Source organism: Lonchura striata, chromosome 3, assembly GCF_050655825.1.
Source record: "Lonchura striata isolate lonStrDom1 chromosome 3, ASM5065582v1, whole genome shotgun sequence".
NCBI classification, from domain to species: Eukaryota; Metazoa; Chordata; class Aves; order Passeriformes; family Estrildidae; genus Lonchura; species Lonchura striata.
In genome coordinates, this window is record NC_140705.1 from 32,468,499 (window position 1) to 32,522,711 (window position 54,213).

Consider the following 54,213-nt stretch of genomic DNA (forward strand, 5'->3'; position numbering starts at 1 on the left):
ATGCAGCAATTTAACTAACAGTGAAAGTATTCTTCACGTCTTCCTACAAATACAATAAAGATAAACCTTGAGCCAGGAGGGTGACAGAGTTCTTGCTATACTGGAGTTGTTTATAGACAGTCTCCTGTATATTTAGTGCTTTAATTCACATAGAGAATTTTGCTGTCTTATTTTATATAAATGGACATTGTGGGCTAAATTATTATTTTTCCCAATTCCACTAGAATTTCAGCTTGCATGTTACTCATTCTAAGTGATCTTTATTTTCTTGCTAGTACTTTTCTCTTTCCCTGTTTTTTTCTTTTTGCAATTATGAACAGACCAAATAACTCTCAAGACCAAATAACTTTTAAAGGTTGAGCAAGATGCACTGAAACTTAATTTTCACTGCTGTTTAGCACAATTTCCATGTAATTTTCCATTAGGATTTCTGTTAATTGGTTGCATCTTATCTGCAGTTGAGAAAAAGCTGCCTTTGCCATTGAACAGACAAAATACCAAGTGTAACCTTGTGCTGACATATGCAGTTAGCCCAAGGTCAGTCAATGATAGGACAATAGTGGAAAGTGACAACCAAGGGGAATTGTCTTGTTTCTGAAGCAATTGCCCCCTTGAAATTTAAAAAAACTGTCTGTCCTTCTGTTGTGGTTTAGGAATGGTCCTCCCCAATTCAGTGCCCCCAGTGAGACTCTCCCAAGCTAGATGCCACTTGCTCACTCTCCTCAATTCCCCTCACCTCTCCCACACTGGGGATGGAGTTGAAAATTGAAGGCACACAAGGTTAAAATCACAGGTTGAGATAAGAAGAGCTTACTGGAAACAGCAGTGAGGTAGGAATAATAACAGCAACAATACTAATGACAAAAGTGTACACAAGAGTGGGTATTTACACACAGAATGCTCACCAAGCCTGAGCTCACTAAACAATGAGGGATGAACACTAAGCCCAGCACTGGAAAGGGACATGCTTCTCAGAGGAGACAGAGTCCCTTCTCCCCAACCCTGGGACCCTGGCCATGAGGTAAGATGGTGTTAAATAACATTTGGGTCTTGGACTTGCCCACAGAGCTCCAGACTCTGCCCCCTCACAGCTACTGCAAAACATTAACCCCGTCCTTGGCTGAAACTTGGACACCCTCACAATTTTTTTGATGCATCTTGAATTATCCATCTGTTACATCCCACAAAAGACAAATACTGCTTTCAGGGATCCCTCGAAACCTTGTGTTCAAGTGTGAAGCAGTCAGTCATTAAATACTGATGATACAAGTTTCCTTATGGCAGAGATGTGACACCTGGCACTTCCAACTGCCACTTCAAAACTAAAATACTCACATACTTCCTGAAGGTGCTCTGCAGATCACCACCTGCCCACGAAGACTCTTGCTACATATGTCTGAATGTGTGACCATTCTAATTTTAAAAAACATGTTCTAGAACTTGATACAGTGCCTTGAAGATTTCTCTGAGAATTTGACACATATAGGTAAGCATGACATTTGCAAAGCACTTTTGAAAAATCAGAAATGTTAAGTGAATCAGCAGGGTAGTGTGTTTCACTGCACTTTAGCCAAGTGGATCTTTTGTTAAGTGCTTCCAGTGGAATTCTGGCACTGTGCTGAATCTCCTAATCCAGTTGGGACAACAAAAGAATTTAATGCCAAAATTACTAGGTCAATATATTGTGCAATTTGTTTAAGGACCCAACTTTACCCACCTTTTAACCATTTATTAAAATAGATCTCCTTAAGTAAGCCTGTCCAGAGAAGTGTCTTCTGATGCTCATGCCTAAATTAAAGTCTAAGTTAAAAGGGTCATTTCAAGAGCTTTGAGTGTCTAGATAGGATTAGGCAACTAATCTCCTGGTGATCCACACAAAATGATCAGAGTATATATACACACACAGAGGAACAAGAAACTCATAAATTGAAAAAAATGCTTACAAATAGCACTTTGATGATTCTGAGAAAGAGTTCAGATGGTTCAACTTCCCAAAACCATAATTTCTAACAGACTTTCAACAGGGTCCATCAGAAAGCAAATCAGAAGTAGTGTGCAGGATTACAAAATATCTATCACTGGGTAACAGTAAGGACTTCCATTCTACAGTTTCTGTTATAGCCCTCTGCCTTCCATCACCAAAAGCAGAGCATTGATTTAAATTTTCTAACAAAACTAAGTTCATGCTGCAGAGAACAGCCTCCTCTTCTGTGGGTGTAGCAAGCCTATCATAAAAGTGTAAGTGACATTTATATCAATGCAGGTCTTAACTCCTATTCTAGCTAGCAGAGAGAGTCTTGGCAATCAAGCTTCAATTTTCAAGTGTAGATATGCTTGGCTTCTTTTTGGTTTTAATTTAAAAAGGCAACTAGAGAGTTCTTCCCAAAGAATAAATAGAACGCTAGATCAGGCAACAATCATTTATTTATTGACTCAAACAAGCAAAAGGTATCCTCAGACATAATGGCTACCACTTGAGCAATACAAATCAATGCTACTGAAGAACAGGGAACATCTTTTCTTTCACCCCTCCCATCCCAGAAGTAACAATAGAAACACCAGGACCCCTAGAGAAAAGAGAAGGAGAAAAATCATAAAAGGTGCTTAGAATGAGCTGCAGAGTTGGAACATGGACACTAAAAATTCATTAGCTAATCTACTACATCACCACAATCACCTCAAAACCAACTTTCATTGTTCCACTTCCACCAGGTACCAAGTATATAGCACTGTTTAACAGCAATTTCAATGTATTAACAACTGTCCTCAGCTGAAGAACAGTATTTACTACTTAAATTTGAGGCTACAGATAGAAAGGAAGGTTTCCATAGACTACGGTGCACATTAATGAAAAGAGAGTGGGGAGAAACAAAGCTACTTTTAAATTACTGTACGTCTCTATCAATCAAGCAATTTGTTCTGTACTGATAGCTCACTGAAGACACAATATCCTGTCAGAGTATGGCAACTCTACTCACCCTGTGACAGTGTATCTGATGAATGTATCTATGAAGAATTTATCTTTAAGTCCCCTAAATTGTAGGCCACTGAAAATCCCAGTTTGCTGCTCCTGTGTGGATGGTTTTTAATCAGACATCAGAAAAAAAAAAAGCAAACAAACACACCACATGCAAAACAACTCATACTAAATCCTGTAGTCTGCCTTGTAGCAGTCAAAGATGTGAGTACGTCATTCCTCAGATTTAGAGAAAACATTAGGAGTCTTTAGTTTTGCAGGCAAGGAGACCTTTTATTTTAATCCATTAAAAGAACCCAAAATAGTCAGCAGGTGGCCACATCTATCCATGTTTCATTAAAATCACATAAAACCTAAGTACAAAAGCACCACTGATTATTGCTCTAGAAAAACTGCATGAAAAATTCAAATACACACAGTAAAAACATCACCATATGCACAAGACAATTTCTTAAAGCAAGTGTATGGAATGCTGATCCAATTTTACACATACCTTGCAATATTAAGTTGATATTTATATTACTTGGCAACAATGGGAATTTCTAAAAGCACTGTTATGAGAAGGGAAATGTTCATATACAGTTTAATATGTCAACTATCATAGTCCTAAAAAAATTAGCATTTACAAAATACTTGATAAAAATATCTTTTAAAAGTTGTCCAAGAGGTACATAAAATCAACCCAAAATTTTCATGGTTATTTCATTCATTCTTGTCACCTACAGATTCAGTTTTCTGAGCCTGTAGAGAAAAAAAAGAAAGAAATTCAATTACTATAGTGAAATGCTATTAGGTACCTAAATACCCAAGCTATCCTTCTTCCTTAGATTTCTTACTTGCAACAGCTCCAAACCTGTGTCCACAGGACATCTATACAAGCGGAACAGTTCCAGTCACACACTTTTCTCAACTCATCGGTCCCAGCTTTTCAAAAGCAATACAAGCCTTACCTGTCAGCTTCCATCCTTCACACTGAAAAGCACCACACTACCACCTGTTCCTATTCACTGCACACATGCTGAATGCTCTACCGCACCCTTAACTTTCACTGTTTCAATCTGCCCTTTTACTGACAGTGTGCTGGGTGGGGCACCTCTGGATGTTGAAACACTAACAGTTGAGCGAGATGCGAATCTGCAATAACATTATGGGCAATAAAAAGAAACATTATGAACATGCTAACAATGTCTGAAAGGCTGAATAATTAAGAAACACTGATTCAATCAGCAGGAGGTATGTGTGCAAAGTACCTCTTCAGCTTTATTGTCACCATTTTCAGATGGTGTAGTACCTTCCTTTGCAGCTTCTTGCTTTTCATCCTTCTTCCCTTTAGCACCTTTGCTGGCCTTTGTTCCAGGTTCCTTCTGACAGAAGATTAAAAACATGGCCATAGACGTTGTATGAGTAGCCAGAACGCTGCATTTTTATCAAAACAACTTTCACATGAACTAAACAGCAAGTCTTGGCAAGCTCCATGTACTGGAGCTGAAACAGAACACCATCTAAAGGCTACCTGGAAATCGTAAACCCACATAAATTACACAGAGACTCAACATTTCTAGAAAATAGTGGTGTCTACTTATTTCGTTTTTCTGCTAATTTTTTCAGGGATACAAAACCCTGCTGGACTACTCTGGCAGAGCTGTCCTATGAGGTATATACAGGATATGTGTGTGAACAAACACAATTACAGTGTATTGAAAGCTTATTCAGCCAAACACAAACACCACACTGTTTGTGTAGTTACAGCACTACACTTTCAACTAATATAAAATATTAAATTAGATTTTAAAAATTAAGGGGTTTTATTGGCTGTCCTTCTGTTACTTTGATAACATCTGTGATGGTCATTCCATGTCAATGAAAGAACCGGCCGACACACTAGGGAGGCAAACTGATAAAAGTCCATCTGCAGCAACACAAAGCAAAAACTTTACCAAAAGGAACTATTCTAACAGCCACAATTTAATTTTGAGATTTGCTCTTAATTTCTATGTTGAAGTCTACTATTTTTTATAAATACTTTCTCTATGTACTTATTTATGTTTGTGATCTAAAGGTTAGCAGAGACAAAGCTTAAATATTTAAAGTGCAATGGGATAAAATTTAAATGCATTTACTATTTTACTTTAGTTTTTAAAGTAGTTCAGATAAACACTGGATATCTTTCATGCAATCATTTGCTCCAAATTCTCCATGCAAATGGCAAATAGTAGCTGTGAACAGGGAAATTAATGTCTGCCTTTCTTCATTTATTACCCTTCCACACTGATCCCCATACAGGAGTAGGACAGTGAGGAGATAGCACCAGTAATCCCAGTTCCAGGGCAGCCTGAATTACTCTTTCCACCCCTCAGCTTCAATGTTACATAGCAGCTTAATTTGGAAGCTTACAGTTAGTATTAACATAGTTATAACTCTTCACCTACGAAAGAACAAACTACAAGTTGATTTAACAAATTCATAACACGCAAGCTTTTAACAATAAAAATTATCTCAAATCTGTACCATCATTCATTGTTTACTAGCAAGTTCAGAGTATACACTTGCTGTTTTCTGTTGAGGAGACCAAGATTAATATATTCCTTAAAATGCGATCCAATTAGGGTTTGGGAAAAAAAGATTACTGTATTACAAAGTTATTTACAGTAATATTATAAAGGATTTGAGTCACCCAAAATAAGCTTCAAATGTCTCTCACACAACTTAGACTTGGTCCATGACACCAAGCTCATCTCACAGGTATGTGAAGCTACAGAAAGCTATCACATTCTCTTCTTTATTAATGCTCTTTTTAAGAGGGGAGCAGGATGGAGTCAGCAAGACTGTACTGGTAATTTTATATGATAAATCACACAGTGTTTAAAGTCAGTTTTACTTTCACGTGTGGACTTTGTATCATGGCACTTGCACCAATTTAGATGATAATAAAACTACTTGAAAAATGGAAGTGTGAGAAGTGCTAGACTCAGTGTCCAGCATGGGAGTTTTTTTTCCTAATAAAGCAATTGCTCTTATTCAACATTCCCCATAGGCACAAATAAATCTACAGTTTCTGAAGTACATGATTTATATGCAAAAATCCTGAAAAGGTATTCAAACACTAATAAGATTTTAATTTGACTGTAACTGGCCCAGAAAACCCAAACCATTCAATTTAAATATATTTAATTTCACCTTTAATTATAATTGTGCATTCTCAGCAGCAGCCAGGCTTCAAGAACAGATAAGAGTTTCTCAGTACAAAATGAAGTACTGCACCTCTAGACAAGGAAACAGAATGATACAGAGTAATCTCAAATGCTTTTGTAGAAATTGCTAGGTCTCAGGAAGAGTTTACTAAACCAAGCCTGTACTTTTCAGGAAAGGTGTAGTAAAGGTAAAAATTCTTCTTAAACTAGCAATTCACTACAAACTAACATGGTCTGCATATCAAATAGGCAAGACATTTTCTTTGGGCCAGTAATGAGGCCAGGAAGGGGTGGAACAGAAAGAAAAGAATGATCTAATTTGCCGTTTTTTTCCAGGGAGGGGGGCAGGGAGCTGCAGAGAGGGCAGGGAAGCCCATGCCTCAAAAAAAAAAAAAAAAAAAAAAAAAAGCTGTGAATTGAACTGTTTGCAACATAAAGAAGGAGTATACTTGCTTATTATTGGCTAAAATGATGGTAACTAAAAAGGAAGAGTATTTACCTTTGTTGTTTTCCTTGGTTTGGGTTCAGGTTTTGGTGGGGCAGGTTTCTATAAAACATTTCCAGTTGCACAACATGTTAGACATAACACCAGAAGCCAGCCTCTTCCACACCCTGCTTCCCCCCCTACCCTACACCTTTCCTTACTTCCTGCTCAATAGTATGCATGTAGAAAAAGTCTGAAAAACCTTACTGCACAAATGCACCTCATCTCTGTACACACCTGTTTGCATTAGTTCACTCATCTAGAAGTGAAAGTAATTTGGGGTCACTCTACAAGTAAAACACGGAGATTAGTAGTGACTATTAAAAAAACCCCATCAGCTATATTCGAACAGAGAAGAGGAACTAAAACCAAGTGCTAGCAATGGCATCAAATGAAGTCCTTGAAACACAGCTCCTTCTCATTTCCAGAGAAGCAGTTGCATTTCCACAACTGACTTCAGCCTGCAAAATGAAATAAAGTCAATACTGCACCTAACAGACAGTTTTGCACTGAAGTGGGGAAATGTATCTTTTGTCAGAAAAACCTGAAACCAAGAAAACAAAGACAACTTCATTGCTAGAGTTCTTAAATACCCCTCAGCAAGAATAAAAATTGAATCAAGCAAAATGTAAAATACTTGTTTGGTCTGAGAAACCATATGTGCTTAGAAAAGAATATACCAGGAGGTACTATACATACTTACAGCTGACAGTCTTGCTGATCGTCTTGTGGGCTACAGGAAAAAAAAAAAAAAAAAAAAATTTACAGCTTACAGGAAAAAGTATCCAAAGCAACATAGTCATTTCATACAACATATCTATCAAAATATGTGGTTATGGCCAAAGACAATTCACACCTTGGACAATCAAAATTTTGAAGGGACAGAGTGATGTGAAAGTTAGAAATAAAAGTTGTTCAGGAATCTATACTGATGCCTTCTTGGGACTACCGAAAAACAGAAGTCAAACAAAAGTAAGGGAATAAAAAGCCTCTATATTTATTGAAGGCCTTCAGGTACATTTCGGGTAGACAAAGCCCTCCCAGGGGCTACACCTAAAATGGATGACAGGTCAGGGGTTTTCATTCTTTTATAGGTCTGGTCCTTTTGCATATTGGGGGTTAATCTTCCAATTACAGCTTCAGGTAATGAAGAAATTTACTTCAAGTTTGCTCCTTCCGAACTCCTGTTTACATTTCTCTGGGTCTGAGACAGTAAGGTGTCCTTGATTTCCAGGCCTTAGAGAGGAATTGTTTTGTCTGACCAAAATGGGAAAGTAGTAACTAACACCATATATGGAGTTTAGGATTATACACTAAAGAATTGCAGGATTACAAATATATGAAATATATAAAAGCTACAATTCTAAGGCATCAAAATCTCCACACAGTTAAATATTCCCCCCGACCCCCTTTTTACAACTACTTCTGAGTCCCTTCCTGTGAAAGGTTCACAAATCCAGTAAGCTTGACTGACTACCTGTGTGTGCAAAGGACTGAACCTTTTTCATACACACTTAGCATGGTGTTTTAGAACCTAGCAGATGTTACTTGTAATAGTGGGCACAAATCCCATCTGATTAACAGCTGAATAAAGCTAACATCCTTCTCTAGAGGATATCAGAGTGCTAAAATTTCAAAACATGAAACTAAGTCCTTCCACTTCCTCAGTCCTCCGCACACTTGCTCTGAGAGTCCAGGTGTGCAAAGACAGCTGCAGGATGAGAAAGAGAAATTATTTCTTCTATTTAAACACAAATCTCAAAAGGAAAGACTTGAACCAGAGATTCTACTTCTCTCCAGCTTTCTTTATCACTTCAACATACTTTCCCTATTAGATTTTATTTCATCCTGCTTTTTGTCATAAACGTATTACTGCAGCCTTTAAAATACTCGTTAGCTCATTCACAATATTTTTTTTTATTAATTAAAACAGATTCACTCAGCTACACAGCATGGTTAATAAACTGAGCTGAAGTCTACTCATAAAACTAGAATTACACCTGTGGCCAAAATAAAGGGAAAACTAAACTGCAACAAATATCCAACAAAACTTGGCTTAAAAAGAGAATGAAGAATACTTCTAATTACATATTAAGCATTTAAGTTGAGCTGAAAAAACATGGCTCGGCACATCCTGCAACAGGAAAAAGCTCTTGTTAATATCTGAAGAATGCTGTAATTTGTGTTCATTGGAGCTATTCAAGAATTCTTAGTGGAAAGCAGTAGTGAATAGTTCAAATCTGCATCCAGCAAAATAGAAGTAAAAAAAATACCTAAAGATATTTTCAGCTATGAAATATTTATGCATTATTAACAGCAAAAAGGTAAACCTCTCTTTTCTTGGCAATTTAGCATATCAACCACTTAAGAAGCAGCCTACCATTATTTTACAACAGGATAAACAAAACATTTCAGTTGGTCAGGTAATCAAAGAACCCCTAACTCAAGGTATCATCTTTTACAAATCTGCTTTCTTAACCAATTATTTCTATCCCTTTAACATTTAGGAACTGAAATGCTTTGCTAGCATCTACTTTTTAAAGGACAGTATGTTGATTTAGATAAGTTATAATTCTCTCCCCTACCTCCTATTCCATAACTTGTTTGCCATAAGAAAGTCAGCATAAATCGTAAGGTCTTCAAAAATGCTTGACAGCTAAATAAATTTAATTCTCATTTTTGTGTTATCTGATTATAAGGAGGGAACTAGAGCTACGTCAGCAAAGGTCACATTTTCATGTGCTTTGGGAACCTTTGTCCCTCCCGAACAGCTGCACTAGCCAAGAAATTAGCAGCTCATCCAAGAGTCTGGCACTGGCCCGCTAGCAAACGTCTATGGAAAGTCCATGAAAAGGAGCGGACAGAACAAGTCTGTGCACTCTCCCACTGCACCAGCTTCTGGCAATCTGAAGTTGCCAACTTTCCACCCTGGATATCATATACACATCAGGTGTTTAAATAGCCCCCAATGATTATTTTCTAGACAAATCTGTTTAATAACACAATATTCATTTACACTTCCAGTTTCCGTAACATCCCATGTCAATGAGTTCCATAATTGGATTATGCACTGTGTGGAAAACAAAAAGCAAAATGTTCCCCCTCTCCTGTCTCTCCTTTTAACTTCTTGCCTCTTACTTCCATTAGAGTCCTCTTGTTTACAGCTTTCATGAAGATTAATTCCCTAACTGCCTTTGTGTTACTAATTATTTTATCACAGGTCCATTATATAAAAGATGAAGAATCCTAGAAAAACTGTAGTTTGTTTTTTTAGTTTAGGTTGCTTACCCTTTTTTAAAGCTGCTGTACATCCTCTATTTGTCCCACTGTACTTGGTATCCTTTTAATTCTATCATGGCATCTATCAGGAGACTTCTTTTAGTACTCCCTTATCTGAGAGCACAAAAATTACTCTTGGGGTACACTGATGCTTATTCTGTCCTCTGGCATTTTTTCTTATGTTTTAGTTACTTTCTGTTTAGAACTACTGACATTTTCTAGAAACTATTCGCTGCAATTTTACAATCTCTTCCCTGATTAGCAGCTTCGTGATCACCACTGGGTCTTCCTCTCCCCATATTTTCATTTGCATTTCTCCATATTGAATTTCTTTTGATATTTTATCACTTGGTTATCTGTCAATGAAATTACAGTCTTCTCAGCCTCTCTCACTACTCTGACAATTTTTGTAAACTTCAGCAACTTTGTAAATTCTTTAGTACCTTTTCACCTAGATATCATTAACAAATATATTCAGCAGCAAAAGCCCCCCAAAAAAATCCAATACTCCACTGAGAATCTCCTCCTTTATGAAAGTTAACTTTCAATCCTTCATTCTCTTCTCATAAGATTATATGTTAGAAATTCTTAGAAAGATCTTCAATGCTAGCTAGTTTCTTTAAGATACTGCTTGGGGAAACTTATGAAAAAGTGCTCTTTACATGCAAGTAAACTATAGAGCACGCCATTTTTTTACTTGCTATTTTCCTAATCAAATATGTTCCAAGATTTACAAAGAGAGCAATTAAATGTTCCCCCATTCTTCTCAAGGTCTTGGTTTAAGTTTGTCTGCCACAAAAGAAGGCAACCTAAGAAAACAAATTCTCATAATTCTATACCTGTTTTTTTAAATTCACATTAAGGGCTGTGAAAAACAAACAAGCGAACTTTATTGTAGATACCAAGATATCACCAGCTGTCTTCTCTAACAGAATGTACTGTGTCCTTTAAACAAATTCAGTCAAAGAAAACACACAAATGTGTCAGCTGCTCCAGTTTAGAGTCTAGTATCTTAATTCAAGACACCCTCCCATCAGTCACTTAAGCTAAGAATAGTTTTGAAGTAGACTGGCTGAGGTGTGTGCATTAACCCTCTTCTGCCAACCCACTAGAGACAGAGTAACAGTTCCAGGCAGTAACACACAACACTATTACCACAAGATCTACCAGAGTTTGTCTATGAAAGCCCAAAAACTTTCCCAAATTTATTTGGTGGACTAGTAAGTTGTATAAATCCTCAGTGCACCAAGACGAAATCAAGCCAGATAGGGTACAAATGTGGTTTACTGTCTTTATTCCCACTGAAAACATCTCACCAGAAGTGCCAGACAAATGCATAACCACCTGATATACATGACTGCCAATCTCCAATTAAATAATTGCATGCCAAAACAAATGAAATATATATATATATATACTTGCCTCTTGTTTAGTTACTTTTGCTGCATCCTTGCCTTCAGCACCCTCTGGAGACTGAAACAAAATATTAAATCAGTGTTTTTATTACAGACTTAAAAGCGTGCAGACAACAGCAAAACAAAGATTATGGTGAAGACTAACTGCTCTTTCATTTGCAACAACTTAAAGCAGCCTGACAAATCCATTTTTGTATGTACAAGCAGCATTGTACTCAAATCAGTCTCTTTATCAAAATCAACAGAGGACTGAGCACCAGGTACATACATATCCTATCACTCACCACTCCTCAGAGTCCCTGTAGCCCATTAACTAAAGCATCCACAGGCTCCAGTGGAAGCTCCACCTCATCAGCTGTTGATAGCACAACAGTAGGAACTGAAAATCTGAGGTTTGCTCTATGATGGCTTTTGAGATCCCCAAGAAATTTTACACATTTTTTCCCTAACGTGAATTTAACCTGTTACATGATGCAGTGAGATGGAACAAAAAAACCACAGCATTACTGAAATGAATGATTTCTTTACCTCCTTTACGCATTTTACTCTCAGCCTCACCCAGCTGGAAGTTTTAAAAGTATCCTTACATCATATCTCACCTCCTCCATCAGAAGAGCATAAATCAGTAAAATACTGAGATATTGACAGGAAAGCTTGGGACAAACATGCATCTTTCTCAAGAACAAAGTATCAACTTGAATGTTGTAAAATTAATCTTGCGTAGGTACTAGAAAAAGGTTGGTTAAATTAAAGAAGGCGGGGCAGGTAAAAATCAAGCATCTCTTTTGTTTACAGCTCAAGATGTGTAACTTCACATTTTGCAAACATTTGTGTTTCTAGGTAGGAGCAAGCAATTCCCAGATAAAGAGTGAGCAGCAGCAGTTAGAGGAGAACTACAAGAATGCATATTTCAAAAAGGCATTTTACAGGCAGCTGAGAAGGCAATTTGGTTGTTGTTTCATTTTACAATCAGTAAGGAAGCAGGCTAGTTTTCTTTTCCCTTTTCTTTCCATTTCAACCTTAATTCAAACTTCCTTGCAGATTCTGACACAAGATGTCTCAGAGCTGCGCTTTGGAGCAGAGAAAATGACCGGCTCGTTTGCAGCAGTTGACCAGTGCCTTCTCCTGGCATTGGGCTCTAACATACTTAGAGAAAGACATCCCCCCACCAGGGAATAAAACGTGGCTTTGTTACTGTGCACTCTCCCGACAGAAAGGAAGCATGCCACAAAAGCAGCTGCTTTTAAAAAAAAGCCGAGGACTGATCATGTAAGTAGCTTGAAAACAGCAGGAAGTTAAGCAGCATCGCACAGCGTAGAGCAACTCAGAATAGCAACAGGCAGGCATCCAAAATGGAGCCTGACTGTTCCCTATGCAACTACAGCCTCACCAGTCACCTGCAGGATCGTTTCAGGTTTGCATTCCTAAAAGTCTTTCAGTTTGATTACCAAGGATTACTACAGCTTGCTATTATAACGCTGGGAGCATCAGAAGTCAGAAAGGAAATAACAACAAGCTATTCCATTATTCCTGTCAGTAACAAAGTCATGTGTCCTACAACTTTCCTCTTCGACTCATAATACAGGATATGCTCTGGGTATAGCTTTTCTGTTGTCCATGAGTTCATAAGATGTTTCTCCTATATGAATTTTCTCAATTCTAACAAACTCATACTGCACCCTTTCTCCGAGAGGGAACCCAAATAGCATCCTTCCTTCCTGGGCAGGACCTACTTATATGGAAGTTCTCTGAGATTTTACCACTTTTTTCTAGCAGTGGTCAAGACACTTTAGATTTACAGGGCTAGGGACAGAAAGATGGCATGATCCATTTCCTTTGGAAGCCAAGTTAAAAAACTCTTCATAAGCTAAAGGAAGTTGACTGACATGCCACAATCAGGCTGTTTGACCCTGCTTCACTTTTAGGAATCATAGAGCTTTGAGAGAGGGCCAGATTATGCCAAGATGGCATTGTCACATGCCAATAGCCTTGCAGGAATTGCACAAGAACTAATTCTCCGTCTGCAGTACTGCAGTTAACACACAGTAATTCACCCCATTCTCTTTAACATTTACAAAAGAGGAGTCTCCCACATTTCTGATAGACAGAGCAGTCTGATTTTAGATGCCAATACTACTGCTAGAGAACAGATTAAATAAACTGCTCATGAGGCTAGCCACAAGGGGAAAAAATCATATTAAGATACTTTTAATGCAACCACAACCTCTGTATACTAACTATTGTGATATATTACACAACATACTTCAATTAAGTTAGATAATTCATTAGTCCAGCATTCCCTCTTAAGTTAGAAAATCCAACAGCAATTCTGAAGGCCGCATAACTTTTCTCCATGGAGGGACATGAAGAATAATAGTGATTTCTGAGGTGTGAATAAGCAGCAAGGGGTTCTGACATGCTCTCATTTCCATTTCTGACCCACTCCCTCCTCTCTGCAATCACTGCAAGTCCAGGCCTTTGGCGGCTGGGCTCATCCTCCCAGCCTTGGCTCCCTACTACGCTGGCAGAGCTGCGTGGGAGGCCATGTCATGAGTAAAGCAATTGATCCAGCTGAAAAATAGCCTGCTGCTTAAACAAATCCATAAATATTATAATATATAGACAAATTATAAATATATAGTCTTCCCCGCTCCAGCAGAATCATTTTACTGCACAGCTGCACAAACAATTGAGTCAGTACAACAGACAAGAATGCAGTGGCACGGGGCAGCTGCCAGGCAGCCTGGGACTCCATCTACTCTGTGTATGTATTGCAGCTAATAGAAACACCAAAAAATATATATATGTCAGATATGGCTACAATGTATTTGTTAAAAGAGGAACAGGAACTTAATTTCCCCTCTGTGAGTTTTGATGAGTCCCAGCTGATGCGGTTCTTCATACCAATTTTTGCAATACTTTCTCCTCTTCCCCAGGGAAAAGAGAGATTTATACACAAATGGATTTGTGCCAAGCATAGCTCCCAAAGAACTTGGCATGCCACAAGCAGAGACTGTCTGCACTCCTATCTGGAGTCACAGGACTTTTATGTAGATACCACCAAAACCTTAAAGCCTTTGCCCTTAACTCTTCCCCCATTTTTTGTTCTAGTGACAAAGTACTGAAGAACCTGTGGTTTCAAAGTGTGCTAAGTAACCCCTCCCCTTGGCACATTTTTCCTCATGACCTAATGCAATGGCTCACCATACTTCGCATGACAACCCGGCCACATTAAAATGCACCCTGGATACTGCACCGTACATCGTAACGCAGGAGCAGGAATACCCACACTACGTGTTTTGTGCTGCAAAATCCAAGACCAATACAAGCACTGAACCACTTGACAAAGGCAACACTCCAGCCTCAGTAATTCTTCAGCTGTACTCCATCATACGTCTGTATTATATTTATAAAGTAGTCCCTATAGGCCTGCTGTGTGTGATACTGTATGGATGCCTACAAGAGACAAAACATAGAAAAGCAAATAAGGACACAGACAGCAGTGATTTTTTTCCCTCGTGGAGGTACACACAAGGAAGGAAGATGACTGGCTATCTCTAAATATGCTTTTGACATTTGAAATAGCAAGTTTTAGGTTCAGATGACCACACATTGTGTCACATCTCAATTAGCACTAAATATTGGCAATAAGATTGCAACTTAAGCTGTAGCTAAGCTTTGCAAGACCTGTCACAGCTGCATAACTTTCAAACTAGAAGACTGTCTATTAGCACTTGGCTTTTTTTTTTCCACTTGCTTTTACCCCAGCTATTTTTAAGAACAATCTAGAAAGTTATTTTGAGTGGATTGGAAAAAACAAAAGAATATTAATAGATTTGGAGAATGCTAAAAAACCCCTGAAGGAATATTAACACTGAGCTTATTTGTATACACAGGTCTTTCAGCAGCTGTGAAGTATACGTAACAAGAACCACCAAAGCAATACTGCAGTATCTACAAAGCCAACATCATTACAGAATTGTTAGGTTGAAAAGAGAAAACTAGACAACTGTTTTAAGTAAATATTAATTAGAAAATACAGGTCAAATTCCTGTTTTTACTGTTCTTAAGGCAAGGCTACTTAGTACAGATGCACCACAAAAGAAACATAAAGCTTCATTTTTTTACACCAAAACCCTGAAATATAAGCAGTATATCATGAGAGTACAGTAACCCAAAGCAGTGAAGCCACTGATGTCTTTTGAGTGATCCAAAGACATGCATTTGAAATTGCAATGTCCACCTTCTGGATTAGTATTTTGTTTGCACTATTATGAATGGATTTTTTATAAAGAAGTACATTAAAAAGCCTGGAAAATGAGAATACAAGTAAGTAAGAAGTAACAGTCAGTAGAAGGTCGGTATAAAATTAAATAGATGGTTCATTCTCTGAAGGATTTTATTACAAGCCGAAATTCAACACCTTGGCTCTGATGGGAGAGAAATTAGTCCCCTCATACCTCCATGAAAACAAAACAAACAAAAAAAGCAGATGCAAATTTCATTCTAACTGCCACATTAAGAAGTTAGAAATTAGAAAGGCAGAAAGCTTTAACTGTCCTAGCACATGAGCATTGTGAATAGCATTTCTTCCCTTCTTTGCAAGCTGTTTGGTTCAGCAACATCTTGATATGCTGCCTGCAAGGGGATTTGCCCATAGATTTCCTGGCTCACTCTTGCAGCTGCAGTTTCCATGATGTAATGCTTTTGGTCATTCCTCCTACAATTCTTTTTCACCAACCAAAATAAGGTAAAAACTTGAAAAAATAAAAAAGGCACATTGCAAGAGGAGCAGATGTATCAAGTATGAAGTATTTTTCAGGGTTTATTGCATTCTTTCCCTAAATTTTTTCTACCCTTCATTTACTTTTAATTATGTATTAGACTAAATTTAATGCCATGAATGTTTCCCCATACATGCTATATCTTCTAATTATTTATCCTCAGAGCAGCTCTGAATTTCGAGCTAGTTCATAAATGTAATTAAAATGCTATTTATTTCTTGGTTTAGATTAATGAAGACTACATGTTCACTAATTTAACACCAACCAACTCCTGCAATACCCTTCTAACTATTGTTTCCTCATTTAGCTCCTCCAGCATGTTGTCATTAACCTTTGTTTGCAACTAGTTCTTTGATCTGTTTTCAGTGGATAGAACAGTGCTCACTGCCAAGCCAATGTAAATTAGCTTTGCAAGAAAAATTAATTCCCCCTAATAAATGCTTTAAGAAACCAGGTAGTCTTCATACAACACAGCTTCGTTTCTTTTTCCTACCAAAAGTCTGATCCTGGATGAGGAAAAAACTATGCATGCTGCTACGCAAAAAAGAAAAACAATAAACAACTCTGCCAGAACCACAAGGGAAGTACAGCATAAAACCGTTCAGCGGCAGGCTGGATTTTTTAAATACTTATCCAAAATTATATCTGTCTTGCTCTCTTCCAAGAAATGAGGTTGGGTCTTCTTGTATATATATGTAAATAAATATTTTGCAAAAAAAACCCTTAAAACAAACAAAACCAACTACACAAAACCTCATTCTGCTTAACTATTTATTCTTTAAGTACTTAGTATTTTAATATTTTTGTTAATAGTTATTCCAACATTATAAAATATCATTTTTAGAATTTAAATCCCTCCATCTTACATTTATTAAGAGCAGAATACCTAATTTTCTAATTCTTTGGGGGAAAATGTCAAGATCATAAAGCTCTGAAAAGATGAATGGTACTTAAAGGTTTAAATTTAAAGAGAAGCATTAATATCCCTTGTATTAATATGCAAATGACATGTTAATTGGGAAAAATCAGGGGAAATACTTCCTGATCAAGGTTTCCACTCTTCCTTAAAGATTCAAGCCAAGCAGAGTGACTTCTTGACATGCAATGCATTTTCAAAGAATATGCAAGAAAATAAGAATACAAAAAGCCTGGCCATAAATAAAATCAGTAGGTGCAGAAAATGCATTTTATTAAATTCCTTAATTCTTAAGACAGGTGACTTCTATAAGCTTTATGATCTTCCAGACAAAACAGCAAATCAAGTTAGAACTGGGGTATTTCTAGATAACCAAAACCAGACAGAGTAAGTGCTTTTCCAGAAGAGGAAATTCCTTCATTGTAGATTGAGGTTTTGCTATTCCCACTGAATAGAGGGTCAAAGACTGACAAATATAATTGAAAATGCATTTCATTTTTGCAAAAATCATTTTGAAAATACATTGCATATTTGATAGGATATTTTTAAAAATCTCACAACTGGTTTGGCTTTTATTTTTCCTTCCAAGTTTCTCCTTCCTATAGTTTGTTTCCCCTATATATATATATCTTGAACATGACATCTACCTATGGCAAAATGAAAAAGAGCAGTTATTAGAGGCTTAGACTTAAAAAAAAAATATAGCATTTTAATTTAAAATTAGACAAGACAGTTCACTTTTCAGACAGTGAAGTAATCAGCTGCATTTTGAAAAATACAGATCAGTCATGGCAGCAGAGAGCACCGAACATTTGAAATTGTTCAGCTTCCCCTGAGCACCAGATGTGAAAATTCAGCTAGGTAGTGAGTAGATTCTTGTCTCCATATTTGCTTAACCATTTTACTGCCACCATAAAATAAAAAGGCAGATTCAAAAAAGATTATGGATGAAATCCAGTCCCTAATATTACTTCTCTAACTTTCAAAGCTGATGACAGTTCTGCAAGTGAGATGAAGCTGCTGAACTCATCCAAGTCTACATATAGAGGCAATTTTTAAAACCTTCAAGATTATGTTCCAAAATCTGTATTTAAATAGAACTGATCAGATTTGCAAAGTAAAACCACCACACAGTACATATGAAAAAAAATTGTATAAAAATAGAAATTACATTTAGATAATTATTTTCAATAACAACCGATTCCCTAAAATAGCCACCTCTGAACAAACAAAAATACTGTGAAGGACTGAAAAGAGGTGTTTAATTCCTCTTCTACCAGAGGACATTACAGTGACAAAACCCACAATAATCTAGAAAAATAAACTTTTTTGTTATTGTTTCAGCTAACTGGTGCTATAGAACATCAAACCTCTGAGATGATGATAGTAGGTACCAAAACCACAACTGGTACAAAGACTTAGATACACCCATCTCTCACATCCCAGTCATAATTACAGCTGTGGTTTAAAGCAGTATTGCTCTACTACAACAGTCCGAATGAAGAACTTCACAGGCAACCAAAATGCCGTTACAAGAGAAGAATAAATTAAAATATCTCCAAATGGGCACAGGTGGGATAAGGAAGAAATGATGCAACAGAGGTAAAGGATGATTTCCTTCTACAAACAGACCACTGATACATCTCAACTCTGCTTGAGAGGAGCAAAACGCTACAGAGGTAAAAAAGTCCTTAGATCTTCATTTTCAATAATGGAAGCTACTATTAACTCAGGTAGCATTAGGTCAATGGAGAAAGCTATGCGAGATGAGCAAATATACCAACAGTCCCTACAAAGCTGGGAGTGATGGGAACATACACAATTCTTTTCTGCAGACAGATTCCAACATTCATAGGGAACACAGCATTTTTTTATTTGCAGCTTTCACCATTACCAAGAACACCAACTCTTTACTATTGGAAGACAGGAGCTGTATCTCCAAAAACTGGTAACTTCCCAAGACACCAAGGGGGGTAAAAACCCACAAAATATAAACCAAGCCTGATGCCTCCTCCCTCTGGTGCTGCAAGGATACAATTTGAGCACTGAGCTGCTCTGATTATTCTAATGAATTAAAGAATACTCCTCTAGAAACTCTGAGTTAGGGACAATCAAATCAAAGATGAATGCCTGGCTGCTGCTAAGAATTCTGCCCTTCCCCACCTAATCATTGCTGCCAATTCCAGCTTAACTCTTTGTGTCATGGTATGGGAAAACAGATCAGCAGTCGGGTCTGCCCAAAAACTACCTCAAACAAATATGATATCCCACAGATTAAATCAGAATAAGGACAGGAATGGGCACCTGGAATTTCTGCTTCTGGTCTGTATATGCCAGCTTGAAATATCTGTTGAACTGCTGTTGAAACTGAAGTCCCACACTGCCAATTTTGCAGACGATAAAACTGGTATAAGACCTCACCTCTTTTTTGCATGCAGCCAGCTGCTCATTTCCAGCCTACTCCTTTCTAGTAGGTTACCACACATTCATTGTGCCACTGTGCACCACCTCTTAACTTAGATCAGGAAAATGACCCAGAATTTAAAAAAACTTCCAAATCGTGTTCAAACCTGTTCAGCAGACAAGCTTTAAGAGCCATGGGCTGAAAGGCAATTCTGGCACCTTTTTGGCTACTGGACCATGGGATAAAACTCAATGCTAGCTTAGTGCAGTAAAGAATGGGAAGTAGATGGTGGCCAGGATGATCATACCAAATGCTAATTTCCAAGAAAAATCTCTTGATTTACACTCTAGGCAAAAGACAATGTTACAATCCTGTCAAGAAAAATTCAACTTAATGCAACTTCTCTAAAGGAGAACACCTTGGAACACACCATTCCTATACACAGTTATTGTTTGGGTATAAAACAGTAGAGAAAGTGAAGTTTTCCAAGTAGTACAGAAAAAAAGCAATCTTAAACTAAATAACACATAGGTATATTCTACTTACATATATAACTACATTCCATTTACACACAAGGCTTTTTTATTTTTTAACTTAACAATACTGATACTCCAGCACACAAAAGAACATTGCCCATATCTAGTGTTGAACAACCATATATAGAAAGATTATATGCACCTAGCTGATTTTGAAATCGATGATTTAAAAATAGTTGATAACTTACAAAGATTGTACTACTATGCTTTAATGTGCCCAAGAAGCATGAAGAGTAATTTTAAATTGACAATTAAGTGAAAACCTTGGAATTTTTAGGTTGCCCATTCATTAAGTCCAATTGTTTTTTAGTGTAGTCTAAGAAGAAAATTTATATACATCGCCATCAACTGCTAATAAATGAGTCAGATCTTTACAGACTGGTATAAAATTATCAGAAATGTTTTAGATCATTAAATCCTTGGTCAATGATCTTTTTATCTCCATACCTGAATAACAATAACAATAATAACAATAGCTAAGATTACATAATTAGCTCTAAGTTAAAGAGTCTCTAATATAAAACTTCAACAATTATTTGCTGCATGTATTTAATAGCCCCGTAAAATTCATTTACTGCAACGTGGCATTGCTCAAGCATGTTTTTTCTCCACTGCCACTGAACACTCCTACACTGCTTTGTATCCAAGCATTTCATGTGCAGATAAAAAGTTTTTGATCTTTTCTGCTTAATTTTTCTATTAAAGATGTAGATCCTTTGAGTCAGTCTGGTCAACTGACTTTGTTGGCCTTGTTGAAGTAGGCCAACTAGGCAGTTTTCAGTTCCTTTTAAACACCTCAAGGTTTAAAATTCTGCAATAGTTACAAATCCAGTACAATTTCTAAAATTCTTAATGGCAAAACATCTGTCTCCCTTCTACTACAAGGCTCCTGCAATCTTTAAGATGCTCAGGCACATCTGTTCTGTTTGTCTTGCTTGAATTTAAAGAGCATCTATGCATAGCAATCATTTTACCTGTCCCTGCAAGGCATGCTGAAGGTAGAAGTCCACCTGAGGACTCCACTGTCACATTAGACAGAAATTTGTCAAAGTCCGGGGCATGTCAGTGACAGATGCAAAGAAGGGCATCTTCTGCTGCTGCTTAGCCTGTTTTCCAGTAGTTACTGAATGGTCTAGGAGTGACTCACCAGAAAATGTGGGAAGAAAAACTACCTTTTTCAGAGCTCTGACTTTTGCTTTTAATTCTCATGGATTAGGAGAAAGAAGAAAGCAGTCAGAATGAAGGCTGAATGAGTCAAAGTAAAAATCTGGAGAAAGAAGTGGACAGAATAGGAGTGGGAAGAGGGCAGCAGCCAAGACATCTGGATCTGTACTGATTCCCTTTTCCTTTCTATTCTATAATCACCTACAAACTGTGAAACGAAATACAGAACCTCCCCCATTTCTATGTCTCACTGCTAACAGAGACTCCCTTGTGTTCTAGAATAAACTAAAGTGTGGCTTGGCTACAGAGAAAGAGCTTCCAGCCCCAGAGTTGGAACAATTTATTGGGAAGATGGAGGTCCCCACATCATCACTGGAGCTTCTTTCCTGTCAGATAGGTTCAAAATGAAGAGAACCTTTGAAAAAAATCTGCTGTGTTACATACAGTATATCACACTGATGCAGACTGAATCACAGCTTTAGTATCAAGACATGGAAAGGGATGTGAAATGGAGCAGAACAGAACTTGAGTGTACTTCATACTGCTGCACCATGAACACAAGCTCAGCTGCCACTATGCTTTGCCAAACCTAGACTTCATTCCACAGACCAAAGAGCAACAGCAAGATCATTCAGAGAAAAAGCAAAAAAAGAGCTGTCACCTGCAGGACCTCAGCTTCATTACTTAATTGTCTGATCACATACAAGTTGCTCTAGCAAAATTTTAGAGAACTGGTTACTATTGCAAGTACACAGCACAATGCAAGAAGACAAATTTGGCAAAGTAACAACAAACATGCCAGTCAAAAGTGCAGGAGGTGCTTATTAGTGAGAATAAAACGTCAGGACAGACATCTTAACCTGAGAATTCAAGATAAAGGGACCATTCCAACAACTAAGCAATTTATTTCTGTGTCTTATTTCCCCTATTGATGGATAAAAATGGTTGATATTCTCTTTGAATATTCATGACACTTTAGCAATAAAAACTTAAACACATAGAAGAATTTCACAAAGAGAACTCAGATTCATACAAAAAAGCACAAGGATAATTTAGCAGCTCTAGGTTAGTATCTGTAAGAACATGCATTTAACCCCAAAAGTTAGAAAATACATTTATTAGATACCTGGTTGGCAAAATAATCAGTTAGGGTCTCACAAAAAAACTGTGTGATCATGTAGCTAAATGTCCTATGACAGGACAACAATGTGGTCCCTTCTGACTTCTGCTAAAGAAGCAGCATTTTAAGCAAAATGCTCAGGGGTTTGTTTTTCAGCAGTAAATACAACCAACTACCTTTGACTTTAAAGCAGAACAGGAACCTGTCACAGATGGTCTCTAGTATATCTTCACAGCATCAACTGTACTGCAGAAACTACATTCCTGACTGTTGGTTATTTCCTGAGCCAGCAAATAACCAACTGAAATGGCTAATTAGACCACAATAATTTTTTTTATTTTCTCTGAAAAAATAACAATATTCAAAGATGGCAAATGATAAAAGAAGACATGACTAAGTGCAACTGAGTTGCACTTACTCCTCATATTTGATTCAACTCCAAGTGTTATCAAAACAACAAGTGAGATGCAGGTGGTATTGCACAGATTCAGATATGCAGATTAGAGAATAAGTTGGGTCATTTTGGAGTGCAATCCCAGCTAAATGACAGGCTCCCCATCCAATACTGGACAAGTCATCACCTGACCTATCCATGTCCGTGAGACATGATGTATATTCACAAGACAAGTGTCATTCATCTTGATGTCTGCTTATGCAATTGTATGTGACCATACCATGATCCTCCTCGTCATCAGGTACAGAATGGCTCTTCATCCTTTTATGGATAACATTGAGATATTTTTATTGGGGCTGTTTCAAGGTCAAGTAGTTTGTAAATATGACCCAAGAGCTAATTCCACAAAGACAAGTGAAAAGCAAAACACCCCAATCAATTTCAAGCCGTTTTATCTAGCAATGCCACAACAAGCATTCTGGTTTATCCCACACTGGCATGCCGTTCTTCTTAAGAAAGGCCATGTTCACACCACAACATGTTATTACAACAGATGAAGGGTACAGAAATCTGACAGAGGCAGTTCAGAGTTCAACCCCTTTTTGCTTTAGCACAATATTTAGCACCATCTCAACACAGAGTATGTTCCTCCTTTTCTCCGTGATCCTCAAGCGATGAGTAATGATACCCTGGTATCCTATGCCACAGCCCTCTAGAGAAGGGGAAGCAGCTTACACTTTTTTGTTCATAATATTCATAATGAACACAGGGCCAGGGACTTAGCAAGTGACTTGAGTTTACACAGAGATGAGAAACATTACAGATGAAAAGAAAAGCAAACAAAAAAGAACCAGGCAGATAACTACAGATACACAAAAATAGATACAGGTGGATTTAAGCCCTCTCTGCAATATTATTTATTTACCTACCCTTGTAACAGTGAAAATTTATTTTTATGTTTATTTAATTACAGAATTTTCCGTGTTAGAAAGAAGACTTTTTACAAGTTAGAAATTTTAAGAGAAGAACTGACTATTAGTTTTATGTGATGGTTTTGTCTCCATGTCAAAATTGGCTGGTGTAATTATTCAGTAACTGCTGCATCACCAACTTCTCACTCTGCAGACATTATTCTGGAATAAAACTGACTATTGTAAAAAACTATAATTACACTTTTCTTAAAAAGCAAAGCCATTAATCACACACTTTTCCTGGAACCAGTGCTTCCCAAAACCTACACTTTGAATATAATCTTTAAATGTAAACTTTTACCGATAGGATGCTAACCAAAATAAAACTTACTATGCTGTTAAAACTCATCTCCATTACTCTCATTCCATATACAACCTTTTTATTACTTATTTTAAATAACCTTCTAAAAATGAGACATTTTCTTATGGACTTACGACTGAAAGGTAGTTTCCCTTAAAAATATTTCACAACAGACCACAAAAACCTACAAGAGTATCTTTACCCTCACTGAGGACAGCCTGAAACACCTGTAGTGTAAGAATGCAGAAGAGCAAAGTAAACAGGGTAGGAAGTTCACAAGGTTTCAAAAGTTAGGGGGCGTCCTATGGACACAAGATCATTTTCTAATTTCTCCTGGCGACAAGCAAGAGCACTAAAAGCACAGAAGCACGTGAGGGTGCAACGACAGAGGAGCAAGTGGAAAAAAGGCCCATCATTCACAGACTTCAAGCCCAGTTATTCCAATCAACCCCACAGCTGTATCCATTTTCAGAACCAGAATCAGGCCCTCAATTACGAATTAAATAATTCAGTAGCATACTTGACAATTTCACATTTTGATACCTCCCATAAGGAATAAGCAAAGGACAAGCAAACACCAAGTTACCGGAAGGCATCATCTACCTGTAACTTTATTAAAACAGATTGGAGCCCCAGCCCAGAAACAGTGTATTAGGAGGTCACAGGTGACATTTGGGAAAACACAAATTGCCTTGCCTCGGTTGACCTAGTTAAAATTAAACGACTGCAGCTGTAATTTTTTTGTCATTGCATGCATTAGTGTCAAGTCTCCCGTTCCACTCTGTTAGCGCCCAGGAAGGCAGGCGGCAAGTTCTCGACGAGGATCTCCAGCGGCAGGGCCGCCCACCCCCGGGGCCCTGCGGGGGCGGAGGGGCCGCTGCCGGCTCCGGGCTCAGCCCGCCTTCCGCCAGCGCCGGAGCGCTTCCAGCGGGCACGGGAGGCACGGAAAATCCCCCACACCGCCGAGCCCGGCCGCTCAAGGGCCGCCCAAGTTTCTCTCTCTGGGGGAAGGCGGTCTCACCGCCGGCTCCCGCCCGAGGAGCCCGGGGAGCGGGACTCGGGGCCCCTCACGGCTCCCCCGGCGCGGCGGGGCCGCGGGCGCTCCCCCGGGAGGCGCCGCCCCCCGCCCCCGGGGCCCTGCCCGGATGGGCGCCGGAGTTGGTACATACGGGTCTGCCGCGGGAGGCGAGGAGAAGGGTGTAGTTTGTTTTAAACATGGCTTGCCTCTCCCCTCCTCCCTTCCACTCGGAGCCATCGCTCCGGCGCGGCGGGAGCCGGCCGCCCCGGGCGGGGGCTGCCTCCTCCCCGCCGCGGCGCCAGAGTTTGCGAGCAGGAAACTCCTCCCGCGGGGGCCAGGGGCGAAGCCGCAGCTGCTGCAGCGCTTCTCCCCGGCGGCGGAGAGGGAGGAGGAAGGTGGGGGCTGGAGTTGTGACAGCGACTTCGCCCCCCGGGGAGCGGGGCGACGCCGCCCCGCGCGGCACCGGGAAAGTAAACAGGCGGCGGGGAGCGGCGGGGCGGGTGCGAGGGGGCTTGCAACAGGCAGCTAAATGCCCGGGCTCGGGAGCCATCCGCGAACCCCAGCACGGAGCGGCGGCGGGAGAGCGGCTGGAGAGCGGCGGGCGCCCGTGGCCCCCGACGCGCGTTTCCGCCGCCGGCCGCCGCTCGGCCCCCCCGACCCCACCCGGGGAGGCAGGACCCGCCGCACACCCGGGGCGCCTCACCTTTCTCTTCGGCATAATGTCCCTGCTCCGGGCCGCCAAAGTAAAGCGACCGAAAGAAGCTCCGGCAGAAGCGCGGGATCCGCCCGGCGGTGGCGGCGGCAGCGGCGGCGACACCGGCGTGGCTGGCGCCCGCAGCTGTGCCCGCGCCCGGTGCCCGCCGCGCCGCCCCGCCGCCCCCGGCGCCCCGGCAGCCCCCGCCGCCAGCGCCCGCCTCGCCGACGGGGCGGGCGGAGCGGGGCGGCCGCGGCTCCCGATTGGCTCCCCCGCGACGCCGCGCCCCCCAACCCGGCGGCGGCCGCTAATCACGGGCCCGGGATTCTCCATCAGCCGTCGGGAAGGCGAACCAGGCGGCGGTCTGGGCGCGTCGGGCAAGTTGCGTGCGGTGAGCGGCGAGCAGCATCCGCTAGTAAATCTCTGCAGTGGTCCTTGTGCAGGTGCATTATTTCAGCCTGTTCAAATTTACCTTCGTTTTGTCCTCTCTCTAGGTTCTGGCTTCCCCTCCTCAACTGAAATCAGCCGCAGTCTTTCTCCATCGCTACTGTTCTACCTTTTTCAACCCGGGGGTTTGTTTTGCCGTGTAAATCCATTCATGCTCCAGATGCGAGCATGCTGTTGTATCAGGTCTCCTCATTACATTGCCCCGATAAATCACTAGCAAGACAAACCAGTGCCACTGAGAGAAGCACTCCATTACAAGGTAGGGTAATCAATTCTTTATCTGAAGCTCAAATGCCACCTACCTTCTTTTTATTTTAGTTTTAATGAGAAAAATAAAAGTGATTGGCTTGTTCACATATTTAAACTAAGTGATCCCTCTCAAATACCTGCTGAAGAAGCAGAACGAAACCCGAAGGTTTTCCAAGGGGTTGGCCACCTGCCTTTTAACCACGAGCTGTGGTTAGGATGTGCATAGAGCATCATACAGCAGTCATAGACCTCATTTTTTCCTGAGGGCATTTGAACTCGTACCTCTTGTTCTCCCACAACATTATTATTTTGACAACAAACTACGGTATCTCTGGAGCAGGAGAGGTTAGATCCTACCGTTGATATGGTTTCAAGAGCTTTGTTGAGCTTAAACAATTTGTACTAATTAAATAATTTGTACTAATAATTCACCAGAGTAGGAACTCATCTGGGTTTGCTCCCAGTTACATGTGTAAACCACCAAATTAGGAAGTCACACCCACTTGCTTACATGCTATTCATGTATATTTAAATAGTTTGTACAAAGTGGTATAGTTCCACACAGAAAAACTGGAAATATGGCCTTCAACAGAGGATGCCAGCGTTAATTGGAAATTCAGGCCCACCTTAACATAGTATCTTGCCTGGGTACTGAGTAACATAGGAAAGAAACGGGTCAGAATTACTCTGTAACTTAACTTTTCCCTGTTTCTTTTCCCATCTGTTCTCTATTTTCCCAGGTATCTTTAGTCATTAATGAATGACAGAAGCAACCCCCTGCAGCTTCACTGTGTACCATCCATTCAGAAGGAGAAAATAGAGGTAGCCCTCCATTAATACAGATGAAATGTCACCCACAGGAGAATTATGGAAATCTGCAATGCTTTACTCCTATGCCATCCAAAAAGTTGGGATTAGTCCCACATCTCATTCCAAACTAAAATAATCCTGGGGGGGGGGAGCGGTGGAATTAGAATTTTTTATTAGTTCTATTGCTATCTTCCTCATTTGATTATATGCCTTTTCCATTTTGTCTCCCTACTTTTAGACTTGCAGGAAATTCAGGTTGAAAGGAATCTCAGGAGGACATCAAGTACAACCGTCTCTTGCAGAGAGTTTACTTTGCCCTCTACAGCAGGCAGCTGAAGACTTTGTCAAGTTCAGAATGTCTCTGCAAACCAGATTCTATCATCTTCCCAGGCACCCTTTGCTGGCTCTTTCCCTGCATATGCATAAACTCAGTTCTGTGGAAAATACCACGCTCCAGCAAGGTGTGGATGGATTGAGGCAGAGATCTCTGAAGTTTGCTCTTGGGGAAGGAGGTTTATTGGGGGTGCAGGAGGGTCCTGCCTCGTGCTCCCAGGGGCAGCACATGGCCGGGCCTGAGAGGGAGGAGGAGGGGAGAGACAAAAGGAGGGTCTAGGAAGGGGGAAGCTCTAAGGGAGGGGAGGAAGTTCCAAGAGGGGCGAAGAGGTTCCAAGAGAGGTTGAAGTTCCAAGAGAGCGCGTGGCCCCTCGAAGCCTCCTTATCAGGGGCTTCGAGGTGGGTTGGCATGGCCAATAGGGTTGCATGCACTAATGTTTTAGGGGCAGGTACAGAGGTGTGGGATGAGCCATACATCTTTTGGGGGGTGGGATGGAACAGTCCATTTCACCCCAGGACTCATCTAAAGGCAGGGGTGTCATCCGGCTAGCTGGGAGAACTGTTCTCATCCTAGCTGTATTACTTATGAACAATCATATTTATCTATCATCTGCAACACAGTTCTAAAACTGTTCCCACCCTTTTTTCACAGTCACTCCAGTTTCTTTAAATTTGCAGCTAGGAGACAGCAACAGCAAATCCATTAGAGCAGTAGGAGCCTGGTAACAGGCAGAGAGGAAGTCCAGCGGACTTGAAGAGGTAATTTCCCCTGGATTTATGGAAAGGGGAGAAGCAATCCTGTTGATACTTAATTTATAGTTATCTACAACTAATGAGCTCTAAGAAGGAAAAGCAAAATTTTACCAGTGAGACAGCAAGAGAAAGAACTCGTAGAGCCAATAACTTATTTGCAGATGTCCTTTTTCCTCAATTGAACCAAATTCAGGTTCACTGGAAACATTGCACCTCAGGGTGAAATAATTTAGGAAAGTTGCTGATGGGTAGAAGAGTCCAGTTGGTGTCTTTCTTCACTCTCTCAGTATTTTCTGTGTCAATACAGATTTTTTTTCTCTTCACTTTCTGTCACTGCAAGTCTTATCAGGTCTCTGGACAGTGCCAAGTTGTAGGTGAAATTCCCAAAACCTGAGAATAGCAGCAAGTTGTTTTTGTACTATGTATATACTCACCCCTCTGTGTCGTTGCGACACTCTCTGTAACACAATTTATGTTCAGGCTGGCTGGCCTACTGCTACAGCTTTCAGTTAAAAAACACAGGAATTATTGGGTAGCTTTATCTTTCTGCAGCTGTTTTCTTTTTCCATCATACCTGGCCTGCTGGTATAGAAAGATGCCTCTTGTCTGAAAAGCCCTGATACTAACAAGAGAAACACTGATCTGTAGGATTTCAGAGGAAAAAGGCAAAAATGCTCCTTTCCAATATGTGGTGAAAACTTCTGTACCACAGATGTAGGCTCTGCTAGAAAAGCCATGTTCTGACCATATTTTTGGTTGTCATAGAAATTAGTTTATAGCTTAACTCCACAACTCTTTCTGTTTTTAAGTAATTAGGGAATGCAACTGTAACACACTATCACTTTTTTATGACAAGATTTAAGAAGGACACAGATCAAAGTAATGTAGCCCTACATCACATTTTGTGTCAAAGGTATGCTGGCTGGTCTACAGAGCCAGCCTGAAATATAGCCTTGGAATTGTCAAAGGAGACATTGTCATCAGTTCCTTGTAAATGAGTATGTGGCTGTAGGCAGATAATTCCTAATTGTGATGATAAGGGGCTATGGATATACAGACTAAACAGTCTCAACACACTTTTTGTTCCACTCTTTCAAACATAGGCATTCTGAAGTCTGGTAACTATTTTATTATCATTATCTATGCCAGTGCTGTATAGAAATTTCTGTTACTTCAAAACTGTTATTTGTAAGTAAAAATAATCTATGACATTTACCTGTGAAAATAAACTTGTCATGCAGTTCAATTGGTAGGAAGAAACTCACAGAAACCATTTCAAATAAACTTCAGAACAGCTTTACATTTTATCTTCAAATAAGACAAATGATTAAGCACTCCAAACTACTATAATGATGTTTTTCAAGTTATCAAGCTTTTGGAACATATCATAGTATTCAGCAAAGCTGCTTCTACATCTGTTTTGGGGACATCTCTACCTCCTCAAAGCTACACTACACTTTAAACCTCTTGAACTTTCATTCAATACTGTTCTGCACAAATACTACAGGGAATAGCAAAAACCAGATATTTAGTATCTAATTACTACGAAACAGAAAACAAAGCCAACTTTTCTATGGTACAAATCATTAAAAGTGCAATCCGTGTTACACATATTAGAAGGGCAGTTAAATTTAGAAATCTAATTTTTTTTCCCATTAATTTCTCCGGATTATTAGCAGGAACATAGCATCTGGAATACACAGTTTCCATACAAGTCAAGAGGAATCAATCAGATCAATGAAGTTGAGTATAAGCAGGCTAACACCATAAACACCATAACACTTGGACTACTTTGGACACTTACATGATCAGCCAGTGAGTTGTTAACATTCAAGATCACAGACTCACAGAACTTTTAAGGTCACAGAATGATTGAAGTGGGAAGGGACCTGTGCATATTGTCTAGTCCAACACTCTGTTAAAAGCAGGGTCAGATACCACATTCAATTGCACTGAAGTTAAGTAAGAAGCACACCACATGTTTATCCAGCCCATTGTCAAATAGGGCAACCATCTGCCATTCAAGTTATCTTATACTATTACACAATTCCATGAGGCAACTTATTGCCTCTAATATCCAAGCTCATTGTTTTGCAGCTTCAGCAACACCACCATTCTAAGTAGTAATATGAACACTAAGCTGAGACAAATAACATTATCACAATGTTTTTCATCTCCCTTATCTAAGGTCTTACCTTCTGTTTTCCTTGTGTGCAACAACTGGTCCAAGAAAGATTCCACCTTTTGAGATAAAGTAGTATTAAAAGAAGTAAACCTTGAATTCATCTACATGGACAGGGGAAGAGACTCATTTCAGTTACACAAGAATTCAGAGAAGTGATTCTATCATCTTAAACCTTCTCATGAGTAATTCTACTTGCAGTAGCCCTGCCTTCAGCATTCTGTCTTTAGTTCTGTGTCAGTCCTTTCTGAACATATATGCTCATGTTTCCAGTGTGAAATTAGTATTTGGTTTGTGAATACAGGAAACTTAGCTGGAATACACTGTTTTCCACATTCATTCCTAGCACGTCTAAGTACTTCTAGAATGAAGTAGCTAAAAAATTAGAAAAGAGAAGCATCCTGAAGTAATTTTTAGACGGGGGTTTATATATCAACCAGTCAGAAGAAGACATGATTGCTTTTCAAAAGGCTTTAACAAAGGTCTTAGGTATTGCTCCACCTACCACTTAACCAGGTGAAACTAGAGATCCCTGTCAGGTCAACCAATATATCAATTTATGTGGCCACACCCTAGTTCACCACTTATCGAATTGGGTTAGGCTAGAAACACAAATATTTGGAGGTATTTCATTAATCAAACTACTTTAAAAAATGAGACTAACAGCAATCCCAGATACAGTGTGGGGTTTGGGGAAATGCTAAGATCCAGTTAATGAGGCAGGGCAGTAATCTGTAGCTGGAGCAGTAGATTTCATTTAGCTTCTGCTGGAACTGGCTGCACTTAAAATATAGCACTTGTCGTGCATTCTTGCTGTCAGATAAGAAGGCACCTGCAGTGCTGCCCCACTTCAGTGGCAGCTTTGCTAGGTCAAGGAACTCCTCCACTCCCTTGACCATAAAAATCCTCTGGAAAGTGCTGCCCTCAAGTCTGCTGGCCCAGTCTTTCAAAAATTCACTCTCTGTGTTAGTTTGATAGACCAAGATAGACCTGCAAAGACTTGTCATTGAAAGTGAATGGGCCTGGCTCATGTCGACACAGGCTGGGGAGCAACCAGACAAGTTACTCTGGTAGAACCTGGGAGGTGGAAATCTCTGGTGGGGGTGGTAATGAGCAGCTCAGGGTTCCCAAAGTGTTCTTCTGGTAGCCTAGCTGAAGCCAGAACTTGCAGTGTGTACACAGAAAACCAGCATCCCTGAGCATCCTCTATCATTCATGGAGAGACTTGGGTGGCTATGAGACATTTGTCATCCTGCTAAGGTTCTGAATCACCCTCTGAAATTGTAAAACCCACATAAATATAATAAAGTGGTTCATAAGTATAGATTATTATTTTTCTTTAAATATTAGATTATTATTATTAGATTATTATTTTTCTTTAAATTTTCTGATAGTATAGAGTAGCATTTCCATCAGTTCTCTGAAATAATATATCCTAATGACAAAAATAGGGAAAAGGGTGTTTTAGACTTTATAATTAAAGAATTTTAAGACAACTTTAGGTTAGTGGTAGGTCCTTTCTTAACATACAATGAGAAAAAAATCAAACTAGCGAGTTGTTACTGTCCCACAGCATTAAACCCTGCTGTCAATAATTAGTAAGAATCTAAATGTAGGGACTATTACTAGAAAAAGCCAAATTAGATCAGCTAAAGTTTAATAGTAGTTAAACATTTTTCTAAATGTTGTATGTATACATTTATTTATGTTCCTAATTTTTTTTTTTTTGTATACATTTTGCTACTCTTAATTGAAAATGTGGAGAGTCCACCTTGACTAATGACAAAATGCTGCAGCACAGGAACAATGTTTTCTGAGCTTGTCATTTAATGACACTTTGAACAGCTCAAGGCAATGCTCCTAAAGTTGAAATTCTGGACCAGCTAAATAAAACAAGCAGTTTCTCTGCACCCCCTATTATTAACTCTCTTCAGTTTCTGCTTAGAGTTTCTCTGTAATCAGTTAATCTGCCTCAAACTAAAAAAGTGGAGAGAATGCAAAAGAACACAAACTGTAGCTGCACTGGTCTGCCTCAGAGCTCCTGAGTTTGCAGCAATGAAATTTCTCTTTCCTTTACACTGAAGCTGTATCTGCTTCTGGGTAAGAATCTGCTGTTAAATGTTAAATATGAATCAGTCTTTTGTAAGGCTGCACTAGAGATGGAGAGGTTAGTTTACTGGCTATTTTGTAACAAGGAAGTAATGTAAAAATATAATAGCTATTTCCATTTCCCTTGCATGTGTTTTCCTGGGCTAACTGTGCTTATCAGTTTTTGTGTTTATTTAATGAAAAATATACCAATAAATTATTGATTCAGCTGACAGGAAGAAAAAGACAATGCAATGGGAAATATTATCAAATAAGGCCTCTAAATAGACAGGGTAATTTAGACGGGAAATCCTAAATCAACTGCTAGATAATGTAGTAAGTAAACATATTAACCTGTAAGTAAACATATCAACCAGTAAGTAAACACATAAACCAGACACAAATTTCACCATAAATTATGTTTGTTGATATATCAAAGTCTAGTCATAGCACCCAAGGAACAGTTAAGGAAACCCAGGAAATAAAGATAATGGATCATTTTATGGAGTTTATAAATTGCAGCTTCTAAACATTTATTTAAAAAAAAAATTCAAGAGTGCTGCTTTAGAATCGTCATTGAAAACCATTACTGCAGGAATGCATTATTCTGTATAGTAAAGAGAACACAGTAATTTTACTGAAAAAGCATTTATTGGTGAAATTTTATCATTATTAGAAGAACTCCAAACAAAAACCCCTGAATACGCATGCAGACATGGTAAAGTCTAATCAGATATATTTATAACAGTTTTGGCATTTTAGATATGGCTGTCTTTACAAACCTTTTTCCTTTACAGCATGCGTGCAACACATTCTTTAGTTTTTTTTGTTACATGCAGGTCTTTTTTTTCCTGAATTTGTCTTATAATTATTCCTTCTAGTAAAGCCATATATGAGAATATAATTAGTCCATCCCTTTTCTGTGACATCTTGCTCCTAACACCCTGAGATAAGTAAAACCAAACAAAACTGAAACAAGCTTCACCACCCCCCAAACCCACAAAATCTTACATCACGCATCATCTTCAGACCCAGGAGACATCATTGGTGGGATTTCCCAAAGATTTGATGTTAACTACCTGCTGCCACTGAAAACAATGAAACCATTACCTTTGATAAAAGCAAAGTGTGGCCAAAGCCAAGCCCTTCAATAAATATTTTCCCTGACACCTGCAAAGACATAAATCATTTGAAAATATGAATGATACTTAAACTGTGTACAAACCTACCTGTCTCATTCTGTAAAGGCCTTGAAGCTAACTAAACTAAACTAGAACTTAAGAGAACTCAGTCTTCCTGAAAATTCATACTTCTTCTTCTATTCCCCAAATGCTAAACTATTATCCATTTCAGGCATTGTTATCCTAGGGGAATCTGCGCAGCTGGGTGAACAGTGAAAGTCAGCAAATATAGTAACAAGTGTTTCCAGTGATGAGCTGAAGGGGTCCTGTACTTGCTAATTTTGACATCTGGAATTTAAACTCTGGAGAACTTTAGTAAGAGAGTTATCTGGAGCTGACTGATGATCTCTTTTTGTTTGTTCATTTTTGTTTAACAGACAGGTACCATAGCTGAGGCAATATGCCTGGTATGGGCTTTACTGATAAAGCAATGCTGAAGCCAGAGCCCTCTAATGGAAAATTACAGAGGCCTACAAGATATATTAGCATATATGATACTGCCACTTTATAGAACTGTGTTTTTTTCCAGTGTGGTGATGATGTAAAGCCTTAAGAGATGTTTCTGGCAGGCTCTAGTAGGTGAAGCAATCTCCCCCATGGGGATCAGCTTTGTATGTACAACTAGTGTATCTCCTGAGTTTAATTTCCTTAATCCTAATTGCCAGCAGGAGTTGTGATGATTGATTTTGAGGGTTCACAGTACAGTTTTCAACAAAGGTGATAAAGTATTAAAAGAAGTTGGTAAACTGAGCCTAGCTGTACTGATTAAGTGAATTTCTTCTTAACTCTTGTGAGAAGAAATCAAAGCTGCTGGATTGCAATATGCTAGTGGATTCTGAAAGCATTTTGATTTACACTTGGTAAAGTCAAACTGCCTCAGTGTTTTGCTATAGTACCTCTATATGCCAGAGACATGTATTTGAAGAGCAGGGGAGGTGAGATTGTTCAGCTATACTGAGTGCCATTAATCTTTAAAACCCTTAAATTAGGGTATTAAGTTGATTTTATAATTAAACATGCAATTATTTTTATATGCACATCTATACAAAATGTACATGTAATTGAAAATGTAAAATAATATATATTACCTGACATATACTGTAGTATGCTATTGCAATATATGTTGCATATGGCATATTGTACTTGGATACAGAATAAGATATATGCTAAAAAGTTATGTTGTTGATTTAAGGTTTCTCTGGCTTCTTAACTGAAAGTTTGTCTTAGAAAGGAAATTAATGGGCTCACAGCTTCAAGCCCACCTCTGCAGCTTTGTCTGCTTCTTTGTTTCCCTTTAAATACCTTATCTACAGCTATGTATGCAGCTAGATTATGAAAAAGAAATTTGCTATTATCACTGTTGCCTTGTAATGCAGAGGTAATACCTCTGTTGCTTCAGCAGGAAGCAACCAGCTTTCAGTCAGCTGTGCTTGTTAGCCCAGTTTAACACTCCTCATTACGTGGGGAACACATAGACATGCTCTCAATCACTGACTAAAAACGTTGCCAGGTTTGACCATTACACTGTGAGATGCATAAGAAGAATGAATCCTATCCTTATTAAATCTAAGGGGAAAAGACACACCAAACCTCTCACTGAATTATTTAGGCTTAAATTTTCAAAGCACAAGATACAGAATTATTATCCTTTTGTCCTTGGAGAAGGTTGTTGAAATGTAGAGTTCAGAGACATTCATAAGACATATCAACATATAAAAAGACCTGCAGTGTTTGCCCTTGAAATGATACATATTCTCAGGACAAATGTAATACAACTACCATAGCTGGAAAATCAGTATATTTCTTGAGAGCTTGTATCTATATCTATAAGCAAACACCACAGCATTGAAAGTTGCAGTCCCTTTGTCTTGTGCAGAACTTCTAAAATTGTTGGGTGGAGTCATGTCAGGTTCCTGCATTCTGTGTGGTCAGAGGAAGGCAGCACTAGGAGTTACCATCAGCACGCTCTAAGGTTTTGGCTTGCCTACACCTAACCAGTGCTGATGGTAATTCCAGCCCTGCTCTGGCACTTAACATTATGAGAGGGATGTCTCCTCTCTTCAGGACATGTGGCAGAAATGTCTTTTTAAGAGTAACAGTTGATTGACAAACTTGAAATCAGTGGTCTTTTACCTGTGTTTTCTGAGCATCTACCACCTGTTGGAGTTGCAGCTGCCAGTAATTTATCAGCACCAGAGAAATGAAAAAAGCATTTGAGTTCCACCCAGTGGAAAAGAAGATGTGATCCTCGGCTTCAGAGCCTTAGGTCCTTTACCCAGGACAGGGGGAGATCTAAGTTTTTAGTTTTGGCTCCAATAACTCTTCATGAATTTTCTTCACTTATTGTTTCTTATAAAATGCAGAAATTGTCAAAGCAGATCTTAGATGTTTCTCTAAGGCCAGCTATGCTTCCTGACTATATTCCTTCTGTCTTCTTGGAGCGATGGAGAAACATCACAATTTTGCTACTTCATCTGGTGCAGATGTGACATAGGTGCTGATATGCTTCACATACACATTCAGAAGAAAGCTGAAAAATTTGTTTCAGATTTTCATTTTAGACTTGGACATACCTTATCCAAGTTTGAGGTCTGAAATAACTGATTTTTTTTTAAATGGGTATATCAGTATTTGATTTGATGCACATCAGCTGGATTTAGCCAGCATCACAGAATATGGATGAAATGTCAGAGAACAGAAAAATGAGACAAACACAATCTCATAGCTGAAAGCTGAAGTCAACAAAATCAGTTAATAATAAGGATTAGTTCATTTATGAAGAAGATAACTGAAGAGTGTGCTTCAGTTTCAGATTTAAGAAGAGAAATTTTTCCAGAATGTATATGTAGCTAAGTTACCAGATTGAAGGACAAGAACTGGAAGATGAATTTCCATAGCTAAGATTAATTTAAACTTATATGGGCAGTGCCCTGCTGAAATCTCAGACCTTTATGGTTTTCTGAGAAGACACAGCTTGCTTATTCTACCTGTGTCTGGAATTTTTTTTCAGGTCTCTTATGGTTTTAATGCATTGTTGTTAGCCTTTACTCTGGATGGGTATGAGTCAGCTCCAAACCATAAACAGTGTAGCCATGGTTAGTAAGCCTGGGCTGCTAAGCCTTTGCTGATAGTGTGGGCACAACAAGTGTGCCTGCTCAGAGCACAACCAAAGCAAGCTCACATCTGCTTAAAAAAAAAAAAAAAATAAAATAAAAATCTTCTCTGTTCTTTTCCTGCTTCCTCCCCTGCCTCTCTCTTTCCCTCTCCCTTTTGCTTTCTCTCTGTCCCACCCACACACATCCACAAGAATACTCACAGAAACCCCACCTATATAAGCCCTCCACCCAGACAGTCCAAATTCCTGAGTGGGATCTCACATTGCACACATTTGTTTGGAGTGGTAATGTGTGGCAGTATTTGGTGTGAGGCTTCTTGTGCAGTTCCTAACTATGAACTTGAACAAAGAGTAGTGGTTATATTCATCCCTTTCAAGAGGGTTTTACTCAACCTATGAAGTGCTCATTTTTACCTCATACAGCTGACTGAGCCCAGGAAAGGGTAAATCATGCAGGGGAAGCCACAATGCTGAGCTCCAAACACTCTTTGGGGAGTTCCCATTCAGAGGGGACAGACTCACCCTAAGTTTCACTTAGGCCACAATGGCAGGATGTCAGTGTCCCACCTCGCACAGCACAGAGTCTGGCTGCAGAAATACCAGTAGCAGCCCTGCTTCTTATTGACAGTAGCAGCCAATGATACAGCAATTTTAAGTGACTTTATATGTGGCTGCAAGACCTGGGTTCCATGGGCTTTTCTCATGCGCAAAATAAGAAACTGGTTACTCTTTCCCAAAATTTTCTTTTAATCTCTTTTCTTCCACTAGCTAGGCACTAATTGTGTTTTACATCATCTTCTGCCATTTTTCTGGCACAAGAAACATGCTGCCACAAGTGAGTAGAAATTCAGCATTCATTAAGGTTTGACTGTATTGCCTGTGTATCACCTCTCTCTCTTTTTTTTTTTTTTTCTAAGATGACTGCTGTCAAGAATGAGACTAACAATCTTACAATGGGAAGTCCTCCATTTTAGACAGGTAAGCTGCATAAGCTGCATCTTGGCTATTATTGCCTTGCATGTCTGGGAATTAGTTTTTCTGAGATTTGGGGATTTTTACCAGTGGGTTTTGAAAAGCATCAACAATCTTAGTCAACTACACATTTACAGGAGGACTGTGTTCTCAAAGAAGCAGTACTTTTTGACAGAACAACTATGAAAAATGCTGAGAAGTAAAAGGATCATCACAGAATGCACACCTTTCTCCCTTTAAAATGTATAATCCTTACAGGGGATTACTGGCAGGTAAATATTAGAGCTGGTCTACCTTCTAGCTTGAAAGCTTGTTTCTCAGGCAAAGCTGTCTTCTGGCAAATTAAAGGAAAATTAGTTTCTTAGGATTCCATTTCCCTCTGCAGAGGAGAAACTGATATAAGAGAAAGCAAGCTCACTTACTTCTTTGAATTCTTCCTCTAGATATGTGTGCGTATTTTTGTGCAATTTTTTTATTCTGATGGCAAAACCCAAACACGTCCGGTGCAGGCCCCACCATTTTCTTTTCTCATATTATCTATGTCCCAAGGAAACATCAGGAACGTAAAGATGGTTCTTCCTTGTTCACTTATTCCTCCTACCTGCTGGATGCCACAAGTCTTAGAGGTTCATCCACATGTTCTATAGATTGGTTAAATGTGAGAGAACTAAAAGTGCCACTGTTCTATTTGGAAGAGTCTTACACAGGTTCTCTACTACAGCATAGTTATAGTTTTTAACAAATGTATTGTCCATACATTCATTGCAGTCAGGCAGTGGTAATCCCATTTAAGGAAAGAAAACAGAAAGAAAGTGTAAATGACTTGCCCAATATTACATGAATTCATGGTCATGGAAAATGACATTTGTCCCCTGGCAGAGCAAGATTTGATTTGTTTCACAAGCTAAAATAGTGCATCAATTCATTTAATAAGCCTCAAATTGTCCCTTAGCCCTTTAACTCTAGATCAGTATGTCATTATGATGGAATTAGTTATCATATAGTACTTAAACCAAATATGGATTTCTCATGTTTGCCAAGTAGATATAAAATTTTCACTGTATTTGGACAATGGCTTAGCATATGGAGTGCAGAATTCTTTCAAAAATAAATTTTGACTTTCAAAATAAATTTTGGGGATTGGAAATGTCAATCCAAAAAAATCACATCTCACATGATCCTACCTGCTGGAGAAGGTGAGAATTCCATTCCTATATCTTCTGCAAGCTAATTTCCTATTCCTGCTTGACATCCTAAACCTTCACAGTCTGCACTTTAGGGCTTTGCTATGCTGTGAGGAGGGAGAATCCAATTAATTATGTCCTACCTCACATTCAGCTTTCAGCAACCAATTATTAGACAAAACCTGGTTGAAGCCTTCATTTGATTTAGAAGGCTCGGGTGTCTTGGCATTCATCAGGATTTACTGATATTGATAAATTGCTCTTCTCTGTCATGGCTCTAAATAGATATATCAAGTTTGTCCAAGGCTTCTTGCTGAGCCTTGATCTAAATGGTTTTTCATCTAAGAGTATGAAGCAGTAGTTCTTTTATCTGGAACTGAGATATGGAGGTCAGAAGTAATAAAACTGGCAATTTGTCTAATTATGAATTCCATTATTATTTTCTATCCTCAAGCAGCTAGGGGTAAATCCGCACGAGTCTGCTTCAGTTAAACTCTCCTGAACTGGCATAGTGAGATAAATTAAAAGTAGCATGAACCAAGTATGTGCTAGGATATCTTTATGTGTAATACCTAAGAGAGCCTAGGTTGCAATCTGGAGACATGCTGTGTTAGCTGGAGAGCAGCAGAACTGAAAGAGATGGGTCAGGAGTGTATTCTCTGTGCAGAGTTTGGGATGATGCCACCTGCCCCCCCCCCCAGTCCTGCCTCCCAGTTTTTGTTAGCTTCCTTTTGAAGAGTGGTGAGAGGAATAACATGCAGACAGATGCATGGAGCTACCACCTGGTAGTAAAGCATGAACTGATTGTATTGTTTGGTTTAGTTATATTTCAAAGTAATTGACAGGATGCTCAAAGGCCTGGGGCACTGCTACTATATTTTAAGGCAGAGGAAAACCAAAGAGGAGAAAAAAAATTAGAATACTTTAATGTATTCTTATCTAGGAACCTTGTAAAGTACTTTCACTTATTTTTCATATTAGTACCTGAGACCACACCCACACTGGACCGAAATCTGCTCTTCCTCACACATAGACTGAACTGGAATTACTTGGGATTTTTTCTCCTAAATTTGTTCTAAGTTCTTGTGAGTCACTATATTACTTGACAGCTGAATTTAATGCATCTGATTGTTAAGTTGCCTGGCTGCTAATCTTCAAAGACTGCTTACTGACAATACCATGTACTGTGTGTAATACAGTTGCTGCACATTTATGTTAAATAGCTCTGAGTTTTGTTTGCTAATGCCAGGTAATTCAGGCTAAACTCTTTTTTGATATAACCAAATATAAAATCTAATCTGTTTTGACTACTTTCATTCCATGTAATGTTCAAGTGCATGCCAGTTTTATACTAAAAGCTACAGAAAAGGACTTTATTGAACCTTCAAATTCCAATGAATGGGCTTGTACAATTGGGCTTGTAATCCAAATGTTTTTTGAAGGAATGGGGTTTAAAATGCTCATCACAATCACTAGAGTATTCTTCATGGATGTAGCTTTGTGTTTATAAAAAGAGAGCCCATTTTTTCCCAAATAGTACTTGTTATCCATTATTTCCTACCTAGCTGTTTTAAAAGTTTTCTCTCTAATCAATAATTAGAAAGGATGCAAAGACTTATCGATCACAAGTGAAAACCAGAAAATAGTGAGCTTATAACATTGTGGAAAATGGAGACACAGTTTTGGTGGAAAATATCAATCAGTATTTTAAAATACCCCTGCAAATTTTGCAACCTAAATGCTGTTGTGAATATTGCTAAAATATTCACAAGTATAAGGAGGGCTTAAACTGATGAAAAATGATTACCTGAAAAGTGTCATGACTGTACAGCTCACTAGTCTGTGAGCAACTTTCCTGCTGCAGAAATTGCTGTTTCTGAAATGGAAGTGGTCCTCCTTCTTTTCATCACTGCACATCAACTGCTGGGGAAATTCACCTGCATCACATTTTACCTCACCTGAGCTTGTGGAAATCACGTAATCTTTTGGCACTGAGTGTCTGTATTTCACCTTAAGCTTTCTTATGTCAAAATGTCAGTACCACTTGGTACTTCTATGCTGCTTAATATTGGTATTATTGTTCTTCTGTATGTCAGCCTGAAGATATAAGAGTATCATAAAATTGTTCAGATGTCAAGGTGTTTCATTACTATCTCATAGTTCACGCAGTTTTCTTTGCTCTCCATAGCCTTACAGTAAAAGTTGAATTATTTCTTCAGAAAGAATTTGTTATTTTACATATCTGATTAATGACAAATCAGGGCCTACATTAACCGAGACAATATGTTGGACCTAATGATTAATGAACAAACAAAAGCCAATACCTAATTGTATTATTTCCTCTTAGAATAATATTTTCAGTAGTAAGTTTTTGTATGGATGATCAGAGGAAAAGCCATTCCTGGCTTGAAGTAAGATGTGTTAAATTTCCAATTTTTTATTGACTGCTTAACTAAGAATATAACACAACAAGGTTAATCAGGATGACTTGTGGTGAAGAAAGAAATTGTGGCCATGCAAATTTAAGTGAACTGTAAAATTTTAGACAAATATGTGTATGTTTATTAGCACATCAACTTATCTTTAGTAGATAACCTTCTATAAACTTACACCACCTTATATACACCACCTTTTATAGAGATCTCCCAAAACGATCACTTTCTGTACAAAATCTAATGTATAATTTAAGGCAGGTATTCAGATTAGCATTTCATTTTGAGCAAGCATTGTCTTTTGTACTTAATTTATAAAAGACTACTGAGAGATAATACTAATTATTATCTAGCAAATGAATCTCACTACTATTAATTATCAGTGAACCAAAATCTAAGCGACATAATTATCTTGAAAAATGTCTGCAATAAGAGCAAGCCACACTATCATATCAAAGGCTCCAATAACCACTATCCTGTCTCCAACAGTGTTAATAGGTAACAGAGAGAATCCACAACCTCATTAGCACTAAAATGGGTGCAATAGTTTGTTTCAGAAGCAACTGGTTAAAGCAGAGCAGCATTTTGATTAATTTCCTTTAACAGCAGTTATGTGCCTTGTAGAAGCTACTTCTGAGATAAATGTCTAGCCTCTCTATGCAAAATTAGTCATTGGAAGGACTAGAAATATTTATTTCTGGGTTGCAGCCTTAAAATGTCTGCTTCTCTTCAGGAACTCGGAGAGCAACCTGCAGTGACTGTCTCAGACAGAGACATTTACATGATTCTTTCCACAGGATCTTGTATTTTAAAACAAATGTCTATACATGCCAGTAGGACAAGAAAGCTGGGGCTACTGCATTCATCTTCTCTGCAAAAAAAATGCAGAGGAGGTGCCTCAGGTAAAACAACTTCATTCAGACTCATTCATCTGGACATGTAAACCATAGCCAGAATTAATGAAGCTCATAATCTTTTAGGCTAAGAAAATTCACCAAGGAGCTCATTGTTTTCTGGCAAGGACCGATGATGAAATGGAAGGATTAACAAAAGTGATCTGTACATGCAGTGAGGATTTTGAATGGGCAAAGTTTCATAAACTGAGAAAACTATATAGTGAGGCAGGATGGACTGAAGTCCTTAAGGGAAAGGAATGTTTGAACTGGATTTTTCTGAAGTCAAAGCTGCAAAATATGGCGTGAATTTTTTAACCAGAGACTGGTATGAAGTTGTTCAGAATCAAGGCAAACAATTAACCACATCAAAAGTATATCAGAAAAAAAAAGTAGACACTCTTAGTTAAACACAAAAACAGACTGAAAAGTTTCCTGGAGACCAAAAAGTGTAGACTAAATTAAAAATTGCTGCATATTCAGATGAGTAAGATCTTGTAAATGCAATTAAAATAGTAGATTTAACATATATCCTTACATACAAAAAGAGAAGCACAAAAGAAAGCAGCAGATCTTATATAGCAAAGCTGATCTTACTTGCTTTTTTGCTAGTGTGTCTGGGATAAATGCAACAAAATATGTCTTGTGTTCACCAGAAGTAGATTATATGATGACAACACAATTTTTTGAGGACAAAAGTATTGCCTCTGTGTTATCTTTCTCTTGAACTGTGATAACTTTAATCCACTTTGGATGTTGTTTACTCTCTTTCAATTCCACTCAGAAAATCATCAACTGATGATGGAGCTATGTATAAGAAGTGAAAAGAGGATAGTTAGAACACAGAGCACAAGAGTTTTTGCTGCAAACAGTCATAATACTAGAGGGAATGTGGCAAATTTTCTCCGGGAGCAGTGTTGGTCTGTATCAATCTTTAATTTAATATTTTCATGTAGCATGTGTTGTCATGGGAAAATGTACGTAACCTAATGGAAGATGATGATGACGTAAAATTGAGAGGTAACATTAACATAGAAAAGGATTTGGATATTGACAGTATAAAACAGAAACTGAGAATATAAAAGAGAACTGGAGAAGAGTTTGAGGATGGAATTGCATGTAACAATATGACATGCAAAGTAATAGGCTTGGGAACAAAGAATAGAAATCTCTGCTGTTATGTAAGTGTCCATTAGATGACCACAGGACTACATGGTCTTGATATGACCATGAAAGAGGCAAATGTGATTCCAGGAAATGTGAGTACCATACAGCAAAGCTGATCTTGGATTATTTTGCATGGACTACCATTCTTTGGGGTAATTCTGGTGATCATTTGTGATGGAAGTTGTTCCCTGAAGACAGAGTTGCCAGGCTTCCCGTCCCTGAGCCTTCACATCCCAGGAGGCTCAAGACACCCCTAAACTCCACTGGGCCACACCAAGTCCCAGAACAGGCAATAGGTACTTTCATAATCCTGTTATAAAATCATTACTCTAGTGGATTCTATTCAGCATAATAATTTCACTTGGAGCTAAAACCTCATCCCACCACAGACACACACACACACAGAAGCAATGTTTTAGACTCCCAGTGTCACTGTGCTGTCCCCTTGGAGACCCAGCTCAGGTACTGTGAAGTGTGTGCATGAGCAGCCTGTGCTTGGGGAGGTTTCACTGGGCAGTGTGGATGCTCTGCAATCAGCATCTACTACCCTGCTATGGTCTAGACAACTTTTCTGCTGTGACTGGAGCACACTAATTCCTTTCCCTATCTTTGTAATTGTGCTGGTTTTGCTTTAATTGATTTTTTGTGCAGAGGGAAAAAGTCAGCTAGGGAAGTGATTCTCTGTGAGGAGCTGCTACAGGCTTCCTCTGTACCTGGACAGTAGCAGCACAGTCATGGAAACTCTCAAAGCAGCTCTTGCAGCTACTGTGGGGATGCAGTCCTTTTTCCTTTGGTTATCCCAGGAAAGTAGGACAGTTGCTGAAATCCTAAGTAAACAATTTACCCCAACAGTTGCCCTGTTACCAATCTAAAGGAATGTCTTGCTAAATAAAAGAGGTATGGGACCACTTACCATTTACTTTAGCCAGTTACTTTGATATCATTCTTAAGTCAAAAGAAATATAAATTATTAGTTCCAATTGTAAAGTAGATGTCACAATTGCAAGGGTGTATAGAAACAAAAAACAATTGTTTAATCTACTGGTAACAATTCAACATCTAAGAAAAATCTCCTGTCTACAGTCTGCTTTGCAGACACACTGGGTTTCATAGACACACCTCTACTCTGGCAAACACACAGGGCCAGGGAGTGTGCTTTAAGACTAAACCCTATGGCTGTCCAGTTAAAAGTTTTAGGAAGACCAAGGGGAAGGTGCCTATGTGGATATGTAATTGCCAGCTTACTCCGGGCTCTGTATTTGACCACTCTATCTCATTCTCTGTAAGATAAAAACCCAGACACAGTTTTGGGAGAAACTCAATCCAGAAATCAATCCAGCAGTCACTTAGGATAAGACTATCAGGTTTAACTCCCAGAAAGTCTTCTAATAGGCTTTGTACACTTTTGCTTCCTAAAGAACATGATACAAACCCTCCAGTTTCATACTCCAGTGGCATGGAAGTGACAGACTGACTTTTCATCCTGAAGTTATTTTAGAGACTTTGTGATTAAAATTTTAAAAAGACAAAGGATAATAATTATGTCATAGGATCTTGTGGGTGATACATAAGATACAGAAGAGGCTCAGTGCCAAACAGTCTGTAGTTTGTACATGATCAATTTCTTTAGAGGGGTCTGGACCTAAGCACTGGGGACTTTTGGTCTTTTGCTAATCCATAATATCTATCTTCAAGGTCAAGCACTGGTCACAGTCCTCCCTTTTTTACTAGCATAGATGTACCCCTCTCTTCACTTATTCTTTCTCTCTGCTCTTCTCACCTGTTGTGTTCCACAGTGGGAACCACCTACTAGTACACCATCCTAACCCTGCAGCCATTGTTTCTTTAAAAGTTTCCAGGGAATCCATTCAGGTTCAGAAATCCCGACCAAAAACTTAGTTGTACAAGAGATGTTCTTTGTCTTGTTGATTTAGGAATAGACTCACCTTTTCAAGGTCAGAAATGTGACACTGATAGAGCAGGTGTCATCTACACCAGGCTATCTTTGACTTCACACGTAGTAAAACATCTTCCTTTGTCATGACTCTGTTGTATACATTTCAGTGTGAAGTGTCTCCATCTACTGAGCTTCTATTTTATATCAGCCTACAAATAGGATAATGTACTTCTTACAAGTATTTACATGAGTTTAATACACCCCATTCTTTACAATTTCTTGTCTGACACAGGAAAATAGTATTATCTACCATTCCGATGGTAGATAATAATGAGTTTGAGGTTCTTTTTTGCCGTGGCGGGGTCTGATGGTGGAGTGCCATGACAATCCCTGAAGAAGCTGTCCTGAAAAGGACTGCCCAGGTGCACAGGCATGTCTCCCAGCCCAGATAGGAATTTCTAGCTCTTTCTGAGGCAATACAGAGCAAGAGATTTTGAGCACTGTAGGCGTTCCACAGAGAAAGCCTTTGTTAAGTGCAGGGCACTCTGTGAAGGAGGCCAGCGACAGCCAGCTCGCCGAGCACAGCGAGAACGGAGTATTTATAGGAGAAAGCAGGGGTGGGGAAAGCACAGGAACAAATCGGGTGCAACTTTGGAGGTGAGGCGAGGGAAGCTGATCCAGTAGGTAACAATATATTAACATATGGGGAGCAAGGCACTTTGGGTGGGAGTATTTCTCACCTTGAGTGCGAAGTCAATGGCTTAAGGACTGGCTCTCCAAGGGAGGCCTGCAATCTCTTCACCATGGGCCTTTCAGCCCCAAGACTTTTTTTATGAACAGAGGACAAAAAATTCTGGCTTGGGTAGCTTAGCAAAACAAGAAGAAATGTACCATAATTTAGATTGGAATAGACCTCTGGAGGTCACTTGGTTCAACCTCCTTCTCAAAGGCAAGACTAAATTCAGAGTTAGATTAGGTTGCTCAGGTTTTTGTCCTCTTGAATTGAAATTATCTCCAGGAAATGAGATTCCACAGCCACTTCGGGCAACTTTGTTTGGCACTTGACCATTCTCCTGTGAATTGCTTGGAGTTTTTTCTCCTTTTATCCAGTCTGGTTTTCTCTGTAGCTCTTTGTACCTGTTGTCTCTCATATTTATTTCTGACTATGTAGAAGAAAACTCTGTCTTCTCTATAAGCCCCTGGTCATCCCTTAAGTCTTCCTGCTTAACAAACCCATATATATCAGCCTGTCCTCAGTGTTGAACTTGGAGATACAGGATGTTCCTTTCTCTCCTTGGTTTTGATTTTTATAGAATCAGTTTTAGCATTTTTGGCTAGGAGAAAATTTTCCAATATTATCTTAATAAGTTTCTGTCTGCAGTGACCTCACTAGTGTGGATAGGAGAAGTCAGAGGATTTAGGGAACATTTGTGAAGTCATTATTTGGAACAAGAATCATACATTTAAGCTGTAATTAATTCTAACCAAATACATGTAAAAGTTCCCCAGCCTGAGGCAGAGATTAATTTAAAAAAACATTTATGGCTTCTAGAATGGCTAGATGTAATCAGATCTAGTTTTCAAGAGTAGAAATTGTACAAATATAAGAAATGTACATTACAAAAGATAAAAAAAAAGGAAAAAGAACTGTAGCATCTCAGTACAGTCCTAGAAGCTGATGCCTCACAGAAATTCTTCAGCTTTGGCAATGGGTACATATAAGCCTGAGAAGAGGATAAGAGATTTTTGAGTGTTTCCTTCTGTGTTCCTGCAGAAATTAAGTACTTTATTCTGTTTGCTGCTAGGATCACTGTATTGTTTTACTGGTAATTATGGAAGGAAAATAGAGAAATGAAAACTGATGTGGATCTCTGAGACCATGGATTATACCTGGGTTCCAGAATGAGCCATGTGCAGCCTGCATACTGCATGTTCTACACTAAACCTAAAAAAGAAGTGTGCGAAATTCAGACCAAGTGATTAAAATTCATAAAACTCTTGCTGAAGTGGAGAGAAACACAGAGAAAGATTTCACTGGGATGAATTTCTACCTCTTGGCTATTGCTATCCACCTTTCTTGGGAAGCTCGGCCTTTGCTAAGCAAAGCCTTAATGCAATGCTAGGTGTTGCTGTGTTGAACATCCTCTAGCAGCACGTTAGGTTTGACATTCAAAGGAAAATAATTCAGCTAGTAAGCTGTACAGAGCTATTGCCTGCTCTAAAATTTCAGCTATGCTTACTGTGTCCTCTTGACACCAGTGATCATATCATAGAGGTTCTACATTTGTTTGCAAATAACATCCCTTTGAATTAATGACATTGGTGCTGCTAATGTTCAGGCTGACTGCAGTATAATAATGTCTTTTTTTCATGCCTGAGATGATCAATTGGAAATTAATTTTGGGACCAGGTTCTCTAAGGTGGTCAGCATAGTGGACCCTTGTTAACAGGATGAATTTCAGGAGCATATTTCATTCATATAACACTGTTAAACTGGATCAGGTTGTACAATTAGCTATGATTTTCAGGGACTCAGATGTTGTCAGTGGGAAAAAAATGCATTTCTCTTTTCAAGCAAAAAACACACTGCTGGTTTGTTCTGAATAGATCCCGTTGAATCACTTTGTTAGCATCTCCTAATGACTTCCCTGCTTCTTTTGACTTCTACCATGAGTACTTTTCTTCCTAAAGAAAAAACAGGTAGTAGTATTTTACAGCAGATTCCTGTTTTGCATTGGGAAGATGAAGATTAATTATGCAATAGAACCTCAGTATCTGAAAACCTGTGATCCAAACTTCTCCTTCTATCAAACTGCTTCTTCCATTATCATCTTTCCCTATAGTATTGATTTGCATTTAGCTGGAAATCCTTGATGTCACCTAACTGATTCAGTTAGGATTTCATGGAAAAGCAATGTCCCCCAGTAATCTGTAACATGTTAGGGTACTCTTTCTAGAGTGACATTAAGAAAAAAGCCATAAACTTGTGTCTCTGTGTCATGGTACTTTTATACTGTCCATATTCTCATGTTCTGTTGTGTTGATTTAGGAAAGTTTTCTTAGGAAAAAAGAAGAAAAATGAAACAAACTATGAACTGATTAGTGAAACATATATTTAGACTTACTCAGAAAAACAAGATGAACTCCCAAAACATAATTATGTTTCCATAGTTTGTTCAGCTTAAGCAACAATGTGAGTTCAGTGGGACTTTATTCCTGAATTGTTTGCTCATTATTTGATATTATATTGCTGAGTAATATGTTATTCTCTGCTGTTTTTAAAATGGCAGATTATAGCTTAATATATACAGAATGAAAAGGTTCTGTCAAGTCTTTGTTCTAGCATCACTATGACCAGCAAAAAAGGGAAGAAATCCACAGCACACTTAATCATGCCAGTCAGTAAGACAGTAAACCATTTCCCCTCTGGTTTTGCCTTTTTTCCAACACTCTACCTACATTTTGAATAATGATAATTATTTTTGTTTATTATTTTCTGTCAAGTTCTAGTCACTGGATTCTTCCTCGTCACTGTTTTGTATTCTTGTTCAACAGAATTTCTAAAGACAAGACAGCACTAGAAACACACCACATGAGTTCACCAATGACTGATGAAACCTACTAGACACTCGTTAATTAGAATAATTAGGAAACCATTAAGGAAACATTTGTAAGACCCTTGCTTTTGTAAATGATGTACTGCAGATCCAATGACAAACACAGTCAGATCATTTTTCTTACAGAGGACTCTGTCCTCTATTTTCCCTGTGCATACTTTTCAGCTGTAAACTTGAGCCAGACTCTGTCCAGGTTTTCACTCCCTGAAATTATTCTTTATTTATTTTACAAAGAGCTAACAAAAGAATTACAGGTATTGTGCTACTCTTTGCTCAGGAGTGTCAGTCCTCTAGCCACACCCTTAATGCTGTATATCCCTCCTGACAGCACAGTTGATATTTGACAAGTATTACAGAATGATAGAGGATGTTCACCCACTCATTCTCAAAATGCTTTTGGGAATAATGTGCTCCACTTGACAGGGCATTCCTGCTGAATGAAGCTTGAAGGAAATAATGTCAGCTCATGCTCTTTGTCTTTGTTAACAGTCCCTTGTTTTCCATTAACATTAGCTGTGTACAAAGCTCAATATTGAAAGATGAGTGTATGCTGATTTTCCAGACTGGCAAGCAGAAAATTGGCCAAAAATATATTATGAAGCCCATGCTAGACAGCATTAAACACTAGCAGTTTAAAAGAAAAAGACAAAGAGGCATATCCATCTTCAACTGATGGACTTTCAAAGGATGATCTATTGTGAGGAGTCTCACTTGTCACCCTTGAAAAAGCTGCTTTACACCAGCACCACCATGAGTAGCTTCCAGTCCCAGCAGTCAGAGTGGGGCTGGGGAACGAGTGCACTGAGGCTCTCATTCATACTTAGGTCAACATTCTGGGTTTAATGAACTGCCTTTTCACAAATCCTGTGAGAACAGCAGTCCTGTGGGGATAGGTGTCTGCAGGGATTAGGTACAGAGCTTGGGATATACACAGGAGCTTTGTCAACAACAAGGTTCTTGCACATAACAAGGCTGTGAGCTGTCCCACAACCACAGGCAAAGTCAAACCTCTTTTATCAACCCCCGCCTCCCACTTCCCCCAGTAGCTTTGATGCTATCTGGTTTTTCATCACACATGGAATGAGAGGAAAGGATGACCATCCTGGAGTGACACAAAATGAAGAGTGACAGGCTTAAAACCTTCCATTCTTCCCTTTCCAGGGGCTAAAAATACTGTGAAAGTACAGGACTTTTCAATCTGGAGAGGAGAAAACGAAGGTGGATTTAAAGAATCTTGTAGGTGTTAGTTAAACTGAACTGCTTATCACTGAAATCTGCAATACTAGAACTAGGGAAACCCACTGAAACAAGTGATAGAGCATCTTAAAGCCCAGATTTAAAAAGTACACCTTTACACATTTGGGTAGTGAACTTCTGTTGCCAGAGGGGACTGGGGGCAGCTTCATATGAGGCTGGACAAATTAAGGCCAAAGATCTGACAGCCAGATCTTGATTCTATAATTCTATGACTCCATAATTCAGATAGTAAAGAAAATGAGCAGGGATGTACCCTATGATACAATGAATGTGGATTATGCAGATTACCTCTGTCCCTGGAGGTATTTAAAAGAAACTTGGAGACATGGTTTAGTGTTGGACTTGGCAGTGCTGGGTTAGTAGTTGGCCTTGATGACCTTAGAGGTCTTTCCAACCTAAAAGGTTCAGTGATTCTATGATATTGTAAGCATTATCCATTCAAGACCATGAGTCAGGTAATTTCTACTTGGCAGCTGAGGATATCTGGGGCAGCACAGCAGCTGGATTGCAGTTTGGAATGTGCCTGTGGAAGTTGTCCCTTCTCTCATTAGGCTGAGGAGACAAGTCTCTGTGCTTGATGAGGTTGTCTTAACAGCTTCACAAACAGCCACAAATAATTATGTTTAGAAAGGCTGTGAAGGGAAGCTAGAGCCAAGTCCTTGTCAATCTGAGCATCGAGAACATCCTTCCTGAATACTTCCCTTGGACACAGGAAAATTGTTAGTTAATGTGATACTTTAATACTATGAAGCTCTGCTTTGGAAGATTACTTTGAAGAAATTCTGATTTACAGCAATCACATAGCTAATTAATTTTTTTTTTTAATTGAAAGAGTGAGCATAATCTAGTTATGACAACTTGAGAAGAGTGTGACCAGTTTTTACACTAAAGCCAAGCAGGATGACCCAGCTAATTATAGTTCTGATATCCTGATATCAATCCTGGATGAATTAATGGAATGACTGATATGGGACTTGATTCTTCAAGAATTAAAACCAGGGAATATAATTAATACCAGCTAACAGGACTTCACTGAAAATAGATTTGATCCTGCTGTGTTGATTTTTTAAAGTGACATTTCATCACTTAATCATTTAATCTGTAAAGATAGTAGAGAAGTAAAAAATGCATGACCTGGTATACTACAACAAAAATCTACACACATATGAAGTTAACTGATGTATTTGATATGGAGTAAAAGAAGGATAAACTATTTAACTGACAGTGTCTTCAAATGTAGTCATGAATTTGGAATCACGAATGGCCTGGTGGTTCTAACTTGTCTCACAGGGCTCAGCTGAGGAGCCCAGACTTGCAAAAAAATTCTGATGTTAATACTATTTAAGACAACACAAGAGGGTGTGAAAGCAACAAGTAACAGAGAATGAGACAGACAGCAGCATGGATTGCTCTTTAAGTGTGCTGAACATGCACTTCAGGACAATCTGAGGGAAACTGTACATCTGTGGGACAAAAGAAATGTAGGTAATGCTTGAGAATGGAGGAATCTGTCATGTTGGGCAGTGGTTGTGAATAGAAGTTTGTTGCAAAGATGAAACTGCAAAGTCTGATTGTTTTAACGGGTGGTGCAAACTAGTGAGAAAGGTCAAATAGAATTGCTGCACTGCATAATCTCCTTTGATTTCTTGATTTTACTGCTGTAGAAATAGTGTTTCTATAATGTGCCTCATCTGCTTGCTCTTTGTGGAGTGAATCTCTTTTAACCTTAGCAGCCTCAGCAGTGCTGGACTCTTTCTGCACGGACACAGAGCAAGTTTCTGAGACAGAGAGGATCAAACAGGTTCTGGAGGAGACCATCTCTCTTCACTGAGCGAAGATGAAATCTGGGAACTAGCACAGACTAAGCCTCTTTCTTCTATTAGAGAGATAAAACTGAATAATATTAAGCCTTGTTGATAGCCAGAATCTTAGATATACTTAGAGACCACAAATCATTTTGACTATGTATGGTGATTGGACTATCTGGCACTGAAGTTGATTAAGATTTCTTTCTAGTCAAGATAAAATGACAATACTCATTAAAATGGTTTGAAGTGGTTGTCTGTGTTCCCTGGAGCTTTTGGTCCCTTCAGACCAAAAGAACTTAGAGTACTGAAATTAATACACTTTGAACCACAAGCATTCACCATATGAAATGAAGGACAAATATAAAGTATTACAGAAGCTAACATACTGCAAATTATTTTCAAGTGCTTTAGTGAGTTTAGCAGTAGAAAAAGGTAAACTAGAACATTTTTAGAAGAAATGCATTAAAGGAGTTTTGAACTGAGAAGCCGAGAAAGCATTTAGATAGAATTTAACAAAACAAATGTTGGTTACAATCAAAGCTACATATTGTAAAAGATGAATTGATGATACAACATGAAAATGTGTGTGATCCTACTTATTGTTCTAATTGGCTATGGCTTGATAAATTCCAGGAAATGATTGATCTCTCATCACAGATGCTTTGTGAGTTTGATGGTGGTGCAGCATAAGAAATTTTAACAGCTGTGTATAGTTATTACAATTCACTAGTTGAAACAGTAATTTTCTTTAAATATTTCTGATTACTTAAATTAGCTCTAAGTGTTGCTTTTCCTCAAGGATACTGCAGGTGCATAAACCATATAGTGAAAAAGTGAAAATCCTCTATTTCTTGCATTTTGAGTGAAATCCTATCTTGCTGATGTCAATACATTATCTTCAGTGAAGGTGAATTTTCATCCACTCTTTCTACTGTTTCTGAATTTTATGAACATTGGATAATGACACTGGAAACAATAGTAATACTTGCTTGTGCTTGCAGGGTGGAACCTATATGTGGAAAAACTGGAGATCTCTAACAAGGGAATATTTGCAGAGCTTGCTCAGGGTTGTCAAGAAAACTGTCAATGTTATCACACTCTTAAAAACTCTTTTAGCAGGAAGAATCTGATTTCAGACAGTTATAAATATATTGAAAGTATATTTGAAATATTTAATTCCATTTCTTGCTGTGAAATATTAACTTTAGAAGAAAAACTTATGATATTAGATTAAGGCCATAACTTTAGGAAATCCGTAGCTTGGAATGATTGACTGGCAGAATGATGAAGCTTAACATACAGTGATAAACATTGTGAAATTCTACTTATTTTGACTTCAAACTTGACTGATTTAATTCAACCCACATGTGGAGACTACGTTATAATGATATTGTAAAATAACTACAGTGACACACATTTCAATTACATTTTTAGATCCAGCCTCTTGCCATTCAGGGATCAGAAAATAATGGCTAATTAAAAAAATATATATATACAATCAGAGTTATTCAGCTATTATTATTCAGTAGTTATTGAACTATTTGTACCACAAAGTGAAGCAGCAAGTAAATTAATGAGAAGGTTTAGTGATTAAAGTGATTATTGGTAATAGAAAATAGCTATGACAGTCTGAATTCAAAACAAAATATTGAAAAAAACCCCACATCTAAGCAATCAGAACAGTGTGGTTTTGAGAAGGCTTTGAGAATCTGTTTGGAAATTTTTTTAGGCACAAGTAAAACTAGCCTATAATGTCTTCCTTGTGTCTTGGACACAAGATGTAGAACTAAAGAGGACAGAGAATACTAAAGGAAGATACTTTCTTTTCCCTTAAGGCAGCTAGATGTAGAGATAAGAGAGCCCTTCATCAGCATTCAGATTTTTGTCAACAGTTGTATCTATTTTTTGTTGTCTTCAGTTAAAAAGAGGTTTGGCCATTGTGAAGCATATTTCTTAGAGGTGTGGAAGCAATTCTGTTGAAAGACTGTGAGTCTGAAGAAATTTTAAATACAAATAAGAGGAATGTTAATTCTGATATGTGTGTTGGAAACATATTACAGGCAATTATACAGAAATATATATAATGATACATATATATATCATTATATGTATATCATTACATAGCTTATGAGAAGGAAGCAGGTGAGGATTTTTCCCCTTCAAAATAAAGCAACCTTGCA

The 54,213-nt window shown here is 38.7% G+C and overlaps 1 protein-coding gene across 6 annotated transcripts; it reads right to left on the reverse strand.

The window, feature by feature from the left end:
• Positions 1-2,406: 2,406 nt before the first annotated feature.
• Positions 2,407-25,996, reverse strand: HMGN3 (high mobility group nucleosomal binding domain 3). 6 transcript variants are annotated; one of them, XR_014953648.1, is made up of 7 exons: positions 25,658-25,996; positions 11,354-11,404; positions 7,356-7,385; positions 6,668-6,715; positions 4,228-4,341; positions 2,979-3,718; positions 2,407-2,567 (listed from the first exon to the last, which is right to left on the reverse strand). XR_014953648.1 is itself a non-coding variant. In XM_021541597.3 (6 exons), the coding sequence occupies exons 1-6, from the start codon at positions 25,979-25,981 to the stop codon at positions 3,680-3,682; spliced, it is 606 nt and encodes a 201-aa protein (XP_021397272.2). In that variant the 5' UTR covers positions 25,982-25,996; the 3' UTR covers positions 2,407-3,679. The 6 variants fall into 6 exon arrangements, 4 of the variants coding, with proteins under 4 accessions (XP_021397272.2, XP_085430901.1, XP_085430902.1 ...); XR_014953647.1 differs by lacking the exons at positions 2,407-2,567; positions 25,658-25,996 and adding exons at positions 6,155-6,240; positions 25,106-25,544 and having other exon boundaries at positions 3,225-3,718; positions 4,269-4,338; XM_021541597.3 differs by having other exon boundaries at positions 2,407-3,718.
• Between the last annotated feature and the right edge of the window lie 28,217 nt (positions 25,997-54,213).

Excerpts from the sequence above, each read along its gene's own strand:
- HMGN3 (XM_085574776.1), bottom strand. The coding sequence starts at position 25,504 with ATGGCTCCCGAGCCCGGGCATTTAGCTGCCTGTTGCAAGCCCCCTCGC. Across the intron at positions 11,405-25,105 it reads TCGCCTCCCGCGGCAGACCC|TCTCCAGAGGGTGCTGAAGG; the intron begins GTATGTACCAAC and ends ATTTTGTTTCAG. Across the intron at positions 6,716-7,355 it reads GATCAGCAAGACTGTCAGCT|AAACCTGCCCCACCAAAACC; the intron begins GTAAGTATGTAT and ends AATGTTTTATAG.